The following is a 72,089-nucleotide window of genomic DNA, read 5'->3' as shown; positions in this document are numbered from 1 at the left end:
TAACCCAAATGAATTCATAACTTGGCATGATCGACTGGGTCATCCGAGAATAACCATGATGCAGAAAATTATTGAAAACTCCCATGGACATTTACTAAAGAACCAGAAGATTCTTAAATCTAGTAAATTTTGTTGTGCTGCATGTTCTCAAGGAAAGCTAATTTTAAGGCCATCACCAATAAATATTGGATTTGAGTTCTCTGAATTCTTAGAAAGGATTCAAGGCGATATATGTGGACCTATTCATCCACCATGTGGATCTTTTAGATATTTTATGCTCCTAATAGATGCATCTTCAAGATGGTCACATGTGTGCTTATTGTCTTCTCGCAACCTGACGTTTGCGAGATTACTTGCTCAAATTATTCGATTAAAAGCACATTTGCCAGAAAATCCAATCAAAGCAATTCGTCTCGATAATGCTGGTGAATTTACTTTCCAAGCTTTTGATGCTTATTGTATGGATAACGGAATAAGTGTTGAATATCCAGTAGCTCATGTCACACACAAAATGGGTTAGCAGAATCACTTATTAAATGCCTCCAATTAATTACTAGACCCTTACTTATGAGAACAAATATCCCAACCTCGACTTGGGGGCATGCTATTTTACATGCCGCAACACTTATTCGTTTGAGGCTAATAAGTTATCATCAGTTCTCTCCTATGTAATTAGCTTTTGGCCAGCAGCCAAATATTTTTCATTAAGAATATTTGGGTGTGCAATATATATTCCCATTACACGACCTTCTCGCACCAAAATGGGACCCTAAAGAAAATTGGGATATATATTGGATATGATTCTCCCTCTATAGTGAGGTATCTTGAAATACAAACTGAGATGTATTTAAAGCCTGATTTGCGGATTGTCATTTTGATAAATCAAAATTTCCAACATTAGAGGGAGAGAATAAGCTTCCTGAAAAGGAACTTAACTGGAATGCACCATCCTTGATACATTTAGATCCTCGATCAGGGCAATGTGATAGCAAATGAATTTCCTAATGTATTTTTCGATACAAAGAGGATAACTAAATCTTGTATACCAGCGAAAAATACCCTAATTCGAATTGATGTCCCAGTTGGACAAGTGGCCACTGAAACAAATTCACGCCAGAAGCGTGCTAGACTTGTTAGTTCCAAAGACAAAAATCCTCAGAAAAAAAGAGGTAAATACTATTCCTGTTGAAAAAGATAAAGTAAAGACACCTGCAGTTGTCTAAAATTCTGATATAATTTTGACGTCAGAAGACGTTCAGGTACCTGAAAATTGTAAAAATGACAAGATCTCGATAAATTATGTCTTTACAGGAGAAAAATGGGACCAAGATAAGACAATTGTCAATAAAATATTTGCCTATAATGTGGCATTAAATATCATGCATGAAAGTAAGGATCTTGAGCCAAGAACAGTCGACAAAGAAATGATTGGCCAAAATGGAAAGAAGCTATGAAGGCTGAACTAGACTCACTTGTAAAACATGAAGTCTTTGGACCTATAGTCCGTACACCAGAAGATGTAAAACCTGTTGGATACAGATGGGTATTTTTGAGAAAACAAAATGAGAAAAATAAAGTTGTGTGCTACAAAGCTCGACTTATGGCACAAGGTTTTTCACAAAGGCCCTGTATAGATTATGAAAAAACATTGATGACATGTCACCATGTCATATTTTTCTATGCTTATTCATACAAGAAATTGATGATTTGTGCTTGAATAATGAATACTTTTGTACTTAAATGGTATATTTCCTTGATCTTTTGATTTTATAAATTTTATAGGAAATAAGAAGAAAAAGAAGCAAAAGAGTACAAAATAAACTAAAAAGAAGAAAAGAAGAATTTTGGGACATGCTTTAAAGTTTGAGCACGCTTTGGAACCTTAGGCCACACTTTTAAAAGCGTGGCCCATTACCATAAAGTCATGGCATAATATATATGCCTTATGCATGCATTCAAACCAATGAATCATGGCATTACATGAATGAACGCTCAAGTTCATTAATTAGCATTGCTAATAAAAATTAATGCATGTATAAAGCATTTGACCATTAAAGAATGAATGCTACGTTAATGCATTGGAATTAATTGATAAAGCCAATAAAAGCATGCATTGGCTAAAGAACATATCAGGCCCTTTCAACGTTAATGCAATTGGCTTTATTAATTAAAACATTATACATGCATGCATGATTGATAAATAAAAGAGTGCTTTACGGTAAAGCATGCATGTATTAGGCAAGCTTTACTAGAGAGCACTAAGGGGAATTGGGATTGAGAGTTGAGTTCTCTCCGCCTTGTTCTTGCTTTTGTATTTTTTACTTTTTGTTTTGAATCTTGGATTAAGAATTGAAGAAATTCTGTTTCAATCTTGATCTAAGATCTCTCTTGTTACTTTCTGCATTATTTCAAGGAATTGTGATTTGGATCTAAATTGTCTTTACCACTTTCTTCTCTATTTTCTTCTGCAATTTGTTCTTCTGCTTCTTTTGCAATTGTTCTTTGTTGGATCAAGGAAGGACTTGAGATCTACACTTATTTTCTAGTCTCCTCCACCCCTGAGATCTTCAACTTTTCCTTTAGCTATTGCAATTAAACTGCATTTTACTTTCTGTTTCATTCCTCTTCAATTTCCTTTCTGTTTTGATCTTGAGAGCAAGTGAGCTCTTGGCTTCCTTTCTGTTTTTACTATTTCATTGAAATTGTTAGTTTCTCTTTGAGAATTAAAAATTGATCTAAGTCTTCTTGCTGATTTTTTCTTCTGCTACGTTTACTTTTCTGTAATTTCCTTTCCTGCATTCTGCACTTTCACATTTCTGTTCACATTGAGCTTGATTTAATTTCCTGCACATTTACATTTTCTGCAATTTAAATTTCCAGTTGCTTGATCTATTGCTTTCTTTAATTTTCAGCACCCAACCCCCTTTACTTTTGATGCAATTTACATTTCTTACAATTTAAGTTTCAACTATTTTACTTTCTTGTTCTTTAAGTTACTTGCAATTTTACTTTCTGCATCTTTTAAATTCCTTGCAATTTACTTTCTGTTGATCAACTTCACACAATTCACTCAATGTTAGCTTGACTAAACTAATCACCCACTAAAGTTGCTTGATCCATCAATCCCTGTGGGATCGACCTCACTCTAAGTGAGTTTTACTACTTGATGCGACCCGGTATACTTGCCGGTGAGTTTTAGGTGATTGGAATTCGTTTTCCAAAATATCCATCAAGTTTAGGTGTTGGAATTTTGGTTCCAACCCATCAAGTTTTTGGCGCCGTTGTCGGGGATTGATTTAGATCAACAATGATTAAGTGGGTGAGAAGTCTAGATTTAACATTTTTTTTGGTTTTGTTCTTGAAACCAAGGTGTTTGAGCTATTGCCTCACTAAGAAATTCTTTCTCTGTGACATGAATTTCAATTTTCATTGATATTTACAAAATAAAAATAGAGTATAACTCATCTTATGGTCAAACAAAATTTTATGGGATATTACCCACCATCATCAATCTCTAATGGTGGCTGGGAATATCACCAAGAAAATATAAATTCTGAGAACTCCAATCCATGGAGATTTGCTTCAAAGACACAAGATGAGCAAAAAAATCATATGGGATATTTTCCTCCACCACAAAATGATGCAAGTCATGATTCTAATGGTGGCTTGGAAGGGAATTCTAATGCTCCATATGATATTCATCCAAAGATATCATCACTTGACCATGCTTCAACAGAAAGCCCCTTTCAAAATTCACCACCCACACAAACTTCCATGAACCACTCAAGGTTCTCAAAACTTGAGTCCATGCTCAAAAGATATGAGGAAAAGACAACGAAAGTTTGGAAAGAAAACTCCCTCAAAAACATGGAAGTGCAGCTAGCTCAATTGGTGAGTGCAACGAAGAAGGAGGAAAAACAAGAGGAAGAGGCTACTAAGTCAAGTGAATTTTTAGTGAAGAAAAAAGAAGTGGTGGAAACATTTGAACCTGAACTTGTATATTCACAGAAGCCACTTGAGATGACAAGGGAACATGAAAACTCACAACTCTCTCAAACTTCCCTGAAACAAAACGGCTCAACAATTGAATCCATGATTGAAAGATATGAAGAGGAGATGAAGAAATGTTGGGAAGATCAACAAACCTCCTCAATGAAAAAGCTATTAAGTCAAATGTTGAGTGCAAGGGAGGAAGTGGAAGAGCAAGAAAGTGAGAAAGACAACCAAAGAATTCCAAACTCAAGTGAAGCAGAGAAGTACATAGAGGAAAAGCTCATGGAACCACCAATTTAAAAGGATCTGGATGAATACAAAACTCCAATAATCACACAGCAACCATGTCTTGAAATCAAAGAAGTGAAGGCAACTAGTAAGAGCACAAATCCTGTCCCTGATCCAGCAAGTAAGATCAATCAAGCCATTTGCAAAAGAAAGCTTGCTGAGGAAAGGCCAAGACAAGGGACAGTAGCTGAATATTCTCCCCCCTTAAGGTCATTCCTCTTAACAAACTGGAAGAAGAGGAAGAAAGTGAAGAACAACATACCAACAGTAGGTATAATTTCTCTTCTCTGCTTTGTTTTCTTTCTTTGCTTTATTTAAATTCAATAAATTGGCCTATGGTTACATTCTAAGTTTGGTGTTGCCATGCAACACTTTGTTTTCAATTCCTCTGGATGATTGCATCAATTTTAAAGTGTCACACTAAGATTATAAGTTTAGTGTGCCACTTAATTTTCTATGCAAGTCATCTAGCAGCACCACTTGTTTGCATAATCATAATGCCTCTGTAGTTTTATTTTTCTCTTTTGATTTAACACTTTTTCATTCTACTTGCTTTAGTCATTTTTCTGTTTTTAAAATATTTTCCTCTAGTTGCTTATTAACTGTCTTTGTTAGTACATCACCAAGAGATCCTTATTCATGACAGATTCTTGGCTTGGTGATTATACTTAACAAATAACAGTTTCATTTGCTTAGTTTTAATTCAAATAAATTGACATATGATTGCATTCTAAGTTTGGTGTTGCTATGCAACAAAATTTGGTTCCCATATATACTAGATACTTGCATCAATTCCAAGTGAAAGTGTCACACTAAGTTTGGAGTGCCACTTGTCTTTTATGCAATGTATTGTGCACACCTTCTTATCTATGCAATCAAAATGTCTATGTCTCTTGTGCCTTGATTGTTATTTTTAATTTTGCTTGCTTGAAATACATGTGCTACTAATGTTTTATTGTGTAAGACATTCATGATCCTTGATAGCCCTATAGCCATTGTTCTAATTGTTGCTTGAGGATGAGCAAGCATTCTGAGTTTGGCAAGGGAAATGGAAGAATAGAGGAAAAAGGACAACAATAATGAAGATGAACAACAAGGTTGTAGAGTTCCTTTTCTTCTCATTTGTTTCCAGCACTTAAATTACATGATTGTCTTCATCTTTTCTGTTTACATGTGTGTATGAATAAAGCATAGCTTGAATTTTGATTTGCAACATGTTGCTGTGACATTATGACTATCAACTTGAGTTTTGTAAGTTCAAAAGCAATAAAGCATCATGATCATAAACAAACAAGGAATTAAAGAAGAGTTTAGCATGTGCATACAAGTATTGGAAAGCTAGTATGATTAATTGTTGCTCAATTGCATTGAATTTTATTTAATTGAAGTTTTCGTCTAGGACATTTTGTGAAATCTTTCATAATTATGAAAACCTTGAAGGAGCAAATACAAATTAAGGCAAAAAAAAAAGAAAAAGGGAAAGAATGAGAAAGCTGAAGGCTCTGAGTACCAATGGCAATTTATTTGCTAAGTACTTGTGGTGTTTATGTATCAAGCAAAAAGCTTGAAAACAAAACACTTAGAAGTCAAGGTTAGGCTCAAAGTGCAAAAAGCACTCCCTCAAAGCTCAAGGCTCTGAGCATTAATGATTAGAGAGTCAAGAAAAGAAACAAATGAGCTTAATGAAGTCCTCTAATTAAATGCTTGTGGTGCTTATGTATCAAGTGGTAATACTTGAAAACAAAGCATTTAGAAGTCGTAGCTTTGTTATCAACTCATGGGGCAAAGCACCCAAAAGGAGAAGTTAATAAGAAAATCAAAAGCTTGTTTCAAGGAAGAAATATAAGAGAAAGATTTCATAAATTGAGCTAGATAGAAGCATCAATCATTTACATCTCTTTTGTGATTGTAGCATGCTTAGAAAACTAGCTTACCATGAACATTGAGTTGCTATTCTTCTTACCTTTGATTGTCAATCTTTATTGCATGATTCTTTTCTTGCTTGGGGACAAGCAAGGTTTAAGTTTGGTGTTGTGATGACATGTCACCATATCATGTTTTTCTATGCTTATTCATACAAGAAATTGATGATTTGTGCTTGAATAATGAATGCTTTTGTACTTAAATGGTATATTTCCTTGATCTTTTGATTTTATAAATTTTGTAGGAAATAAAAAGAAAAAGAAGCAAAAGAGTACAAAATAAGCTAAAAAGAAGAAAAGAGAAATTTTGGGGTATGCTTTAAAGTTTGAGCACGCTTTGGAACCTTAGGCCACGCTTTTAAAAGCGTGGCCCATTACCATAAAGTCATAGCATGATATATATGCCTTATGCATGCATTCAAACCAATGAATCATGGCATTACATGAATGAACGCTCAAGTTCATTAATTAGCATTGCTAATAAAAATTAATGCATGTATAAAGCATTTGACCATTAAAGAATGAATGCTACGTTAATACATTGGAATTAATTGATAAAGCCAATAAAAGCATGCATTCGCTAAAGAACATATCAGGCCCTTTTAACGTTAATGCAATTGGCTTTACTAATTTAAACATTATACATGCATGCATGATTGATAAATAAAAGAGTGCTTTACGGTAAAGCATGCATGCATTAGGCAAGCTTTACTAGAGAGCACTAAGGGGAATTGAGATTGAGAGCTGAGTTCTCTCCGCCTTGTTCTTGTTTTTGTATTTTTTATTTTTTGTTTTGAATTTTGGCTTAAGAATTGAAGAAATTCTGTTTCAATCTTGATCTAAGATCTCTCTTGTTACTTTCTGCATTATTTCAAGGAATTGTGATTTGGATCTAAATTGTCTTTACCACTTTCTTCTCTATTTTCTTCTGCAATTTGTTCTTCTGCTTCTTTTGCAATTGTTCTTTGTTGGATCAAGGAAGGACTTGAGATCTACACTTATTTTCTAGTCTCCTCCACCCCTGAGATCTTCAACTTTTCCTTTAGCTATTGCAATTAAACTGCATTTTACTTTCTGTTTCATTCCTCTTCAATTTCCTTTCTGTTTTGATCTTGAGAGCAAGTGAGCTCTTGGCTTCCTTTCTGTTTTTACTATTTCATTGAAATTGTTAGTTTCTCTTTGAGAATTAAAAATTGATCTAAGTCTTCTTGCTGATTTTTTCTTCTGCTACGTTTACTTTTCTGTAATTTCCTTTCCTGCATTCTGCACTTTCACATTTCTGTTCACATTGAGCTTGATTTAATTTCCTGCACATTTACATTTTCTGCAATTTAAATTTCCAGTTGCTTGATCTATTGCTTTCTTTAATTTTCAGCACCCAACCCCCTTTACTTTTGATGCAATTTACATTTCTTGTCATTTAAGATTCTTGCAATTTACATTTCTTGCTCTTTAAGTTTCTGTCCAATTTACTTTCTGCACTTTAAATTTTCTTGTCATTTACTTTCTGCTGCATCAATTATCACTCACAAATGTTAGCTTGACTAAACTAATCACCCACTAAAGTTGCTTGATCCATCAATTCCTGTGGGATTGACCTCACTCTAATTGAGTTTTACTACTTGATGCGACCCGGTATACTTGCCGGTGAGATTTGTGTGTTTGGAAATTCGTTTTTCCAAAAAAACACCATCAAACATATTCCCCTGTAGTGGATGCAATAACATTGCGTTATTTGGTCAGTTTATCCGCATATCATAAACTACATATGTATTTAATGGATGTGGTAACAACCTATTTGTACATATCATTAGATCGTGATATTTATATGAAAGTCCCTGAAGGACTAAAGATGTCTAAACCATCCAATGAATATTCGCAGGGGTTATGCTCACTTAAATTGCAAAGATCTTTATATGGTCTAAAGCAATCTAGACGAATGTGGTATAATCGCCTTACTGAGTATCTGGCCAGAAACGGATTTAAGAATGATGATATCTGCCCATGTATTTTCATAAAGAAATCTGCATTTGGATTCGTTATAATTGCTTTGTACGTTGATGATTTAAATCATTGGAACCCCATAAGAGATTTGAACAACTATAAAGCTCTAAAAGAAGAGTTTGAGATGAAAAATCTTGGAAAGACTAAATTTTGTCTCGGCCTGTAGATCGAGCATACAAAAAATGGAATCTTTATTCATCAAACAACAGACACAGGAAAGATCTTGAAGATATTTTATATGGATAAGTCACATCCATTAAGTTCCCCAATGATCGAAAATGTCTTTGGATGCAAAAAAGGATCAATTCATTCCTAAAGAAAAATGAAGATATATTTGGTTCTAAAGTACCATATCTTAGTGTCATTGGAGTGCTAATGTATCTTGCTAATAATACACGACCTGACATATCATTTGCGGTAAATTTACTAGCAAGGTATAGTTCCTCTCCAACCAGAAGATATTGGAATGGAATCAAACAAACTTTTCGATATCTGCATGGAACGATTTGATTTGGGATTGTTTTATCCCTATGGATCCAAGTCACAACTAGTTGGCTCTGCAAATGCAGGATACTTGTCTGATCCACATAAAGGGAGATCTCAAACAGAATACTTGTTCACATATGGTGGTACAGCTATATCATGGAGGTTCACGAAACAGACTATTGCAACATCCTCTAATCATGTTGAAATACTAGTGATACATGAAGCAAGTCACGAGTGTTTTTTACTCAAGAGTTTGATCCAATATATTCTGTCATCATGTGGACTAATTGATCATAAGATAGCTCTAACTGTCCTGTTTGAAGATAATTCAGCATGCATTGCTCAACTTAAGGGTGGATACATCAAAGGTGATAGAACAAAATATATTTTTCCCAAATTTTTTTCACTCATGATCTTCAAAATCAATGGACAATTGATGTCCGACAGATCTGCTCAAGTATTAATCTGGTAGATTTATTTACAAAGTTACCCCAAAAATCCTCATTTAAAAGATTGGTATATCAGATTGGGATACGCCGATTTCAAGATATTAAATAATGTCGACAAGAGGAGGAGACTGTACTCTTTTTCCCTTTATCAGGTTTTTTTCCATTGAATTTTTTTGACAAGGTTTTTAATGAGACAGTCCCATCACAAAAGATATTGTACTCTTTTTTCTTCACTAAAATTTTTTTCCATTAAAGTTTTAACGAGGCATAATCCTAAATGGACATTTAAGGAGGATAAGAGTGTTGTGACAAGGATGAATAAGAATGAATACGTATTTATGAGCAACTCAATTTTTCTATGTTGAGAGGAACAAATTTTTATGGTAAAATAAAATTAATAAAATTTGAAAAGTAAACTTTGTATGTTTATAAAAACATGAATTGAGACAAAGAATTACATAAGTAATAAAATAAAAATACTCTTCTCTCTCATATATATATATATATATATATATATATATATATATATATATATATATAAACTCCCATTCTTTTCTCTTTCTAAATATACATTACTACATATTAGTAAATATATAAATTATTTCTATTATAGTAAGATAATAATATTGGTAAATATTAATATTAGAATTTTATATTTATATTTATTTATTTTATATTTATTTTTTTTTTTTTTTATTTATTTTATAAAAGAAAATGTAATTTTTTTCTCATAATGATTGATTTTTTTTTTGTTTTATCAAATTAATGAACATTTCATGAGAAATTTGTAAGTGATTATTATTATTTCTTCTTTCGATGGACTTCTAAGTTGTAGTCAAAATTTGCTTCTCTGATTTAGTACTTACTTTACTACTTAAAGGGTAGTATTGCAGACAGAAGTACAGAACGGACTAGACGAATATGTTGAATGTTGAAAAATTGACACTCTAGAAAGACCGACGTGTAGTCCCCATTCGCAAGCCATACCATTATTAATTTATTGGTCCATTTTAGATAAACAATTTAATTAAATTTTTTTTTAATAAAATAATTTAAATAATAAATAATTATATTAGAAGTAATTTATAAATAAATTATTTTATATTTAGATTTTTAGTTCTAAAAATATTTATTTTATAAAAATATAAAAAAAAATAATAGTATTATAAGAGAAGTAATTTTTTAATTTCTCTATAAACTTTTAAATAGTTTTTTAGAAAGTTACAATTTAGTTTTAAAAATTGTACCAAACATTAATACTACTATTTTTTATAAATCAAAAACTCAAAAAAATTACTTTTAAAATTTCTCAAACGGATTCTTAATATGATTGGATGTTTGAATTATGATTTGTTTATAGAAATTGGAGTAAATTATTAAAATGATATTGAAAGTTTATTCCGTCAGATAAAAATAATTTTAAAAAATATTAATAATAAATAAGTTTTTAAAAAAATTAAAAATATAATAAAAAATACTAAATATAAAATATATATATTAAAAAAATTATTTTAGAAATAAACTTTTAATATAATTTTTATAAGTATTATTAAAAAATAAGATTTTTTTTTCATTTTTAAAATTTGTTAATTATATGTTAAGTAAGTTTTTAATTTTTTTAATGTAAATGACTCAATTTTTTTGAAAAACATAAAAAAATCTAAAAATTAAATTTGATTCTAAATTTTTTTGTATCTTTTAAATATTTATTCAAATATTATCACAAAAATTTGAATGAAATAAATAAATTATTTACTAAATATAAAATTTTAATTATTTATTAATTATTAATTATTTGATTATATTTTTAAATTATTTTAAGATTATTTTGTTGATAATATTTTTTAAAATTTATTATCAGTGCCTAAATTTTGGGAGTATCAAAATTGACAGTTAAATCTAAAAAGATATAAATGTTGGAATAAATTAATTTCAATAACTCAGATCATCCATATTGAATCACCAAATATAATATAATGTAAAAGCGTACTTTTACTCATAAGAGTCAGAAATTGATGAAAGGATTTGGATCTTGTGGTTCTTTCGATCTTTCTCAACCAAAGCCTTCTTTATTCTTAGGCGGCTAAATTGCAACTCTTTTGATGGGGAAAGAGCAACAAAGGTGGCTTTGGTATATTGGGGACCGAAACCCTGAAGGCTTATTTATATTTGAGCATGGCACCCATTAAATCCTAAAACCCAAATTAAATAAAATAGTATCTAAATCCCAAAAGATAATATATCTAAAATCTAAAAAAATAATTATCTAAGGAACAAAAATAATATCTGGTTTTATTCTCATTTAATTCCAAATCAAAAGTAATAATGACTTATTCAATTTAGCATTTATAACAATAAATGAGATCACCATTATATAAGTCATTTAATTTGAAATAGCATAATTTGTGATTATAATTAATATATGCATTGCCCACAAACAAATTAGGAAATTAAAATAATTTCCTAACAATCTCCCACTTGGACTATACATATATTCTTTCTTGACATAATCACATCTTATAAACTTTATGCGCGCATCTGAATGCTATTTCTCTCATTACTTTAACAATATGGTCAGTCTCATACATTAGATATGGAACTACCGCAGCTTTTATCACATTAATGTCGTGACTAAACCACGATAATCACCATCCTAATATACTTAACGACATAGATCAAATTTGGATGAGTAATATGAAAATTACATGCCAAGTGATCTCATGCATGTCTATTTCCAGCTGGTCTAACTTTAAAATTTTATTGAGATTAAATACAATACAAATATTGCAAAATGAACATTTCACATAACATGAAATAAACCATCAATTTAATTCTGCAGAAAAATAATTCAATATCTGTCATAGAACATATAGCATAAAATAAACTCCCACTAAACCAAGGTATCACAAATATTGACACCCATTCGAGCAGTGTGCTCATGAAAGACTTTAGGGATCAATCCCTTGATTAATGGGTCTGCTAGCATATATTCTGTTCCTATATGTCCTATGAAAATGTGTTTTTTTTTTCTTCTTAACAACTAAGAACTTGATATCTGTATGCTTCGATTTTGTCAAGCTCTTACTATTGCTGGAGTATAGTACTGCTGACTTATTGTCACAAAATATCTTTAATGACATTTCAATGTCATATACTATACGAAGCTCAGTGACAAAGTTTCGCAACCATATACCATGAAATCGGAATCAGAGTACTCAATGATCTCCAAATTTTCTGATCTCCGATAAGTAATCATGTAATCCTTTATTCTCTTTAGATAACGCATTATGCATTTAACAGCTATCTAATGATCTTTTTCTGGATTGCTCAAGTATCTACCTAACATTCTCACTATAAATGATATATCAGAATGTGTGCAGACTTGAGCATACATTAAATTCCCTAGTGCTGATGCATAAGGTTTATCATGCATTGCTGTCTTCTTAAGATCATTTTAGGGCATTGCTTGAGACTAAACTTGTCTCCTTTAGCTACGGGTGTGTCCATTGGTCTACAACTTTCTATGACATATCTACTTAAAATCTTTTTGATATAGTTCTTTTGTGACAATCCAAGAATACCTTGAGAGCAATCTCTTAGTATCTCGATTCCTAAAACAAAAGAGGCATCACCAAGATCTTTCATTTCGAATTTGTTCGATAGAAATTTTTTAGTTTCATGCAACAAACCTATATCGTTACTGGCAAGTAGAATGTCATCAACATATAAGACAAAAAAAAATGTATTTACTCCCACTGAACTTGCGGTATACACACTCATCTATGATATTTACCTCAAAACCATATGAGGTAATGACTTGATAAAACTTGTGATACCATTGACAGGAAACTTGTTTGAGACCATAGATGGATTTTTTTTTCTTTCTCTATTGGATCTCCTTAATGACACTTCTTGAGGTTGTTGAGCTTGCTGTATGGATTGGGATTGATGAGGATTCTCATTATTTTTCTGTGTTGTAACAGTATCTTGAGCAACAATGATATTCTCATTGTTCTCTTGTACTGTAACTGGATCTACAGTAGGATTCTCATTGTGCTCTTGTACTATAACTGTGTCTTGAACAATAATATGTACAAAGACCTGATCATTGTCAGTTACAGAATCCTCATTAAAAGCAACATTCCTAATATTTCCTTCCCCCAAACTCAACACCCTCAAGAAATATCGCATTTCTCGTTTCAAAAAATAGACCTTGATGCAGGATTGTAAAACTTGTACCCCCGTGAACGCTTAGCGTAACCAACAAAGTAGCAACTAATTGTCCTTGAATCCAATTTTCTTTCATGCGACCTATAAGGTCGCGCCTCAGCTGGACATCCCCAAATATGCAAATGCTTTATACTGGGCCTTTTTCCAGTCCAAATTTCATATGGGATTTTGTTAACTGCTTTGCTTGGCACCTTATTAAGGATGTATACTGCGGTCTTTAAGGCTTCTCCCCAGAGTGATTCAGGCAAAAGAAGAATGACTAATCATACTTCTCACCATGTCCTTAAGAGTTCGGTTCCTTCGCTCTGTAACACCATTCATGCTAGGTTTGCCTGGCATGGTGTATTGCGGAACAATACCACACTCCTCTAGAAAAAGAGCAAAAGGCCCGGGAAGTTACTCACCTGAACCGTCATATCTTCCGTAGTATTCACCACCACGATCATATTTGATAGCTTTAATTTTCTTTCCAAGTTGAAGTTCAACTTCAGCTTTGAAATACTTGAAAACATCCAAGACTTGGGACTTGTCATGAATTAAATATAGATACCCGTAACGAGAGTAATCATCTATGAACGTAATAAAGTACCGTTGTCCATTTCAAGAGACAGTAGAGAATGGGCCACATATATCGGTATGTATCAGTTCTAAGACATCTTTAACTCTTTCGGCACCTAATTTTCTTTCGTTTGTCCTTTTCCCCTTTATGCACTCAATGCAGATTTCAAAGTCCACCAAATTTAGGGGTCCAAGAATTTCATTCGACACGAGCCTCTGAATTCTCTGTTTAGAGATGTGACCTAGGCATTTGTGCCATAATGATGCCGAATTCTCATTTAGTGTTTTGTTTTGTGCCCATTTGCAGTATTTCATTATTATAGGAATTTAAGTCAAGCCTATATAGATTATCCACCAAATGACCAGAGCAAATATTATTCAAATTATTAAAGAGACTGACTTTATTATTTTCGAATGAACAAAAATAACCTAATTTGTCCAAACGAGAAATAGAAACCAAATTTCGTCTAAATGACGATACATAAAATGTCTCTAATAAATCCAAGTAAAATTCACTCATGGAACATAATCTAAAGGTTCCTATAACTTCGACTGCAACTATATTGCCGTCTGCCACATAGATGTATCTTTCGGCATCACTTAACAGTCGGCTCCACAGGCAACTCTGCATAGTAATACTTACAAGAGTAGTAGCAGCAGAATCTACCCACCAAGTATCAACATGTGCATAACTTAAACTAGCCTCAGAACAAACAAAAGTAAGAATTATACCCTTCTTTACATGCCAGGTGGCATATTTGGTACAATCCTTCATGTGTCCCACCTTCTTATAGAAGAAACAGGTTAAAACTTGATCCTGTTTCTTAGGTTTTTTCTGCTGAGAAGGCACATCCGCAGTAGTATCACGCTTCTTTTATACTGAGAAGATGAAGTCATGTGAGCACTTTCAGTTTTATCTTACTGTACCTCTCTTCTTCTTGCACACAATGAGATATAAGCTCATTTAAGGACCAAGTGTCCTTCAGAGTGTTATAACTCACTTTGAATTGTCCAAAGTGTGCAGGAAGGGAAATCAAAATGAAATGCATGAGTAAATCTTCAGACAACTCTAACTTTAGTGCTTTCAATTTTGAAGCAAGATGAGACATTTCCATAATGTACTCCCTTAGGTTCCCTTTACTTTATACCTCATGAAGACAAGTTTGCTCAAAAGACTACTTGCCTATGCCTTTTCATTCTTAGTAAAAAAATTTTCAACATCCTTTAGGAACTGTTTGACATTTTATCCTCAGTAATTGAGTCCCGAAACGCCTCAGGAATTGAGCGTTTCATGATCATAATGCTCATTCGATTGGATCTCTCCCACTTCTCTATTTTAACCTCATTGAGGTTTTCCGGAGTGGAAGTGGGTTTCTCCTCTCGAAGAGCTATATCTAGATCCATACAATCGAGGACAATCTCTACGGTATCCTTCCAAACTTTAAAGTTTGAACCATTCAGCATAGAAATACTGCTAATTTGTGCAGAAACATTAGTAGCTAAAGTCATAGTTTCTGAATTAGAACAAATAAACGTGCAGTAAACATTAGTTAAATAATGAGAAAAAAATCCATATTGAGATATCTAGAACAATATTAATTTTCAATCTTTGGATAGAAAAATTAACTGTAAGTGATACTCTCATTGCAGTAATCAAATATTGTCAAAATTCCTGTCACACATTAAGCCTTTTTTTGGACCGACTTAATGCGCACATGGAAACTTAAACTTCGCAACCTATTTATTACCGCATATATTTTCTATTAATTGGCTAAATAATAATCTTCCTTTGGGCCGATTATTGACCGCATAATTAATAGAAAATAAACAAAAGTGTGCAATGCTTATTATTTGGCCAAACAATAAATTTTTTTTGAGCGGATTATTGTTCGGATAAATAATAAGCATTACTTTATTCTTAATTAGTTACCCAAATATGTATTTACCATTAATATGTGTATGTAATTTAGCCAAATACAGACCTTTCTTTGGGCCGATCAATATTCGTATGAATTACATATCACCATATTCCTAATGTGTTAAATAAATCAATTTTCACAAAAGTGGCTACTTTGGCAGCATAATGTTCAATCAATTTATTCCAAAACCAAATCTTTATAAAATAGATAGGTATAATAATTCAAATTGTTATTAGTTTCTTTATGTAACAATTAATTATTTTTTTTATTATTAATATGTACATATAACTTGGCCAAATATAAATCTTCTTTTAGATAAACTAATATTTACATAAGTGACATATACATATTAATCCTTATATTCCAAAAAGATAACCAATTAATTTTATTTATCAAAATAATTTTATAAGCATCATCTCAAAAAGAAAAGAAATAACCAGACACAAGACGTATCCATCACCAACACACAGCAATGTGTATAGCCGAAAAACAACATAATTATGTCTCCAAATTTACATACATAATACTATAAAGAGAACTAACCCATAATGGCATATATATATATATATGATGTTTGTTACGGTACGATCATAAATTCATACGTATTTATATAATTAAAATATGGACAAATTAAAACACGACACATGAATTATATTTTTCACATCAATAATTAATTTTTTTTTAAATATATATCATATCAATTATTTTACTAAATTATCTTTATACTTTAATAAAAATAAAAAATATTTTTTTATTTAATATTACAAAAGACTAAAATATCCTTTTTTATATTAAACAAAAATTATTTTAATTTTTTTAATTTGATCAAAATTTAATTAACTTTAATTTTATAATTTTAAATTAAAATTAATTTAAAAATCAAAATCAAAATACATTTCATTATTCATATACATTGAAAAATTAATTTATTGATCATGAACCCTAATCTAATCTTTCTCACCCCAGTTCATACCAAAAAGAACACATCTAAACAATTTTTCTTCATCATTGAATATCAATTTATCAATTTTTCTTTATCATTTTAGGGATGAAGTTGTATTTTATCGGTAGATTGATATTCAATGATAAAAAAAATTTTAGGCTCCATCCTCCGCCGCAAACGCATAGCCACAGGAGTTGATGAAGGAAAAAACGGCGTTGTAGCTGTCAGCACCACTACTATAAGATCCAATACCAATATCCGATAGGCCATTTGCCGGTATTGGGCTCTGGCAACAACCGAAGCCAGTGCAGATCCCGCTAGTTGTTTCATTAACACTGAGGCACACTGAAAAGCACCCAGTGGCATAATTTCTTCTCTCTATAACATTATACTCTACTACTTCTCCAATTGTGTTGCAACCAACCACTGTGAGCTTGTTTTTACTCGATGAGAAGCTGAAGTGTGTCAAGTTGAAGATCTTATCGTAACTGGTTTCGTTGATTCGCGTGCCGTTGACGTTGTATTTTATTGGTAGATTATTATTCAATGATGAAGGAAAATTGTTTAGATGTATTTTTTTTGTATGAATTGGGATGAGAGAGATTAGATTAGGGTTTATGATCAATGAATTAATTTTTCAATGTATATAAATAATGAGATGTATTTTGATTTTAATTTTTAAATTAATTTTAATTTAAAATTATAAAATTAAAGTTAATTAAATTTTGATTAAATTAAAAAAATTAAAATAATTTTTGTTTAATGTAAAAAAGGATATTTTAGTCTTTTTGTAATATTAAATAAAAAAATATTTTTTTTATTAAAGTATAAGGATAGTTTAGTAAAATAATTGATATGATATATATTTAAAAAAAAAATTAATTATTAATGTGGAAAATATAATCCACGTGTCGTATTTTAGTTTGTCCACATTTTAATTATATCGATACGTATGAATTTATAATCGTACCGTAGCAAACACACATATATATATATATAATGCAGGCACATAATAAATTATATATATGCAGTAGCAATAAAGCGAACCACGTAAGGATGTTTAAAAAATATATATGTATATAATTTTACAGTATAAAAAATTTTAAATGTATACGACGTACGCATATACATATATTAATTCAAAAGGAATAACAAACTGAATATTTTGATGATTAAATTATGGATGACTTTGATATTATTTGTTAGAATAAATTAATTTCAATAATTCAGATCATCCATATTAAATCACCAAATATAACATAATGCGAAAGCATACCTTTATTCATAAGAGTCAGAAATTGATGGAAGGATTTAGATTTTGTGGTTCTTTCGATCTTCCTCGACCAAAACTTTTATTTCTAGATGGCTGAATTGTAACTTTTTTGACGAGGAAAGAGCAACAAAGGTGGCTTTGGTATATTGGAGACCGAAACTCTGAAGGTCTATTTATATTTGAGCATGACACCCATTAAACTCTAAAACCCAAATAAAATAATATTTAAATTCCAAAAGATAATATATCTAAAATTCAAAAAGATAATTATCTAAAGAACAAAAGATAATATATGATTTTATTCTCATTTAATTCCAAATTAAAAATAATAATGACTTATTCAATTTAGCATTTATAATAATAAATAAAATCACCATTATATAAATCATTTAATTTAAAATAGTATAATTTATTATTATAATTAATATATATATTACCTACAAACAAATTAAAAAATTAAAATAATTTCCTAACAATAAAAACATGATTTGTGCGCAAACCATGGTTTAAGAGTTACCAATAGATCCAAACATGCAAATTTGGCCTACTTTCTGTTGGTTCAAGTATATATTAGTGCTCAACCGATGATTTTTAATAACTTATATGTTTTTGGTGGAATTATGGTATATGCATAAATATAAAAATTTTGTACACTGTATTAACTCATACTTTATCTTTAATGTGAATGATAAAAAATTAAAAATTCAATTTAGTGAGATTTATATAACCTTTTATACTATAGCAATATACATAGATATGGGATCTCATACATATATACATTAATTATTCAATTGAATATAAAATTGGCTTCTAAACCAGTTCAACCATATCGAACTTTTTCCATTCAAATTAATAAGACGAACCAGCTTTAAATTGGACTAGTTCCCTTGGTTAGCTGACCCTTTTTTTTACCAAATTTTTTTTTTAATTTTTCCAAAATTTTTTTTAGATATTTAATATCATATTGTTTTAAAAAGTATCTTAAGAAGATAAGTATGAGACTTGTATGGTATATTGATATTTATAATAATTTTAAGAGTAAATAAATGGCCAAATTGGTAGAAATGTACAAGCTTTTTTGAGTGATATCACAAAATAGGCTTTTTTGTGGTTTTTCAAAAATATGGGGATTAAAAAAATGTATCGGACAAATTGTCATTTTTTTATATTTAAAGTGAAATTGCTGTGGCAAATTATATTTTTTATTTTAAATTTTTTAAAAAGTAATTTGTTGGAATCGTAATTTTTTTTAATTTTTTAAAATCAAATTTATTGAGAGCGAATTTTAGCTTTTATTATAAAAAGAATTTTTTGATAAAGGAATTTGTCGAGACAAATTATACTTTTTCTAAAAAAATTATAATAGAATACAGTGGGGCTAATTGTGAAAAGTGAAAAGTGAATACCTTGAAGGTGAATTTCAAACATGACCATATCTACATGTATAATTCACATATTTATAGTAAAAATCAGATAATTCAAAATCATATCAAAATTAAAAAGCAATATATTTAACCTCCAATTTATTTGTCTCCTTATAACGCTAGCTTGAGGAAACAAGTGTTGAACATAAGAATTATTAAAAAATCAGCAAAATTTATTATTTTTATCAGCCAATAATATTTAAAAATATATGCTAAAAATACATTATTAAATTATTAGACTAATACCTATATATTAATGAATCAAACAACAGGTAGCATTAGGCTTTGGCCTCGCCACTAACAGTACAATGCAGAATAAAACGAAGCCTTCCAAAACTAAGTGATTTGTTTAACCTTTTCCAATCAAAAATTCCCTTATGATGTGTCTTTGATGGAGATTCATTTGGGGATGCCTGGTTTTTGCACAGCACAAAGTTTCTTGCTCCATAATACCCTATGGGTTTCAACGGCTCTAGATCTGTTAAAAGTGGCAAAGACAATCATCGGCTTTTGCTCCTAGCATATACTGTAAAATGTAAATCGTATCGAGATAATGTACATTTTGATTTTTAAAGTTTGTACGATAAATGAGTTTAGTTCTTGAATTTCTTTAAAATAATTAAGCTCTCCATATTAATGTAGTTTGCTGCGAGCAATTAAATGGTATGCATAATGGTTAATTTACGTGAACATTATTTAATTCTAATCAATATGGTATGCTATATTAGTTTTTTTTTTGGTGACTTATGCGATATTAGTTTATGTGATTTAATTGATGTCTATTAATTTTAATTTAATTAAATTTTATAAACTATTTTCTGACATCGTATTGATCTAAGTATAAAGAGGTTAACGTCAATAGAAAAGCTCTGCATACAAGTCATTAGGGCTTGTATGCTTTACAAATTAATTAACGAATAAATCTCAAAAACGCAATGTAAGGTATATGTTCTTCTTCTTCTTCCTCTTCCTCTTCTTCTTCTTCTTTTCTTTCGTTTCTTGCCTTCTCTTTCTCCTCCTTCTTCTTCTTGCTGCACGTTCTTCTTCCTCTTCCTCTTCTTCTTCTTCTTCTTCTTCTTTTCTTTTGTTTCTTGCTTTCTCTTTCTCGTTCTTCTTCTTCTTGCACGTTCTTCTTCCTCTTCCTCTTCTTCTTCTTTTCTTTCGTTTCTTACCTTCTCTTTCTCCTTCTTCTTCTTCTTCTTCTTCTTCTTCTTCTTCTTGCTGCACGTTCTTCTTCCTCTTTCTGTTCTTCTTCTTCATTTATGTGCTTTTCTCTCTGTTTTTTTCTTCATTATTCTCAATTTCCATTGTTTTTTGATATCAAGCTCTGAAATCGTTTTTGAAGAAGAAGAAGCAGCAGAAGATGAGGAGGAGAAAGAGAAAGAGTTCTGAAATATACATAAGATGTACTTCAACGAATTTTGGGTGTATTTCTGAAATCCTTTGGGTGTATTTTTGTAATCCTTTGGATATATTTCTGTAATCCTTTGGGTGTATTTCTATAATCGTTTGGGTGAATTCCTGTAACCGTTTGGGTGTATTTTTGTAATCCTTTGGGTGTATTTCTGTAATCGTTGGGGTGTATTTCTGTAATCGTTTGGGTGTATTTCTAAAGTTCCATTATCTTCAAATTTGGCAAGAAAATTGTTTTCATGGAGGAAGAAGAAGAAGAGTCGTTCATAATGTATGGTGAGTAGCGTGCTTTGGAAACAGGAAGTTGTTGAATAACGTGCGTTTTATTTACTCTTAAATGTGGAAGTGTGTAATACGTTAATTAAGTGTAATGCATGTATTTTATTAGACTTGTAAGACTTGGTAAGCAAAAAAAACTTGTATGTGTAGCAGGCCTCTATCGTCAAACTGGCAAAGAATCGTTACAGACTTACACTATGTGTGTGATATTCATTTGTCTAAATCAACATTGTACTATCCAATCTTTCCAATGTGATGATAAGTTTGGAAAGAGTGAAAGGCTGAAAGACAAATAAAAATCATATTTTCAGAAATTAGAGATTTAATTGGTTGCTTTAAAATGTCAAAGACGAAATTGACATATCAAACTAATTTCAGGTACTAAAATAAACAGTATCTCTGCATGCATGATAATTCATGCGCCGAATCCAAAGAGTAGTATACAGTAAAAGATAACAAAATATTCAATAGGAAATTAAAGCATCTTTTTGCTAACAAGTGTAAATGATAAATTTTCAACTTTTTTTTATATAGAAAATACAAAGTATAGGTGTAAAATTTGACTAATTTATGTGTGTAATTTTGTAAAAATATAGGTATAAAATATATTAATTTATGTATGTAAAATTCTAATAAATATAAGTATAAATTATATGTTTATTGACTGTGTGTAAAATATTTATAATATGAGTACAAATTATTACTGAATAAAAATAATAATGATTAATTTATACGTATCAATACGATAAATAAAATAAATAAAAAAACAATTATCACTTAGATTATATTTTTTTAGTCATTATTTATTTTTTTATTTTTTAAAAAAATATTATATATATATATATATATCACAATATCCTTATAAATAATTATAAATAAACATATGTGTTTTTATGATTAATTTTGTTAAAAAATTAAATATTTTTTTATTATTGTGACCAAACTACTCTCTTATAATAAAAAAATTAAAATTAAATCTTAATCTAATAATCTCAACAGAAAAATAAAACAAAACCAATTTTTCAAAAACCAAATTAAAAATTTGTTCATCTTTTCTTTCGGTGACCGATGACGGGCAGGAGCCCAGGGCTTATATGTGAGTTTGGACGGTGTCAATGGAAAACATTGCCATGTGTTTCACGCAGCCGACAATCATGAACTGCTAAAAGTGGGGGCCATCGTTTGCTGCAGCGACGGCTATTATACGACAGCTGAGATTCTCAGGTGGGTGGAAGTCCTTCCAGAAATTGGGGTTCTTTTGAAATTTGGTGGCTGCGTCTATGACTATGAATTTGGGAAACTTATTTTCTTTGACAATTTAGGGTTTAAGTTAGAGAGAGAAAATAAAATTAAAAATACAAAAAAAAAAAGCTATTCAATTAGGTTTTAATTTGAATCCAAATTGGTATATGAAAAATTGAATTTTTTAAGGGGGTTTATTTGGGGTGTTGTTATTGGGCGTGAGGTTTGAATTTGATTATTGCTTTGTTGTTGTGTTTCTATGAACGATTAAGATAGGGTTAATTTTATTACTATGGATGGTGATAATGGTGATGCTGAACTTGCAGAGTTTGTGACGTGTGAGCTTGATGCAGGTCTTGAAGAAGTGAAGAACGGAAGGTGAAATTGAAAATTGATAGATTGAGTAAACTACCATTTGTACCCAGAAAATTTGAAAACGCTGACATATCTATCCATAAAAGAAGGAAATTACCATTTGTACCAATGAAATATGGATTCCGCACAACAAAATTATCCAAATACTAACAAATCACCTAAAATTCTTAAATTACCCTTATCTTCACCACCACTTTTCTAATCTCAAATCCCACTACTACTTAAACTCTTCTTCACCACCATTACCACCGTCACTACCACCGCCATCACCACCTCTACTACTCCCGGACCGGTTCCCAACCTTCATCTATAAGCTCAAAACTTCACCCCATCATGAAACACCCAGTTCAGCCAATTTAAGCACATGCCAGAGTTTGAATACACAAAACCCAGGGACCAGAGTTAGAATTCACAACCTCAATTGGTGTAACAATGGTGGAGATATCCAATTTTCTATTAAACCCAAAGCCCGCAGAAGAAGAAACTCTGCAATCTCAGATGCAGAAATTTATTCCCAACCCTAAAACCGTACGAACAACTAAACTCAACTTCAAGTGCCTCATTCTCAACCTCACAGTTCTCTTTTCATTCATTCTAGGTTTTTCTGTTCCTATGAAAATCTATCGAAATCTACCGCGCTCCACTCCCCTTCGACCGAATTGAATTCTTCTCCTTGCAACTGGGGTCCAATCCCTTACTTCCCCTACTGATTTTGAGCCATATTCGTCGGCGTCAAGACTTGGTCGGATCCTGTGGCGGCGAACATGGGAGCAAACAGCAAAGTGGCAGAGAGAACCCCACGCGGCAGAGAGGGTAGCTTGTGTGGGAACGAAGCCAAGCATCGATGCAATCAACATGGAAGATTTGTGAGCAAAGAGGCAAGGTTTGAACATAATCATCTTCTTCGAATTCGAAGCAGCAAATGGCACCGTCGCAGCGTAAAGATGAACGGCGAGAAATGTCGTTGAGTTCGCTGGTGTATAGGACAACATAAAAGGAGAAAGGGATGGTTTTGATGGTGATAACGTTAGTGGTGGTGGTGGTTGGGGATGAGAGTGGCGGTGAGGGAGGATTTGGGTGAGAATGGTACTGTGGAGTAAAAAGAAAAGTTAGAGTAGTTAGGTTATATTAGAGGGGATTTAGGGGATTTCAAATAATTTTTTAGGATTCGGGTAGTTTTGTTAGCAAAAGTCCATCTTTCATGGGTAGAAATGGTAGTTTTGCTTATTCGTGGGTAGATTTATCAGCGTTCTGAACTTTCAGGGGTAGAAATGATAGCTTACTCTTAATAGATTAATGCATGCTTAGACTTTTTCTTTTTTTGATATTATTAGATTAATATTTAATTTTAATTTTTTTATTATAAGAGGGTATTTTGCAAGGTTCTAAAAATCGGTTTGGACCGACCGGTTGAACTGATTGAACTGTGAACCGCTGAGGAAAACAACTCGGGCAAATGCTAAAACCGCAGATTTCAAAAACCGGAATTGAACCGGTGAACTGGCCAGAAATCGGTCGGTCAAACCAAACTGTGACCCGACCGGTTTTTTGAATGGGGAATGAAATGTCACCGTTTCAGTTACTGCACTTAGCCCTAACTCCATCCTCGATGCCCAGATCCACATTCCACTTCAGAACGCCTCTGCCTCACTCACACTCGATCTCTATCCTGCACTTAGCCCTAGCTCCTAGTCGTCCCTCACCTCCGTCCAGCCACCGTTTTGTGCCGCCGCCGTCGTCGTTCCTTCGAATAGCCACCGCCTCGTGCTCGCTCACTTCCCCTCCATTGCCCAACAGCCAGCGCAACCTTCGAAGCCTCCGTCGCGCAACCTTCGATGCCTCCATCGCGCAGCAGCCATCGCGACCTTCGAAGCCACCGTCTGCTCCACCACTCTTGCATGCTCTGTCTCCATCGGTGTCTCTCAGTGTCTTTGTCTCCCTTGGTCGCTCGGTGTCTCTGTCTCTCGGTGTCTCTGTCCCCTTCCACAACCACTGTCTCTTGCGTGTTCTCTAGGTAATTTTTTTTATTAACTATGAATTTATGATTGAATAATTGCTTGATTTTATGAAGTTCTGTGAACTCTGATATAGACATATAGTGATATCTGATATGTGGTTTACTGATATAGTGAAATTTTGTGAACTCTGATTCAAGTCATTTAACTTGGAACTGATATGGTAATATAGTGATTGAATAATTGTTTTTCTGTGAACTGTGAAGTGTGAACTGATATAATGATTGAATAATTGATTGAATAATTGTTTGCCTATTTCAACTAATGTTTCAACTGAATAATTGAAATTGAAATTGAAATTCTGCAACTAATTGATAGGTAGGTTTTGTTTGTTTATTTCTCTTGAATTGAAATTGAAATTTTGCAACTAATTTTCTGATTTGAGTAAGAGTCAGCTTTTTCTGCTGTTTAACTTCATGTTGTTTTATGGGAGTACAGCTTGATGGAGCTGTTAAGGAAGCTTTTGATGTGGCATACAACAATATATATGCATTCCATGTTGCTCAGAAGACACCTGAGAGAATTGTTGAGAACATGAAAGTATGTATGTCATTCTAATTCTTATTCTTACTTTGGATCATCCATGTTTTATTAAGTCAATTTTTTTAAACAGTTGAAAATAAATTATTTAAAGATATGTTAAGTGGTGTCCTTTTATGATAATTGTTACTTGCAATATTATTTAGAAAAGGCTAAATATTCCTAGAAAGATTAAATACAAAATACAAAATACGTGGAAGATTTATTTTGGTTCTAGTCAGATGTGCATTACTGTCCCTGATTTGTGGATTTTCACCATTATGTTTGTGCCAAGTTCTTTGATTTTGTAATTATGCTTATGTGTTTGTTCATTCTTGGGGTATTACACCAATATTTTTGTTTTGAGTCTTCTGAAAATACCAGGAAATTCAATGCAAGCGAGTTGCAAGAAGTATCAATTCTGTGGGTCTTTATATTCCAGGAGGAACTGCTGTATTACCATCAACAACTTTGATGCTTTTTGTTGTAAGTGAAAATTTTTATCAAACTTGAATCAGTTGGATGTTGGTATGTTTATGTTTGATTGGTTGTTTTTGCTATTTGACTTTTGAGTTTGTATTTGAATGAGATCATAATATTATTGTTTATGTAGTACTTTTAATTTGGATTATATTTTAAAATTTATATTAGACTATAACTATGTTTTAATGTGTTTATTTATATTTTATTTATTATTTTATTATAAAACGATTTTTTCGGTTCAACCATAGTTGAACCTATGAACCAATGAATCAGTAACTAGAGCGGTTCGATGATCGGTTCGGTTTTCAGAACCTTAGTATTTTGGTCACAATAATAAAAAAATTATTTAATTTTTTAACAAAATTAATCAAAGGACATATATGTCTATTTATAATTATTTATAAGGGTATTTTAGTATATATATTGATATAGAATCTTTTAAAAAATAAATAAAAAATAAGGTGGAAACTCAGATACAGTCGACTTTACGTGAAGTTGCTGATACTTGAGAGCCGTTAAATGATTTGACTGATTTGACTAAATTTTCATCTAACGCTCTTAGGTATCGTGAAGTCGACTTCACGTGAAGTCGACTTCACCTTCACCTGAGTTTTTACCAAAAAATAAATAATGACCAAAAAAATATAATCCACATAGTAATTATTTATTTGTTTATTTTATTTATCGTATATAAATTAGTCATCCTATTAATGCAAATATCTTAAAAAATGACAAATTTAAAACTTTTCATATAAAAAAAATAATTGATATATCTATTTATTTTATGATGAGAGATAAAAATATCCTAATAAAAAAATAGTGAGAAGAGAATTTATCATTTTTGAACCTTAAAAGTTAAAACTAATATTTTTTTAAATAATTTTTGTTGCTACAAATTTATGAATTTAAAAATGAACTATTGACATTTTTTTTAAATCCATTAAAAAATCATTATTTAATTGATTGGTATCTAATAAGAAACTATCACTACTGTTACTCATTTACTCTTGATGTTAAAAAATGAATGTGTCGCACAACCTTCAAGGTGCCATAGAAGCTCAAATAAATTTTTTTCAGGATTTGAAATAACACAAGGTGATCGAGAACGTTTTTTTTTTTTTTTTTTTGTGATCGAGAACGTTTGTTATAATACATTATTATTTAATTTATTTCACAATTTAAATAATAATTTAATTAATATAATATTTTAATTTTTTTTAATCACATATTGTATAAATTTAGTTCGTTTTTTTATTAGATTTATCTGTATTTCAAATTCAAATTTTTTTCTTATGTCACCTTAAAAGATTATAAGTTATATTGACGTTTTCAATTTTAATATAATATTTTCTTAGATGTTAATAAATAAAAAGATTAATTTTTTAATAAATTTTAAAGAATTGCCAATCTCTCTTTTTTTAATTCATAAATTTATAAAAATATATTTTTTCATAATTTAAATTAAAGCACAAGTATTTTATTTTAATTTTTTATTAATATTTTTTACTTTTAAATTAAATGCCAATTAATTTTGAAGAGTAAAATTTGTACAATATAATTAATTTGTTCATATTTTGCCGGTACTATAAAGATGCTTGTTACTTATGCTTTCTTTTTTCCTCTAAATTTTTCGGTAAAGAAAAATTTGAACTCCAGCAGAATTGATTGCTTTTAGTCAGCCGTTAAATATCAATATTTAAAAATATGAGTTAAAAATATATTGTTAAATTATTTAAATTAAAAAAAATTAAGTTAATGATTAAAAATAATGGTTAAAAACAATAAACTCTACTAATCCTTAAACATTTTTCTTCTTGGTATGTGCCCGCGAAATACTTCTATAAAATTAACATATAATAAAAACGTAAATATATTTTTATTTAAATAAAAATTGGCTGGACAGGCTTACCATGGAAGGCGGCATCTGGACAATAGAGAAAGAAGTTGGTAGCATCAAATCCCAACAGAGGAAGGCGCTCTTCGTTAGCATAGGATTTCAGTGTTGTCTCAATAACACGTGAAACAAGATCTGTTTCATTAACTACCAACCTTATTGGCCCCGAACTCCCTAAGATATTGATTGTTACCAAGATCTTGTTACTCTTGTGATCCTCCTCCTTGCCCCAGCTCTTGGTCTTCTGCATCAACACCTTCTTCTCAAACCCACCATTCTTCATCACCATGATGATTATCTCTTGTTTTTCGCTTCCAATAATGAAGGGAAAAACTGAAGATTTTTTAGGGGTTGGGGTTTGTAGCAGGAAGATAATGGTGCCAAATGCAGCACAACTTAGACAAGAGGCATTGGGCAGTGAGACATGAAAATTGAAGGGAAAAGATGATGTATATTTATAGGAATATGCAGCATGCACCTCATGAACGTTACAATTTTGGTTTTTTCTATATTCATGCAGGTATATAATATGTTTTAAAAATGTCATTTGCACGCTAAAATCTGTCACAATATATTTGTATATAAATATAAATGTAGTTTAACTAATTTTTAGTATATATTTTATTTATGTATATTTTATACTCATAATTGATTTTAATGATTGATTTTGGTATAAATCTAACATAGTTAAATCTGTTTTATATGGCTATTCTATTAATTAATTTTTCTTTTTGATAAATGGAAATTTATTTATGTGTAGATTTTGAAGGGGAGAAACAAATCTGTACTTTTGATATGTGTAATAATGTTTTGGAGGTTAATTAATTAGTTTTGGGAATATACTTAATTAAAAGCCTAAATAAGTTTTTGACTTTTGTTCCATTTAAATATTTGTTTTTTTAGTTCCGATGGAAGATATAATTTTCTTTGTTTAGGTCCTATAAAATTTAAAAATTATTTATTTTAGTTACTTTTATGATTTATTCATTTTAGTTTTTATTTGTGACTACAATTTTGACAATGCTTAAAAGATGAATGTTAGAAAACTATTAAAATTTATTATTTTTAACCATCAATTAGTCATCAATGTTTAAAAATATAAAATAAAATATATTGTTAGATTACTAGACTAATAAATAAATTAAATTATGACTAAATAATGGTTAAAAATAATAAATTAAATTGTAATGACTCTCTAGCATTTCTATACTTAAAAAGTATTATCAAAATTAGGTCATATATTTGTATATTTTTGCAACTGTTTTTTATTTTTAAATTAAAAAATATTTTTGAATATTTAAAAAATGTTAATATTTTTTAAATACTATTAAAGTTTTATAGTTATAGTAATCACCAAAATGATAACCTTGTGCTCCATAACATATTGGTGATTTAGCCATAGTTAAAAATGTGGCTAAATTTTGATGAAACCATGAGTAACATACATTAGCCACAAAAGAAGAACCATGGGCATTAAGGATGACGCATTCTTATTTTAACACAGTTTTAAGGCTATTAGCCACATTTTTCTAACATAGATCTTTAAATAGTCATGATTTAGACATCATGGTCCACACTTGTGACTGTGGCTAAATGATATTAAGCAAAGTGAAAAGAGTTATTTTACCATACTTCATCCGTTAATATATACTTCAACCATATTGTTCTAGATTTTGATAGATTGTGATCGCTCTTTTCTTACTGTGTATGTGGATTATTACTTCTTGTATCTTGATCACTGTCCCTAACTATGTCGACAGCCTCCTCATCCGTATTATCTTCTTGTATTGCATTTTCAACTCGATATGGTTCTCCGTAACCTGCACCATCAGACATTATGCTAGAAAAATCAGTCATCGCAACTGCTAGCTTGCAAAAGGAATGATTGTCTCTTACAATATAGACATCTTCATCCTCGTGGTTCAAATCAACCGAAGAAGGAGGAGGATGCAATCAATGGAAAGGCCGGTGTAACTATAAGCATCGAACTAGAAGTTCCCCTAATGCAGTCGAATGAGATTCGAAATTGATGCTCCAGAACTGTCGATAACATCTTCCAATTTTGCATACAACTTATGTGTTCTCAACTCTAAAAAACTTAAGTGATAATGAAACAGAACCAGCATATATTCATTGGATCCTATCACAAACATATCATACTTTACACCGGTTGACACAATAGTAATTGAGATCTTGTAAAATAACTTCTCCATCATTTATCCACACATTCCAACCTTTTGCAATATACTAATTTGTAGGTCCGAAAACTATTCGATAAACGAATAAAAACATTCAAAGGCTCTTTGTCAGTAAATTTTAGTCCTTCTCTTTTGCTTTTATAAATTTTCCGTGTGTATAGTGCATAAGCGTTATTGTCACTCTACTTTATAAGGTGAATTTTATGGTGTAGAAAGAAAAAAATTTCTACATCTATAAAATACTTGTGGCATAATATAGGAAGGATATGTGGACATTTGTAACTGATTGATGGTTCAGCAATAACAGGAATGATAGACAGATTATAATTTGTTGCAGTAATTTGTAGTGTATTACTAAAAAATTAACAATTTGATAAAATGTAATTACAGTTTTTAATTTATTTTTTATGGGCCAGGTGAGTTAGTTGAGAGAGTTTTGTTTGACCAATAATCATGAAGCACAAGACGAATAAAAAATATTTGGGTGGGATGCAGTGTTTTTTCATAAATCTAGTGAAAAAAAAAGGATCAAAATTTTAAACTGCTGCCCCCCAAAAAAAGAGCTGAACCACATTTTTAATATTTATCTATTTAGTAGATTTTGATAAATATGCTAATTTTAAAATTGGGAGACCATAATTTGGTGTTTGGATAAGTTATATAAATTAAAATATTTTTTTCATAAGATATTATATTATAAAGTAATTTTACTATAAAAGTTAACATCCAATATTTTAAAAAAAGTTGTCGAAAAATAATTTATTGACTTAATATCATAAATTTAAAATGAAATGAATGATAGTAAACAATAAAAAAGCAACGTAATTATGCTATAAGACAATAACATCACCTTTGAAAAATAAATATAAATGAATATGCAGAGTAGCAAAAAATTGGGTGAATAACTTTTTTTGTATTTTAATATTTAGCGTAAAATTATTAAAGACTGCAATTTACAAAAAGTTGTATATTTTTTGCTTTTTAAATATAATGTTGGTTTAGTAAAATTTTTAACTTTTAAAAGTAACTTATTAAAATTAGTTTTTAAAAGATAACTTTTTAAAATTTGTAGCATATAAGTTTGATAAATCAAATTAAAAATAAATTTTCAATAAATATAAACAACAATAATTATATTTAGTAAAATAATTTTAAAATTTAAAATATCATAATAGATATAAATATAAAAATAAATATTTATATTTTTTAATATACAAAGTTATTTTAGATTTTTTTAATTTTAATAAATAGAAGTTAACTTTTAAAAATTACAAGTATAAATATATTATCTTTTTGGTTTAGTTTACTAAATATAAAACTAGGTTTTTAAATTTTTGAAAAACATAAACACTGCTATTAAACCATACTATAATTCCTGAAAAACAAATTATACTAGTTATATTTTAGAAAACAAAATAGAAATAATTTGTGATAACCATAAGTTACAAAAATTCTTTGGTGAAATTAATTTGTGATAACCATAATATACATTCATCACAAATTCTTTTTTATTTTCGTGCCTGCTTTTTTATTCTTTTATATATATATATATACTCTAATATACTGCTAGGATAATGATATTGCATGGTTCAGGAGGTTTTGGCTAAACAAGATACTCTTTCAACAAATAAATTTGGCCCATCAAATGATAAAAAAAAAAATCTGTGATTACATTTTAAATCAAACTGTTAATTTTTATAGGAATATGCTACTAATCACTGCGACAAGCTATAATGTCAGCTTTTTCTGTTATTGCTGAACCATCAATCAGTTACAAATGTTCATATGTCCTTTTTATGCTATGCCACAAATATTCTATAGATGTAAAAAATTTTTTCTTTCTACACCATAGAATTCACCACTTTATAATATATTCAACTAGTATTTATAGAGGGAAAATCATGTCTTCATAGTCTACTATAATGCATAGAGGATTACCACAACACTTTTCTTCTTAATCCGCTACGCTTGAACGCGTTTTATGTTACCTAGTTCAACCATAATCCGATGTGGCCATGTGGGTCATAGCGTTTTTCTCAGCTGCAGTTGTGCATAATCATTCTTCCCTTATCGCGGTTTATACTTAACTCAAATGCATTCATAATCCGCGACTCAACAAAGGATTTTTATGTGAGAATTCGTAAAACTCTTTAACCTATAGCAATTTACATAAATTAAATTTAGGACCAAAATCTAAACTGTTTGAAAACATTGCACTTGTGCAAATTTAACCTCCAAATGTTTTATCCACGTGAACTGTCCTTTAATATATTTATGCATGTAAATCTTGGATAAGTTTCTACGGGTTTTTTTTTGTGGGAGGGGAGAGAGAGTAGGAATGGCAAAATTTTTCGAAACGCAGGATCCGATTGTGGGGAATTTTTTTTACGGGGATGGAGATGGGGATAAAATCCCCCTGAAGCAGGCGCGGGAACCCGAGCGGGGATTCCCGCCCCGTCCCCGCTATTTCCCGAAATTTATGAATTTTCTGAATTATTCTTAATAGTTTATTTCTCATATATGTTTTTTAGTCATTACTCACACACACATATATAGAAACCAAAAACTCTTAATATTTATTTGCATAACCCTTCTTCAATTCAGAGATCCATAATACTATACATACTCCATCCAACCTCTCTACAGCCACCCCCTCGCCACCCTTCTCACCGCTTCGTCACATCTCACCGTGCCATCACCCCTACCGCGTTGTAATTCCTATTTACGACGTTCCTTTTCGTAACTCTGCCGTCGTGTTCATTATTCTCTGTGTTGCCGCGTCTCCCACCTCGTCCACTGCTTTGTCCTTTGACTCGTCGTTGCGTCCCTCCATTGCGTCATTTCGAAAGAAGTCACCATCGTGTCATTTAGACTTTTTGTATAAAATCTTGCAGTTTTCATATAAGATATAGATACTTGCAACTCTATTCATATGGAAATTAATAATTAGTTAGAACTATTATGTAGATGGAAAATGGGGTCCCGCGAAAAATAGGACCCATAGAAAATGGGGATGGGGAGTAATATTCCCCCACGGCAGAGAATAGGGACGGAGATGGAGAACAAATCTAAAAGTAGAGATGGAAAATAGAGAGGCATCCCCTAGCCCGCCCTACCCCATTGACATCCCTAGGGAAGAGGGGAGAGGTTCTATGCCACATGAATTGTCATTGAATCAGTGTGGCTCGTACCTCTCTCTTTCTTTTGGTCCGGCCTCTCCCTTTCTAATTAATAGAGTAAACTTTATTTTTTATTTTTGGGCTGGGCGACCTTAATATAATGGGACTGTTTAGCCCATTTAACAGTCGAATAGGGTCGGGTCTTCTGGCATATTATCTTTCTTTCTGTTTAACAAAGAGACTGCACTCTACATTCTACAATAACCAACAAACAAACATATCCAAGTTTCATCTTTAAATTTTCAGGTAATTTCACCAGCTATTTGTTCTAATTAGATGTCCCTTTATCTTTGTTCAATATTTGTCATGAGTTTTAGTTTAGATCCAAATTTGGTTGCCAGTTATATCCCCAAAGAACTTTCCCAAAGATAACATTTAATAATGATATCACTGTCAATTATAGTTTCTGGCTTCAATTTAGAGTGTTCAACTTCCATATCATGCAAGGATTTCTTTAAGGAGTTTTTTTGAAATTACTTTTCATTTTCTATTATAACAACCATAATTTCTTTCTTAATCATCATCCTAAGTTTATTAATATCCAAAGTTCTTTAGACCAAGAAAAATGCTTTTTTATTTTTCCAAAGCAAAGAGAAAATAAAGATTCATTACATATATACCTTTCATGAGACTAATTCTTTTTGCTCCAAAAGCATATAAGAATCTCTCCATTAATGTATAGTTTATACTAATCACATTAACAAACTCATCCAGAGGATATGGAAGCAAAGAAAATCCCAGAAACGATTCTAAACTCAGGGCAAAAGATGCCATTGATTGGCATGGGAACTGCAGCGATTCCTCTTCCTCCCTTTGAAACTCTCATAACAATCTTCATTGATGCCATTGAGGCTGGCTATAGGCACTTTGACACCGCCGCATTGTATGGCTCCGAGGAGCCTCTAGGCCAAGCTGTGGCGAAAGCGCTACAACTTGGCCTTATAAAGAGCCGCGAAGAATTATTTATCACATCAAAACTATGGTGTACAAAAGCTCACCATGACCTTGTTCTTCCAGCTCTCAAGACTACACTGCAGTAAGTATAGTAATACTAGTGCTATTCCCCTGTTTATGTCTGAAAGTGAATGTGTGATTGTTTTAAATTTTTCAATACACTCAAATTCGTTGTATCTCATTATCTATGGTGAATAAATACCTTTTTTTTAGTAACTCGCCATCTATGCAGACAAACAATTTGATGTGAGAATTGATTTGTTTATGAAATAAAAACTTATAGAGACTAAGTGTTCGACAAAAAATTCTTAGGGATTGATTTGGACTACTACTCCTTATTTGTTTACTAACATAATGATGTATTACACATGTATCTGCATGAAAAACTGCTACTTTAAATTTCTTAAATCCGTGAATCTTTTCTAAACTTTTTATGAAATTGCCATATTTATGTATAGTGCAAGTAGGTAATAGAGAAAACAAAGTAACTAAACTCTCAATTTCTCATAATGCTTGTATATTTTTCTTTAATTTCCTTGTAACTAACTGTTTAGGAAGCTTGGGCTGGAGTATGTAGATCTGTATTTGGTTCATTGGCCAGTAAGGTTGAAACCAGAAGCTGAAGCTGCTGCTGAGTTTAGAAAGGATTATGTGATTCCCTTTGATATAAAAGGAACATGGGAAGCCATGGAAGAGTGTCAAAGGATGGGCTTAGCCAAGTCTATTGGTGTCAGCAACTTTGGCATCAAAAAGATCACCAACCTCTTGGAAAATTCCACTATACCTCCTGCCGTCAATCAGGTAAAACAAATTTAGAAAAATTTTCAAGTATTCTAAGAATGCTGGTATTCGAGTGATTTTAGTCCTTGATCTCAACCATGCATATATTTTATGATTGTGATCAATGGCTAAAACCACTGGAGTAATTTTCATGGAATACTTGAAACTCTTCCAAAAGTTTATTATTACTCGTTCTTTGTGTACTTATTTGCAACTCATCATTTCATCTTTGTAGGATTTTGTCATTATTGTCACACATTATCCTACAGTGATGATGTCATGCACAAAAGTCTTTCTATTAAATTGTGTTTAGGTGGAAATGAACCTGGCGTGGCAGCAGGGGAAACTGAGAGAGTTTTGCAAGCAAAAAGGGATCCATGTTAGTGCATGGTCGCCATTAGGAGCTTACAAAACTACGTGGGGTTCAAATGCAGTCATGGAGAGCCCAATCCTTAAGGAAATAGCCAGCGCAAGACACAACCGTGTCTCAGGTATTATTAATAATAGTTAATACCTTAGTCTTAAAGTAACCTTAATGTAACTATTGCGATCATGATTAAATCTAAAACATGAAAATAAAAGGGTAAACCAAAAGTAAATGTTTGTAGTGCACCATTTCATTATTTTGACCCTGCAATAAAACATAAAACATTACAACTATATGTCATGCCTAAGATAAAGGAAAAAGTTTTGAGAATTGAATTTTTTCAACGAACCTCAATTTGTCCTCTTTTCTTCTTTGTAACTTTTGTTAACTGAAAATAAATAAATACATTAAACTTTATTTTTTTATATTGATTGATTGTTATTTGTTAACTGAATGCAGGTAGCACTGAGATGGATATATGAGAAAGGGGCAAGTGCCATTGTAAAGAGCTTCAACAAGGAGAGGATGAAACAAAACCTTGACATATTTGACTGGGAGCTAAGCCAGGAGGAAACAATGAAATTCACCCAAATTCCACAGCGCAGAGTATGTACTGCGGAAGATTATGTGTCAGAAGATGGGCCTTACAAGTCCTTGGAAGAGCTCTGGGATGGTGACCCTTGAAATAGTTCTCGAGTTGTGTTGAATGTTGGGTGATGTGTGAGACTCAAATCAACTGAGTTTAAGTTTAATAGTAGAAATTAAAAAATAATGTTTGTACTTCTTGGGTTCTTGAGGTCCCCTTTTATGTGGAAAAAAAGTTGTCTATGGATAGCTAAAGTTGCTGAAGATGTGCTAGAGTTGCAAAGAGAGGTCTTATTTGGTAAAAAATACAAGCATTGAGAGAGAAAGAGAAGAGAGAACACTATCTACGTTTTTCACCAGAGCAGCAGACTTTGAGTATTTATTTCTCACTTGTTCACCGTTAGATCGACGTGAAATTTGGACTGCATATTCATCTCATATTGTTCTTCATTTTGAACGATAGAGATTTTGATTGGAAGTCTGTAGTCAGAAAAATCGAGCTCGGACAGAGGCTTTTTTTTGGTAGTGTTTCATCTTCTTATTCTTTGTCTTGTAAACTTTGATGCTTTGAGATGTTTGGCTGGTGGTATGCATGTTTTGTACAATAATTTATGATTCTCTTGTATTCTATTTTTTATTATAGTGAAGCTATTTTCTAGTCTTAGTGACTGCCTGACTGGTGTGTTAGCTTGTCTCTATTTTCTGATTTATGTGATTTTTTTTATTATTGATTATTATGTTGCTGGCATTTATTGTTGTTAATGAATATTGTTATTCCTCTAATTTTTGTTGGTAAAAAATGATGTGTTTTAATAATTACTTTTAGTATATATATCATTTTTCTAACTTCTTAATAATTACTTTTAATATCAAAATTTACAAAGGAATATTCATAAAGTGGTACATATTACATTAAACAAAACAAAAAGTGAATAAGTCTTATTATTCGGTTAAAATACTTGTGATGAAGATTGATCCAATAATTTATCAATGAAGTAATTTGGTATCCTAAATTTTAACGAATTCTATATTTTAATTACTAAATAAATTTTCATATATGTTTATTTTACATATATTATTTTATATATTTTTAATATATATTTATATTTCAACAATATTTTACAAAAAAACTAATTGATTATTTTTTATGTGTAGATAACATAATTGATGTGAATTAGTTAAAGAGCAAGATTTATTTGTTTATTGATTTATTTCTACAATTGGAATTGCGATTGTGCTGAGAAAGGTAAAATATGACCATGTTTTCAGAAAGAAGGAAAGATGAAATATATTTTCTTATTGGCTCCAATGTTTTTCAAGCGGAAAAAATTAGCTTCATATACCAAAGTTCATTTCACGTGCATGGGACAAAATGTTAAAAAAAAGGTTAGGTGATTAATTTTTTTATATTCATTTTGTATTTGAATTAATATTTTAATCTTTTGTTAAAAATATTGGATCCTAATATTTTTTTAAATATTATCTTTTTTGTATGTCTACTGGGCCTAGGCCCAATAGAAACAAAGAAACAATTCAAAATGTTATTATTTGTTATTATTTGCTTGTAAATGCATGACCCAACTGGGAGCGGACTTGCTGAGGGCTACAAAGTCAAGAAGGCAGAAAATGAATATGGGTGATCACTGATCAGACCTGACCGGATAAGAGACATAATGGGTTGAGACTTGAGACTAACTCGACTAACCAATAGAATATGAGTATGATAATGATAGTGATTGATCATATGATTCTGGATTATCGAGTATGAAGCTGAAAGCAGAGGAGACACTGTTGAGTGAAGTAATCCACAATTCCCATTTCACAATGACCGGCCCTCTTCTCCTCAGGCAATTCCTGCTTCATCACCGCCTTCTCTTCCGAAACTTCAACGGTCTCGCCGTCGGAGCGATTCCTCCTCCGCCTCCTCGCCGCCTCTGCTGCTGCTCCACCGTCCCCTCCGATCAGGCCGACGACAACGTTACCAGCACCAGCAGCAACCCTAGTTATGTTTGGAAAGCTAAGGAAGCATCATCATCGATTAGTAGCTTCCAGGATGACCCGGAGTTTCGGAAATGGAAGGACAAAGAAGAAGAGATTCTCAAGGACATTCAGCCAATTGTGTTGCTCACTAAGGACATTCTCCATTCTCGAAGGTAACCTTCTCTTTGCTTTGTCTTGAATGATTCTTGAAATAATCATAATCCCATTGTTTATGGCGTCAGGTACATGGATGGAGAGCAACTGAGTGCGGAGGACGAGAGAGCCGTTGTAGACAATCTCCTTGCTTACCATCCCCGCTCTGAAGATAAGATTGGTTGTGGCCTTGAATCCATCATGGTAATGGAACCCTCCTACTGCTTTGTTTGCTTCTGTTTCCAGATTTCAACTGCGTTGCTTGACGGTTCATAGTGTCCTGGTGTGGGTGAGATTTAACTGTGTGGTAATAAGATATGAGTGGATGATAGTAAAATGATTTCAAAGCCAAATTCTTATTATTACTATTCTTGTTTTACGGGGTTTTCAAGTTATTCTAGACCAAGGATGTTCCAACTATGTGATAGTTCGAGCTGTGGAGTATTCCAATGGTTATTCATTAGGATAGTGTATCTAGGATTAGTTACCTTAAGTTGTTTCTTTAATTTGAGTAGTGCTTATAGACTTATAGTACTTCAGTCATGTATATGCGGAGAAGAATACAGCTTATATAAGTAAAATTCTGCTTCTAAATATGGCTTAGTTTGCACATAATATTCCTAATTTTGTTAGGCAAACTATGTGATACGACTATGGGACAAACTAAGAACTGTCATGTGCTAATTCGTCAAATTATAAGAATAACTAAGAGAAAAAGAAGGTTTTGTAAACATGGTTAAATCATTTGTTCAGGAGATGCATTAAAAATTGGACATGACAATGGTTAATGATAATGGAAAGCCAAACATTTTACTATTTACAAGTTGTCGTTAGTCAACCCAATTATGATTTAGCCCATTTTATTTTAATAAACTTATGCATTAGGGTTTTGGAACTAAGAGGTATAAAAACCTCTAAATTTTGTATCCCCTTTTTTTCTTTTAATTTTCATGAATGAAAATTTTTTTGAGTTTCTTTGAGAAATTTGGGTGTAAACAGGAGAGGCAGAGTGATTCTCTCAACTGTTGCATCAGGAAATCAAATTGAGGTAGAAGAGTCCCTTTCTTTGATTTTCCATTTTATCCTGGGTTCTCCGTTCCGTATCACTATGGTTCTACTGTTGTCTTATTCATTGTTTGATTAAGATTATCAGCCATTAAATAAAAAGTTTCTTGTGTTTGTTGTACCTTCTCTGAAAATGTACCTTACCCCATTGATTTTCATATAAATTTCCTAATTTTATTGAAATATACTTAACCTGACCTGAAAATGTTGAACCCATATATTCTTGTCAATGGCCTGTTGGTTTATTTCCAGAGTAGGCAATGACTGTTGATATGGTTGTTTGATTCACATTATTTTTCTTGTAGGTTGATCGTCATCCTCAATTTCGACAATCAAGGTGTCTTTTTGTTGTAAGAACTGATGGTGGCTGGATTGATTTTTCCTATCAAAAGTGCCTTCGGGAGTATATTAGAGATAAGTACCCAATGCATGCAGAAAGGTTTATTCGAGAACATTTTAGGCGTGGGAGGGAGTGATTGAATCGGTATATAGTGGAGTCTGTGTTTTAATTTTGGTGTCACGGTATGTGATAATATGACTACTTTTTAGTGTCTTTATTATTATTATTCAGTTTTTTCTGCTTATTATTCAACTGCTTGTGCTGGGTGATAAATATGACTGAATGGTATATCAACCTTATTGTTAAAGGAACATCTAAAATGACTGAGTGAACTTTAGTTTGTCCGTGATGCAGAAGCTTGTGGAAGGACTTAGGTCACTGGTTGGCAATTAGGAATGAAATTTTGTTGGTTGACCTCCAATATTGTGTGAAATTTACTTCTGTCATAAGTACTCCCACCTGTGAACCTGTCATTTGTTGTTTTAAAATACATTAAGAATGATTAAAATTAAAATTAAGCCATTATAGATAAAATAATAGTGTGTTGGCAGACTTGTTTGGCTTACCATACTCAAAACAACTCAATTGCTCAAATGATTTGGGCAAGAAGAATGACATTAAAAAACCTTACTCATAAAGACAAGAATGCAAGACTGCAAACACAGCCAAATAAAAAACTCAAACATTCCTACCTTGTCCCACTTTTTTAGGTTTCATTTTTTCTTATTCTTCCTTGTTTATATGTTTAGTGTAAGAGAGTTTAGGGTCCTTCAACATGAATGTCCCCAGTCTGAAAGCACAAACCCTGCAAATTCTCATACGAAACCCAGTATTTCTATTCCTTGACAATGGAGTTATGAAGTAATACATCCATTGAGCTTATCATTTTTGTCATTTTGATTTTTGCTCTTTCATTCATTATTTAATTTCGTTCATCTTTGTTCAATCCTTTGATCCCATTCCACTCCACCAAACCCTTCACCTTCCCGGTATTGAACTGATCTGGCTTCTGGCTTCTCCAGAATGGGAGTCAGCCAAACTTGCTCCAACTTTTAAGAGAAGATGTTGCAGGTTCTTGTCCAGTGCATAAAGCTGCCCCAACCCTCATCTCGAATGTCCCTGGTTGACCATAATCCCCGAAGAAGATTTAACCAATCCAATCCCACTCTCTTGTGAGGATTAGTGGTGACCATCTCGGTTGAATTGGATCAGATCAGTCAATGAATGATTTCATGAGCGAGTGATCGTTCAGTTAAAATAACTCGTATGCAGACTATAAGTTTTTACACCTGAAACATTCCAAATTTAAATTAACTAAGTTTAGTAGTTTTAATGGTTAGTTAGGATTACTTTTTTTTAAATAAGATTAATTAGAAAAAAAAAGCTGCGTTTGAATAGGAAATATAAAAACTACTTTTTCTAATAGAAAATATAGAGTACATATTGCTTGCAATATGTTTTTAATAATGTCAGGGAACTGACTTCTTTTTAAGCTAACATTAGTCCATTTTTTAAAAATTATTTTGGGGAACTGACTTTTTTAAGCTAACAATAGTCAATTTTTTAAAATTGTTTTGCTTATTTTAAATTTTAGATCCTAAATCATAAATTCTCATTATTATAATATCAATAATGACAGGAACTTACATAATAGGCAGTTACAGTGCCAGCAGAGTTTTAACAAGCGTAAGCTACATGTCTTGGATTGGAAACCAGAATCTGAGATTTTGTCAAGTGACAAAGTGAGTAGCTCCCCATTGTTGAGCATCTTGGGGTGCCCATGGCCCCATGTGACGTCAAATTCTTGGTCTAACTTGGCAGCATATGCAACAACCATTATGGAGCCAACAAGAAGAGGAATTAGAAGCAAGTAACAGAGACTAGAAGAAACCATTTCTGCAACTAAAGAAAGCAATAATAGTAATAATTACAAGTGAGTAGCTGTGTTGATATTAGAAAAGGGTGATTAGTGCTTGTGTGTCAACCAGAGAAGGTAATGTTGGTATTTATACGAACCGAATTAGAGATTATGCTAAATGAGGAAAGACGTGCGAAATTGCATAAGCTAAGCCAGACTATAAGTTGGTGAATTTTATGGTGTTTTTGTTGTGTGTCTGAATTATCTAACTTATCTTTTAAAGTAAAAAATAAAATATTTAAAGTAAAAAAAATAAATTATTTAAAATTTATTAAATATTATTTATTTATCTTTTTTAGTAACTTAGGCACAATATTTTTTTTTTTTTTATCAAAGATAGAAGACTCGAACCCGCAACTTCTTAATTGAGTATGGGGAGATTATACCATTTGAGCTATTACTGGTTAGCAACTTAGGCACAATATTAAAGACATTATAGCATTCACTTAAATTGTTATACCTGAAAGCGTTCCATATTTAATAAACTAAGTATTAATTAGGAAAAAAAAAGGCTGCGTTTGAATAGGAAATCTAAAAACTACTTTTTCTAATAGAAAATATTGAGTACATATTGCTTGTATTTTTTTTTAATTACATTTTTTCTCTTAAAGTTGATGAGTTAAGATTTTTTTTTTTTAAATAGAAAAAATTCACCAATAAATATTTATCATCATTCTAAGTTTAGTAAAAAATTTCATTTCTATCTAATTTTACTTTTCACCAAAAAAAGTTGTTCCATTTGTTGTTGATCTTACTCCACTATGGTAACTATCATAATGGAAACAAAAATGCTATGCTATTTTAAGCAATTTTAATGTATCTTGCATTTTAGTATATATTTTATTACATATATATATATATATATATATGCTGTCTCGGCTGTACTACCAGAGGCTCTGGGAAAGTCGGAATAGAAGAGCACTCATCTTGGGTGGGCTTACTACTTAGATGCTTTCAGCAGTTATCCACTCCGCACTTGGCTACCCAGCGTTTACCGTGGGCACGATAACTGGCACACCAGAGGTGCGTCTTTCTCGGTCCTCTCGTACTAGGGAAAGGTCCTCTCAATGCTCTAACGCCCACACCGGATATGGACCGAACTGTCTCACGACGTTCTGAACCCAGCTCACATACCGCTTTAATGGGCGAACAGCCCAACCCTTGGAACATACTACAGCCCCAGGTGGCGAAGAGCCGACATCGAGGTGCCAAATCTTCCTGTCGATGTGAGCTCTTGGGGAAGATCAGCCTGTTATCCCTAGAGTAATTTTTATCCGTTGAGCGACGGCCCTTCCACTCGGCACCGTCGGATCACTAAGGCCGACTTTCGTCCCTGCTCGACGGGTGGGTCTTGCAGTCAAGCTCCCTTCTGCCTTTGCACTTTTGTACATCAATGCTACAAATCAAAATGATACACAGAAAGATATTTAGGTATACCCTCTCCATGAGAGTATTTAAAAAATAATGCTTCGAATTGTCTTCTAATAGAGGATTTTGTGACTTATAAGCTAATAGAGAATTTATTTTTTGTAATATCTGCCAAATATTTTTTTTAATGCTAATTCTTTAGCATAAAGAAAAATAAATCCCCCTCAACTATTCGTGTATGTCAAATAAAAAAATAAGACGCTAATTTTGTTAAGTCTTAAGTTGCAGGGAAATATCCAAATACATATCTTATTTTTTTTAATAATCCATATTTGTAGCAATGAAATACTTTTGTTCCTCCCAAAATAAAAAATGATTGATTAGAAATATCTAGGATCCATATTCTCTATAAAGGACCGGAGATGCCTTGCTTACATATCATTGGAAAGTGCATTAACATAAATACAGCAGTAAGAAGAGGTAATACAAAAGTATATAAACTATAAAAACGAGTCAAGGTAGATTGTCCTACACTAGCACTTCCCCTTAATAATTCCACGACAGAAGATCCTATTCTGGGAATAGCTTCGGGTACTCCTGTTACAATTTTGACTGTCCAATAACCAATTTGGTCCCAAGGTAAGGAATAACCAGTTACACCAAAAGATGCGGTCAATACAGCCAAAACAACGCCCGCATACTTAAATACTGTTACTTTATAGCTAGATTTCGTTGTGAAAGACCTATTTTACTGGATATTTCATTGGTAGAGCCAAAGAGTGTGAACTGTACAAGTTAATAATATGAATGAAATCTGGGAAGGGGCTCCGGGTTCGAATCCTACTGAGAGGTCTACTAGAGATCAGAAATTGCTGAAGAAAGAACAAGATGTTTCTTTTGTTCTTTCCGGATCGAAAAGTAAAGAAATGGTTAATATATTCAAGATAATTATGTATTTACAAAATACTGTCTCAATTCATCCTATTGATAAGGTGTCCCAATAACTAATACTAGGATAGGAAGATAAATCAGAAATTGAATTCATTTTAGGACTTACTCTTTTAGAGTAAAAGATGCCATGCCGCCACTCGGACTCGAACCGAGATGCTCTAGCACTGCTTCCTAAGAGCAGTGCTAGAGCATCTCGGTTCGAGTCCGAGTGGCGGCATGGCATCTTTTACTCTAAAAGAGTAAGTCCTAAAATGAATTTAATTTCTGATTTATCCGGGGGTTCCTTAATATTCTTATTTCCTCATCGAGGAAATAAGTTAATTAAGTGGTATATAATTTGCATATGTTTAATCGATCTGCTGATAACAGCCTATGCATTTTGTTATCATTTCCAATTGGATGATCCATTAATCCAACTGACAGAAAATTAATCGGAAAGTAAAGAAATGGTTAATATATTCAAGATAATTATGTATTTACAAAATACTGTCTCAATTTATCATATTTCATCAGATCCGGGATGGGATATGGTTCCGAAGGATGAACTGGACAGTTCCAATAAGATTTCATTCTTGAACAAAAATCCATTTTTTAGTTTATTTCATCTATTCCATGAACAGAACGGGGGGGGGGGGGGAACTAGTATTTTCTGAATTATATGAAGCCAGTAAACAAACGTCGAATCCGTGGATATTTGAACCCGAGTATCCAGGAAAAAGCAGAATATTTGATGGAAGAACAGGAAATCCTTTTGAACAGCCTGTTATAATAGGAAAGCGCGTAGGTGAGATGGAGGTTTGGGCTCTCGAGGGATTTGGTGTTGCTCATATTTTGCAAGAGATGCTTACTTATAAATCTGATCATATTAAAGCTCGTCAAATAGTACTCGCGACTACGATCATTGGACGAACAATACCAAAACCCGCAAACGCTCCAGAATCCTTTCGATTACTCGTTCAAGAACTACGATCTTTAGCTATGGAATTGAATCATTTCCTTGTATCTGAGAAGAACTTCAGGATTCATAGGAAGGTAACAAATATTCCTTTTTGGGTGGTTTACGAGCAGCTGCTCAATCGATTAGTTATGAAATACCATTAACTCTATGTGTGTTATCAATATCTCTACGTGCGATTCGTTGATACAAAAACTTCTCGATGCTATTGCTATGGTCCTTTCCTTGTAGGACAACTTTATAGGAAAATAGGAAAGGGGCAAAATATAAAAGATTCATTATTATTCTCACTTCAAGTCTGATTGAAGAACAAAATCTGATAGTTATATGAGTGAAATCAGACAGCTTCTATAGAAATAGAAATTAGGCACGTCCCGCTCGTTCAGCTCGAAACAATCCAATTAGCTCGCTGGGTGAAAAAACATTAGACATTCCATCTTCTGAAACCAATACTTTTGATGTTATTTGGCATACGATGATCTCAATATGTCTATTATGTATATGCACTCTTTGGGATCGATAAACCCTTTGGATTTTATTAACCAAAGAAATTCGACTTTGGACAATAGTTAGCTCAGTACAAAGAAAGAATCCCCAAAGAATGCCGAAAATTTTGGTTATATGTTCGTTCCAAGCGTCAACCCTCTTCCCTAGGTTAATGGATATTGAATCAATCGAACGAACTTCTAATACCTATATATATATATATATATATATATATATATATATATATATAGAGGACGTATAGCATGGTTGCAATTAAAATTTTAATTGATTATCATGTCTATTATTGTATGGACAGTGCTACGGTGCGGATACTTATTTTTTTTCGTATGTGCTAAAGAGACGTGGTTGTTGACAGACAACAACGCGTGTGAAATTTATTTTATGAATAAATTATCATTTGTATTCATAAAAGATACAAACGCTGATAAATATATCCATATAAGAATAAAATGACAGTTGTATCCACAGAAGATAGTTTTCATGTGCCAAGAATACCCTAACGGACTAATTGTGTAACCAACGTCTGGGTACTCTTGGCATACGGAAGCCATCTTCTGTAGTTATAATTGTCGTTTTATTCTTATATGGATACATTTATCAGCATCTGTATTTTTTATGGGTACAAAATTGTAATTTATTCTTTATTTTATTAAACAAGGCTGCATTAGGTTCAGATACTTCAGGTCTTGCCGGCTGTTTAATTCTTAATTATGTAAAATTAGTGGTTATGATTAAGCTCTTGGACTTTTTTGGTGTTGACTGGCAAGTTTGGGTAAAAGAATGGGTTTAAGTTGTTAATGAACCTTATGAGTCCATAGAATAATATAAAAAAAAGAAGTTGAGTTTAGGAAGTGTTATTTGGCTTAGGAAATAATAATAATAATTTAGCAGCAAATTACAAGTTAAAACCACTTGAAAAAAATTTAAATAAAACGAAACAAGTCAAAATCCAAACTTTCAATTTTTTTTCTAAAGTTAGGAGTAAAATTTGAACTCACGATCTTTAAATGAGTATGGAAAGATTATACTATTTAAGCTATAGTTCAATGGTAAAAACATAAAATTTAAACTTTCATTAAACATAGTCAAATATGTTTATCGGATAATTAATTAGATTAATGATTATGATAAATAATACTTTTTAATTTATATTTTTTTTTGGAACTTTTAATTTATATTAAATAGACATAACTGATTTATGTAAGGTTAAAATTTTATTTTTATTAGGTGATTGGAAATTAATCCATTCAATTATTTATGTGTATCAAACTTGTGGTTTTCACTTGTTTAGTTTTATTTTTATTTTTTTAAGTGGTTTTAACTTGTAATTTATTGCTAAGTTATTATTATTATTATTATTATTATTATTATTATTATTATTATTATTATTATTATTATTATTATTATTATTATTATTTACGATATTTTTCAATTTGACCTGCTAAAATTAATCTGTTACGGATCTGAGCTTTATTTAAAAGTTTACTGTTGGATAATGAATTGCTGTATGCACAAGGTGAAGTTCGAACTCTTGATTATTTCTTAAACGGACTAGTTATTATTGTTTTTTTGGTATATCCCATCATCATCATCATCATTATAGACTATGCTACATGTATATTAAAATTAGCCACCAAAATTTTAGTATAAAATAAATATTAGAATATAAATATATATTGAAAATAAATTAAACCATATATATATATATTTATACATAAATTCTTTAATAGCTTATTTTGGTGTATCAAACTACCAATATTTTTGTATTATTATTATTATTTCTGAGGCCAAATAACACTTTTACTAAATCCAACTCTTTTCTTTAGGATTTGGATCCTCTAAATTTTGAATTTTACTTTAGAAAGTAAAGTGTGATATCTCACTGTTTATTTTATAGGTAGGACCAAGAGAAAATATGAGAAAGAAACTATGAGAAAATGAAAGATCACACTTTATTCTTTAAAGTGAAAATTCAAAATTTAGAAGATTCAAATTCTTTCTTTATGTTATTCCATAGACTCATAAGGTCCATTAACAACCCAAACCCATTCCTTTACCAAAACTTGCAAATCAACACCAAAAAAACCCAAAAACTTAATCATGACCACTAATTTTATATAATTAAGAACCAAACAACCGACAAGATCTGCAGCATCTGAACCTAATGCAGCAGCTACTTCGTTCAATGGAATAATTTTTACACGCGTTGTTATCTGTCAAATACCACGTCTCTTCAACATCAAATACCACGTCTCTTCAACACATGCTGAAAAAAATAAGCATCCGCACCATAGTACTGTCTATTATTGTATATGTACCATATTGTGGTTTGATCAAAATGTTTGAGATATATAGTCTCTGAAAATAATACTTGCATCAATTTCATTCTAATAAAGATTAGATTCAAATTGGTTCGATAAGATATGATAGTAAGTATAGTACTAAAATCGCCAATAAATTAGAGTTCAAATGATATAATTTCTCTGTACTAATTTAGAAGTTGTGAATTTGAGTCTCTTTATCTTTAGAAAAAAGAAGGATATAACACTAAAATTTTATATTAGTGTGGTACCCTATTATAACTACTTATTTAGCCAAACAAAAATATTTTATATATACTAAAAATAATTATTAAATTAATCAATATATTAATTTATGTATTTTTTAATTAAACAATTAGTTACTAAAATAATTGAATATGTTATACAGAATAATCAAATCTATAATTATAAATACTCAAACTCTTTTAGTAGTATAACAAAAAAATTATAAAATATCAAATATGTAATTTTATATAACAAATTTTATATAACAAATTATAGATGTTTCAGATAAAAGAGAACATAACTAACGAAGTGATTAGGCCACGACCGATTTTATGGGATAACGACAAAATACCACAACAGTTAAGTCACCAAAAAAACTGATTTATTGGCTGTACGGTAACATGAATTTAAATTAAGTTGATGCTAAGGTAATTTTTCACAGGAATGCATGTTAACCTATTAACCTCTCTGCTTAAATGAAACTTGATAGTTTGTTGGGTTTCGTACACCTTATATGAAAACGTAAACCTCAATAGTTGATTGCTAATTTTCCAGTTTTTACTGAGATATACTTTGCCTGACATGTTTGTTGTGTTTCCAAATAATGTTGAACTCATCTATTATTACCTGTTTGTCAAAGACTTGATCTGCTTCCTTTCAGAAAACTCAAGTACTTAAATCATTGGGTCTAACAACATAATTCTCTCATCCTAATCCTCAATCATAGAAACAAAGAGCACAAAACTCTACAAACACAGCCAAATAAAATCAGAAACAATCCAACTTCATCGTTTTTCTTCCTTTTCTCTTTCCCATACCTTCACAAATTGAACCTGGATTCAAACAAAGATGGGCAAGGCCAAAAGAGCTTAGGACGCTTGAACTTACATGTTTCCAAGCTGAAAGCACGAACCCTGTGACGAGAGTACAAGTAGATGCAATTTGCTTCGCAGCCATGGTAGTCTTCAACACTGAGAGAAAAACTGCAGCTTGCACCCAACACAAAAACCACGTTACCCAAGTTCTCCGCATTGAGCCACCCATGATCCATATCAAGCTTGTAAACCTTGATAGCCTTATTATTCTCATCATAATATTCTTTCTTTTCAATGTCAGTATCAATATCAACCAAATAGAGGCTCCCATTACAATCCACCAACCGCTTCTTCTTCTTTGCCTGAAAATCGCAAAGGATTGGACTGAACTGAACCAGCTTCAGGGTCGAACAATCGACCCAGAAGATGGTTCCACACTTGTCCACAGCATAGAGCTGCCCATTGCGGAGGATGACATCATCAAAACTAGAATTCCCTGCGTCTAGGGAAGTCCAACCCTCATCTTCATCAATTCTTGAAACCGACAGCCTCCCACTGCTGTAGAGTGCAAAAACCATGCGTGATGACTCATCAAAAGTTTGGGAAGTTGAATTCGGAAACAATATTGCTTTAACAAGATCAAAAGGCGTGAAAGAAGTGGACCCGGAATCGCCTTCTTGACGAGTAACGAACTGTGTGAGCGCATAGGCTTCAAATAACTCAACCAAGCGGAAGTTGCAGAGGTTGAGGAGCTTTGGTGGAGTTTTACAGTCATATGGGTGTGTAACCGTTTCTGAGAGTGGTTGGTCGGTGAATGGATCCAAGAGCTGAACTGGATTGGATGTGGAATTTCCGACCATGATGATCCAACCCTTCTCAGAAGAAGATGAAATTGAAGATGGTTGGTAGTGGAGACGGTAGAAGATTGAGGTTTGTGTGACCGTGAAATTGGACCAACGGATGGAGATCCGTTGACCAAAGATGGTGTGAGAGAGAGGAGGAGGAAGGGGAGGAGGAATGGCGGAGCGCCATGAGGTGCAGGTGGCGCGGATGCGGAGGATGTGGATGGTGACGGAGTGGAGGTGGTGGTTGGCTATGAGTGACAACAATTCCTTTGGAAGATTGGACCACTGCCCTGCCACTGTCTTTTCTATTGTGGCCATGAAAGAGTGATAAAGAAGGAGAATCTCCAATTATGTTGAGATTATCTGCAATTATGTTAGATGAACCGCAATTTGGGGTCAACGTATATAAGTCAACAGAGACATGACTTTTTGAGTTCTGAGTTTTGCGCCAGAAACACGCAAAGGTAGATAGATGAGCGAGCTAACTGACAAAATCATAATTCGTATTCATCGTTACCATTTTCCAAAGCAAATTACTTAGTTTTGTTTTCTTTTTGAAAATTTATGAGTTTATTAATCATGACATTTTAATTTTTTGAAGATTTATCTGATACTTTCTTTTAAGATTTATAAATTTATTAAAAAATTTACCAATGATAAGATTTCAATAGCTATATTCTATTGTTGGTCAAAAAATGATTAAATTAAATTTCATTTGCCTCGACTGACGACTGAATGATAGTTTTATGCTATATATATATATATATATATATATATATATATATATATATATATAGCTAAACATGACTACGAGCTAGTGAGCTACAGTTTTATTGAGTTGTAAAGTATGGACTAGTCCAATGTTAGAGGGACTCATCTCTCACTTGAACTTAATTCTAAGTACGATTTAAATAACAAGGATGAAAAGTTTAAATGAATATTACAAGAGCCATTCTAGAATATCCGCCAGCAAAATTCAATTAATTAGAAAAACATCTGGTCAATAAATATAATCATAAAAGTATTTATTCACTAAATTTTTTTAGATGGATCCGACAATTTACAATTTTAAGTATCACAACACATTCATACTATACACTCACTCACACAACACTAAAGAATTCCTTTTCAATATTTAATATATTCACAAAGGTTCGAACCTAAATACAGTGTATTAAAAGACACATGGATTACTATTTGAACTATGCTTTAGCTGCATTTACTAAAGCATTAAAAAAGAGCACACCAAGAGACCCAATTCCAAGACGACTAGTAAATCCTGTAACCAGCCAACCACCCTGTCGACCTCACCAAAGAACACAAAACCCTCAATGGCAACAGAATAAAAACAGAAATAGGAAAAATTATCCAACCATCAACAAAATGAGACAATGAAAATCAACCTAAAAAGAAGTTTTTCATAGTTCACTCGCACGCAATGCAATATTAATCCCCTGCTTTATTTAGAACTTCAAGAATTGGAATCATAGGAATTGGGAAAATTTATCAAGAATGATCAATGATAAGTGTTCCTCAACCCAACCATGAATAAACTAAAAACAGAAAAGTTTAAGAAATCAAAGGAAAGGACTAACAACAACAATTGAAAGAAAATAACACTTGATCAATTTCGTGAAAGATGTTGATAGATTCTGCGTAAATTAAAATCCACAACCAATGCAAAATCCATAGAGAAGTCCTTCATTTCATTTCCACGCATGAGACAAAAAGAAAAAAGGGTTGCTAAGGTTATTATTTATCTTACGTAGCAAAATCTGGTCAAAGTTATGAACTAGAGTCATCACAATTTTCTCAAGATGCTACTAATTTTTGTTTGTTTTAGGATTAACATATTAGTCGTGAGACAAATCACGGATCAATCCAAGTTTTCCCATGTGCATTGTAGATAATCTTGCCGGAAATATCAATTGGACGACACCGTTCTCCGATCCCATCAAGATGTTCTTCTTTCAAATGGCTTCATCAACTTGGTGGTGCTGATCATGATCATCACTACTACTTCTTCTTCTTCCACCGCTTCGCACTTTATTTCTTCCATGAAATAAAGCACTTTCTTCGCATCACCTTTTTCATCAACATAACTATACAAAGATTATGAATAAATACATATGATATTGTTCGTGCTCTAAACGAGTTCATGATCTATAAAGGTAGAGACCGGAGATTCTAACTTCATCAAGTACAGAACTAAATTGGGAAATAATTTGTAAGACACTTCGATGCTAAAGTTAGTAAAGTATTAGGTAGTGAAAATCTTTTTTTTTTTTTTCTTTTAACTTTATCCTATAGGAGTGCCGTTTTCTCGACATTTAGTGTTTATTGTAGTATATTATTGTCGAGATTCGGCGGTTACAGACTTTAATGGCATAGCTGTTGTGATATTTTGTCGTTATCCCGTACAATCGGTCATAGCCTAAGATTGAACTACCAACTCGGTCCCTGTCCATTTTCAAGAATGACAACGTGACCCCTCAAAATAAAATCGATCCACTTCGGTTCCTGTCTCCACGGAAAATGCTGATGTGTCATGTTCAGAAATTGACAGAATTCTAATTGTCTCTAAATTTAAATTGATTAAGGGTTTATTTGTCCTTATAATTTTTTAAACAATATTTTTTTTAGATTATTTTTTTTATTTATTATATTAATATTCTTTTTCCAATAAATTATTAAATATATGGTATAATAAGTACAAACTAATTAATAAATTATTCAAATTTAAAAATATCATTTATTATGAAACTAAATAAATCATTCTCAAATATAATTTTTAAATACATAAATAATAAACATTAAAATTCAGTTAATACATTAATAATAATAACCCTATGATATACTATTCGTATTATGATCTAGATAATTTTTTACAATAATATAAAAACTAATGAACACATTACTTGATATATAGTAAAATATTTTTGAGTAATAACAAATTTAATTTTTTATCTCTTTAAACTAAATTAATAATTCTATTTAATATCTTTATATTAAAATACACTATGAGCAAGCTACTAATACTAAATGAAATAATTAAAATATATAACCTTTAATGAAATAATTAAATACTAATTGAAATAATTCTATTTTTTATCTCTTTAATTGAATTTTAATATACTTAAAATTTTAATTAATCTATATTATTCTTATATTGATAAATCTGTATCAATCTATAACCTTATGATCATATGTATTATTAATAGATTAATAATATTATTGATACTTTAAATTTGTTGAGTTTATAAATGGTCCATCATATATATATATATATATATATATATATATATATATATTTATTTATTTATTTATTTATTTTATTTAGTATTAGTAGTTTACTCATAGTGTATTTTAGTATAAAAATATCAAATAGAATTATTAATTTAGTTTAAAGAGATAAAAAATTAAATTTGTTATTACTCAAAAATATTTTACTATATATCAAGTAATGTGTTCATTAGTTTTCACTTTATTGTGAAAAATTATTTAGATCATAATACTAATAGTATATTATAGGGTTATTATTATTAATGTATTAACTGAATTTTAATGTTTATTATTTATGTATTTAAAAATTATATTTGAGAATGATTTATTTAGTTTCATAATAAATGATATTTTTAAATTTGAATAATTTATTAATTAGTTTGTACTTATTATATCATATATTTAATAATTTATTGGAAAAAGAATATTAATATAATAAATAAAAAAATAATCTAAAAAAATATTATTTAAAAAATTATAAGAACAAATAAATCCCAACCAATTTAAATTTAGAGACAATTAGACCCATGTCCATTTGTGAACGTGGCACATCAGCATTTTTCGTTCAGAGTTGACAGAAAAATACCCACAGGGACCGCGTTGTGTGACAGAATCAGGGGATAGGAACCGCCGAACCGATGTGGATCAATTTTATTTTGAGGGATCGCGTTGTCATTCTTAAAAATGGATAGGGTCGGATTGGTACTTCACTCATAGCCTAATCACTTTGTTAATTATGTTCTCTTTTATTTAAAACAGATATAATTAGAATAATAAAATAAAGACAATTTCTTCGTCAAAAAAATTCATATTTTAAAAAGAATTTAGATAGCTGCTTAATCAATGATATTTATAAATTTTTTGTTATAAATTATTAATAAGCAATTTCAAATATATATATATATATATATATATATATATATATATATATATATATATATATATATATATATGAGAGATATTGACGTGCAATAATTTTTAACATGACTTAATTGATCTGCACATTTATACTGACTTAGGGCCCGTTTGGGAACTCTAGAAGTAGCTTTTTTTAACTTTTGACTTATGAAAAGTAGTAGTATTAATGTCGGGTGCAATTTTCAAAACCAAATTGCAACTTTCTAAGAAGCTATTTTGGAGCTTATAGAGAAGTTAAAAAAGATGACTTCTCTCATAATACTTCTACTTTTCATTACATTTCTTTAAAATAAGCACTTTTAGAGTTAAAAATCCAAACACAAAATAACTTATTTATAAGTTACTTTTAACAGAGTCATTTATTGTTTAAGTTATTTTATCAAAATGAACTTAATTAAGTTAGTTACCCAAACTGGACCTTAGTTATTAGATTCTGTCCATTAAGCTAAAAATTTAACCATTTTTAAAAACAAAAAAGGAAAGAGAATCAGGGGTTTTGGCTGATTCAATTGAAAAAGTGCATTTTTTCTTCCTTTGAATATTCTGCATATATATAATTTTTATTTTTAATATTGTTTATATTGTTATTTAGATGTGTTAACGTTCTATATGCATATTGAGTTATCAATGGTTGGTGATTCAATTCGCTGAAACATACCATTCACGAAGAAGATAAAGGTGCTCAAGAAGATAATAGGCAACCTTTGGGACTTAAACACGTTCATGGCACTGGTGTTCGTGGGACTCGCCTTCACTGTGTTGGGCTAGCACAGTCTTGAGAACCACTTGTCCAGTGAGGCGAATACTGAAATAGTGAAGATGATGATATTTTACGAGGTATTATTATTTAGTAGCTTCGCATTCTTGTCCATGTTGGTGAAGGGCTCAAGATTTTCTTCATCCTTCTCAAATCTGAGGAGGTTGATTCTCAAGCTCAAGGTGCTCCGCAGTGGTATGCTTGTGTCCACCACGATCTTTGTTGCGGGTGAAATCTTTTTTATGCTTTCTATATTCAATTTCATCTAGATTTGTGTCGCAAAAACTTTCTCTCTGGCCTTTGCGGTCATGGTCGTATTTTTTTTTTATTTACTCAACCCAATTTCAATCCAATTTCAAGGTCCATCTAATTATTTTGTTATGTGGCCCATGTAAAGAAAAACAGTTCTTTCAGTAAGATTTGATTATTTTGTTAGGCACAATTTGGATAAACAATTTAATAAACTCTTTTTGAAAAAATTAGTTTAAACAATAAATAATTATATTAAAAATAACTTATAAATAAATTATTTTGTATTTGTATTTTTAGTTCTAAAAGTACTTATTTTATAAAAATGTGATAACAAGTAGTAGTATTATGAGAGAAGTCATTTTTTTTTAATTTTTCTATAAGTTTTTAAATAGTTTCTTAGAAAGCTGTAATTTAATTTTAAAAATTACACCAGACATTAATACTACTACTTTTCATAAGTCAAAAACTCAAAAAAATTACTTTTAAAACTTACCAAACAGACCCTTAATCTTTATGATTTTGTCAGCCATGTACAATTAAAGTTATGAAAATCGATCTAGTTATTAAATTTTTTTCCTAATCCAACTTATTAAATTCCAAAATTCACACTAAAATATGATAGGTTATCAAATTTTCTTCCCAAGGAAATTAAAATAAAACAAAAGTTCAATACTAGTAGAGAGAGCACTATTGATTTTTTTTTCTGCTATTTTGTATATATATAGCAATGTTAAAAATGCTATTTGTATATTAAAATAAGCCATCAATATATTTGTATATAAATACATGTTTGATTTAATGTATTTTCAATATGTATTTATATTTTAACGTATTATATTAATGGCTGAATTTGATAACTAATTTTAGTGTACACGCAACATAATTGATAGTAATGCACGTGTACTTCACGTATAGTAATTCAAGATTTCTTATTTGAATTTTTTTTTAACATGGTCTAATTGATATGCACATTTGCACTAACCTCGTTATTAGATTCAGTCCACTGAACTGAAAATTTACCCATTTTTAAGAATAGAAAGGGGAAGAAAATTAGAAAATTTGGCTGATTCAGCTGAAACAAATGCATTTGTTTTTCTCTTTGAATATTCTACATGTATATAATTTTTACTTTCAACATTGTTTTTATTGTTATTTAGATGTGCTAATGTTGTGTGTTTATTGAGTTATCAATTTCTTGGTGATTCCATTTGCAAAAACATATCATCTGTGAAGAAGATAAGGGTATTCAAAAAGATAGTAGACTACCCTTGCAATCTAAACATGTTATTCATGGCACCGGTGTTCATGGAACTCGCCTTTGCTGTGCTGGGCTAAAACATTCTTGAGAACCACTTGTCCAGTAATGTGGATATTAAATCAGTGAAGATAGTGATATTTTACAAGGTATTATTGTTAAGTTGCTTCGCATTCTCGTCCCAGTTGGTGAGGGGCTCAAGAATTTCTTCATTCTTCTCACGTAAGAGGAGGTTGATGATATCTTCCATCGATTAGTCAAGCTCAGGGTGATGCACGATGTTCTGCTCGTGTCTGCCATGATCTTTGTTACGGACAAAATCTTTTTTATACTTTTTATATTCAATATCATCCAGATCTGTCTTAGGAAAACTTCCTTTTTGGTCTTTGCGGTCATGGTTGCTATGTTCTCGACTTCCCTTTACATGTATATATGCAAGTTCATATTTACTCTTAATCCAGCACCAGTCTAATTTCAAGGTCCATCTTTTTTTTTGGTGACTTAAAAAAAAATAAACAAAAACTAAGAAAGAAAAAAAAAAAAAAAACAAGAAACTGCTTAAGAAAGGCAGTCCCGCTGAATACTACTCTCAAACTCCTTCCAAGGCAATGGAAGCTCCACTTGGGGAGAAATAGTCCTCATTGCAGTCTTTGCCATGATGTCTGCTACTGTATTTGCATCTCTCAAGATCAACCGAAGATCAGCACGCCATTTCCAAGACATGATATCTCGGATTTTTAACACCAAAGGATCAGTAAACCCAGAGCAATCTTGTAAATTATTGACAATAGTAAAAGCCTCCACACAGTCTGTCTCACATATAATGTCTCTTTGTCCCGAGTCCCATGCTAAAAGAAAGCCTCTCCAAATAGCAAACAACTCTCCTTGCAAAATGCTACGACTCTCAATTGTTCCCAGACAGCCTCGTTGCCACCTTCCCTTCCAGTCTCTGCTAACACAAGCAAAACCAACTCGAGCACCACTGCCAGGATAGCTAGCATCACAATTAATCTTAAAGGTACCCACTGAGGGGGGAATCCAAGAGCCACTAATGGTTGAGGGGATAGATAGTCGTTGCAACTCAAAAATATTTCGGAGCTCCTTTTCTAAGGACAAAGCCATACCAATCACCTTGTCTGTGGTCCAATGCTCGTGAGGATGAAAGATCTCGTTGTTTCTCGAACACCAAATCCACCAGAGACCAGAAAAGAATCTAAAGGGGCGCTGTTTGCTATTATGTAAGAACCAACTCATCAAATCCACTGGTTGATCGGAGATCCCTAAAGCTTGCCAAACAAGTTGGGCTTTTGGACAATCCCGAATACAATGTAAAACCGACTCCTGACTTGAGAAACATCGTGGACAGCTATCCGTGTGCGAAATGCCCCTTCTAAAACGAAATGCAGCAGTAGGAAGAGACTCCCGAAGACATAGCCAGGCCAAAAATTTGTGCTTTTCCGGAACATGTTGACGCCAAAGCCAAAGCCAATTACCCCTATCCTCCCAACTAAACATCTTCTTACTGAGCCATAAATAACCACTATGAGCATCATAAACCTTTGAGGCCGCACCAGTCCAACACCAACCGACCTCTGAACCAGCTTGAACATCTGGGTTGTAAGAATTAATGTTGCTCTGCAGAGACTGATTCAGAGGAGAATAGATATTCTCAAGGTTCCACTGTCCAGATGACCAAAGGTCCAAGATCCTGAGATCCGAATCAGAAATGTGAACATAATCCATCTCCTGACACAGTCGCCCCTCTCTTCTCCATTTAGAAAACCAAAAGTTCTGTTCCAAATCCCCAATGCACCAACTAAAACCTTCCTTTAGGATATCCCAAGCTCGACATATACTCTTCCAAACATAAGATCCACTTCCTCGAGACCGACTAAAACAATCATCCTTAGAAGAATGGTATTTCTCCGTCAACAGTTGAACCCATAGCTTGTTGGGATGGTGAAAAAGTTGCCAAACTAGTTTTCCAAGAAGAGCAATATTGGCACAAAAGGGATCTCTAATTCCTAGACCTCCAAACTTCTTAGGAGTGACCAACACTTTCCAGTTAACTAGATTCAGGCCTCTACCATCAGCTTGACCCTTCCATAGAAAGTTTCGCATCATGGATTCTATCTTATTAGTTACCCCTTTAGGGAAGAGAGATACTTGCATGCGATAAGTAGGAATCGCAGTCACTACCGAGTTGAGCAAACAGAGTCTGCCTGCCTTATTAAGCAATCTTCCTTTCCAGCTGGCTAGCCTTCCCCGAATCTTGTCCAAAACATCGTTGAAAGTTGCGCGTGTCACCCGAGAGTGATTAAGGTTCACCCCTAAATACTTGCCCAAATTCTGAACGAATCTGATGGAGGAGACTCCAGTGAAAATCTCTTTTCTTGTCGCTGAAACATTCTTGGAGCATAGCGCTTTAGATTTTTCCACATTAACCTTCATCCCAGAGGCTCTGCAGAAATTTTCCAAAGCTACCATTACAGTTTGAACTTGCTGTTTTTCAGCTTTACAGAAAAGAAGCAAATCATCGGCAAATATCAAATGAGAAATTCTTGGACCCCCTCTAGAAACCGCAACTGGCTTCCACACGCCCTTATCAACTTGCTGATTAATAGAACAGGACAATCTCTCCATACACAACACAAACAGATACGGTGATATAGGATCTCCTTGCCTAAGACCCCTGCTCGGAGTAAAGCTATTTAATCTATCCCCATTCCAGAGGATAGACAGTGAGGAAGCAGTGACACAACGCATAATCAGATTGACTGTCGGAGGAGGAAAGCCAAAACTCACCAGGGTTTGTTTCAGAAATCCCCAATCCACTCTATCGTACGCTTTCTCCAAATCAATCTTAAAGGCCAGGGTGCCTTTCTTTGACTTTGTCTTCTTCATGAAATGGAGAACCTCTTGTGCTACAATGATGTTGTCAGGGGTTCCTCTCCCCGGGATAAACCCTCCTTGAAGGGGCCCAATAATCTCTTTGAGATGGGGACGAAGTCTATTGACCAGGACCTTCGTTATAACTTTGTAAACCACATTACAGAGACTAATTGGTCGGAAATCCTTCATGGAAACCGGGTTTTCTACCTTCGGAATAAGAACCACAAGAGTTTCCATCATCCTTGGATCCATATCCAAACCAGAGAACGCATGACGAACCATAGTCCAAACATCAAAACCAACAATCTTCCAGTATTCTTTAAAGAAGAAAGCCTGAAACCCATCAGGGCCCGGCGCCTTAAAAGAATGCATACTGAAAACAGCCGACTTAACTTCTTCCAGAGTAACTGGCGCTGTGAGGCTACAACAGGCTTCATCATTCAGGGAAGGCAGTGGCACATCACCAAGACAACCTAAGTCTACATCCTCCGACTGGTAGAATAGGCGTTTATAGAAGGATTCAGCTTCCCTTCTAAGGACATCCGGGTCCGTTTCCCACACCCCATCTTGAAGAAAGAGACCATGAATTTTATTATGCTTTCTCCGCACAAGAGTCTGGACATGAAAGAACTTGGTATTTCTATCCCCAAATTTTACCCACTGCTCTCTGGATTTTTAAAACCATAGAAGTTCCTCCTGCACAAGCGTGTTATTAAATTCCTCAATCAGCTGTTTTTCTTTTTGTCGCATAGACAAATCTTCCATTACTTCAAGTCGCTTCTGAAGGAAATTAATCTGTCTCTCCAATTTGCATTTCCTAACAAAAATATTGCCGAACACTTTAGAATTAAACTCCAAAGAGTTCTTCTGCACTTCTGAAAGCTTGCCGTGCATCTCTCTGTAGCCAGCCTGCCATGACTGGTTCACAATATTTCTGTACCCCGGATGAGTTGCCCAAGCTGCAATAAACCGAAAAGGTCTATTCTTTTTCGGTTGGGGACGACCTGTACAGCGTACTAGGATAGGACAATGATCAGATTGAAGCCTATTTAAGATTTCTGCGTAAGCCTCTGGAAATAGAGATAGCCAGCCACTATTGATACAAACCCGGTCAAGTTTTTTCGCCACCTCAACACCATTTTTAACCCTTCTGTACCAAGAAAATTGTCTTCCAATAGTCTTCAAGTCAAACAGATTACTATCCCCTAGAGAGGCAGCAAGCCGATCTGCATGATGACTCGAGAAGAGGCAACCCTTAGATTCATGAGAGAATAGTACTTCATTAAAATCACCAAGAACAATCCATGGCCCGCAGAAAGACGAAGACTGAGTAACAAGATAATCCCATAGCAAAACTCTGGTATTAAATTGAGGACTACCATAGATACCACTGCACCTCCAAATCACATTATTTACCTGAACCTCAACTGTAACACACTGATCGAAAGCATCAACCCATTTGCAGTGAACACCCTGTATTGCAGAAAGGAACCAAATACCCCCCTTGTGTCCTGACGCCTCCACTATACCAATAGGGTGATAACCAAGTCTTTCCCAGAACATTTTCAAGTGTTGAAAAGGACAGTGAGTTTCAACCACAATAAAAATTACAGGTTTAAATTTCCTAACCAGCTCTTTACAATTCACCCGGGCTAACTTATTAGAAGCACGCCTAATATTCCAAGCTATTATATTTAAACTATCCATAATATAAAATATAAAAATATAAAACAAGGAAATCAAAGTGCTTCACCAACCTCAAACCGAGGCTTGCCCAGCGGAAGTGACTCCCGTGACCTTCAGGTTTACCGGATCTCCCTGGAATATCTCCTTAATCCCGCCTACCGACGCAGTAACAGCCGGCAATGCGCCTTCCTTCTCCAATGGAACCGCCACGGTAACACCCTCCTTCACGGTTGCAGGAAGACATGACGATGCTTCCACCACCGTGCCTCCATTCTTCTCAACTGGCGAGCTCTGTAGGGACCCCGGCCTTGGTCGTTTCCGGAGAGAGGACCCGCAAGGCACTGGGGTGTGTCGGGTTGAGGAGATCGACGTCTCACCAACACGGGAAGCGCTGTGTCCGACCTTGACTCGTGACCCGACCCTAGCACGATAGGAGCTTGATCCATTCGTGTGAGAGAAGTGAATGGTGGGCCTGATTACTCTACTCGAATCGATTCTGGATTGAATGCCTCTTTGGACCTTGTTAGCTTGCTTCTGACCCAGCTTGGTTTTACCTTTCCTCACAACTTGCTCCCAGCCTGGTTCATCATGCATGCAAGCTTCCTCAACATTATTTCCTTCCAAATTATTAGCCTCCAAATCTTCTTGCAAATTCGATGCAGGATTCTCGCCAGTAACGCCACCTACCACATTAGGTTCTACTTCATTTGAATTGTGACTTTTGGTCTCAGGATGTGGCACTGCCTTTGTACCGTCCCGTGGCTTGGTGGCATCGGAATCAACACTCTTTCCTTCCCTAGAGTCTCTACCCAAGCACTGTGCCATATCGTGACCATAACGTGCACAAGAGTTACAAATTAAATTTAAACTTTCATACTCCACTACATGAGTTACGCCTTCCACAATGATATGCTTGATCACTGGCAGTCCTAAATTTATTTGAACACATACTCGGGCATATCGTCCTCTCTCAGCCAATTTAGTGGCTAAGTCCACTTTGATGGGAACTCCTATTGCAGAAGCAATACGCATCCTGGCCTGTTCCTGATAGCACCAGATTGGGAGCCCCGAAATCCGAACCCATACAAGCGTAGACCCGAAGGATTGCTCACATGGCCGAAAATCTATATCCCACGGTTTTACAGCAACATAGTGCCCCTCAATCAACCACGGACCACCAAGCATGACCTTCTCACGATCTTCACATGCATCGAATTTTACCATGAAGTACCCAAACCCCACATCAAGCAGATCAAAGCCACCTTTGATGCGCCAAACCATCCGAAGCTTGTGTGAAAGAGCTGTGTAACTATAATTTTTATCAAGAACCTTAATCACTAAAGCTTCTCGATAAGGCTCTGCCAAACAAAGCTTGGCTTCTTCAGTGAAGTTTACACATGGAGGTTGGGAATCGCCCTGCTTGCCCACCACCGTGGCTATACTATCCCCAGATAGAGATCCTGCAAGTGCAAACACCTTCGATTTCTCTGGACCAATGACTTTATCTCTAAAGGAGATCTTTGTAGGATTTGAAAAACCCCCTCGTGAAAAACCCTCCTTGACACCGGATGCACCCCCACCCACACTCTCCCCCTTATCTCTTCCGACGGCATGGCCGCCATGCTCACTGTGTTTCGCCCTCAAACACTCGTTCCCGCTATCTCCTTCTCTCATTCTCTCTGAGTACGGAGTACGTACTCTTTCTCTGCTAGGGTAAATCGAATTAATATTTCAAGGTCCATCTAATTATTTTTGTATGTAGCCCAAGTAAAAAAAAATATCTCTTTAATTAAGATTTATTAATTTGTTTGTGACATTGTTAGCCAGGTATAATCAAGCTTCTGAAAATCGAACTTGTTATAAAATTTTCTTCTTAATCTAACATATTAAATTACAGAATTCACAGCAAAACAAAGTAGGTTATCAAATCTTCTTCCCAAAAAAGTTAAAATGAAACAAAAGGTTAATACAAGTAAAGAACTATTGATCTTTGTTTTTTGCTATTATATATAGCGATGCACGTGCGATTTACGTGCGATGCATATTCGATTCATATGCAATAATTTAAAATTGGTTATTGGGATTTGTTATTTTTATTATGCCACACTCTCTTTTGATGAAATAAAAGCTAAGTAAGTTGCCATATAATCCTCCCATCCAGGTATCTCCTCGGAAGAGTCCTCCTTCTCTAAAGAACTCGTCAGAAAACTGTTAGACATAGCTGGAGCAAGTGCCTCTCCGAGTGGTCCAAAGTGCTCCACCAAAGGTCCATTGGAAGGGGGTCTAGTCGAGGCTCCTGTGATATAATCGGTTGATGCTCTTGTGGCGCATCTGGCTGAGGGTCCGGATCCAACCATAAAGGAGAATCAAGATGAAATGTTGGCAAGGACTCAGGCACATGATCCACATGAAATAGAGACTGAGGCAGAAACGGATAATACGTACCTCCAAGATGTAACTCGAAAAGAAGGAAGTCGTAGGGATACCGGAATCAAACTCTAGGCTAAGTAACGGATGCAAAAATGGACGATCATGCAATATATACATACGAGTGCGAGACTCTCTCTATATGACGGTACTCCCCTAGAGAGGGTCCTCGTAGCTGAACATATCCGAAATCTCAAGAAGATGACTCTCGATCCCACCTATAAAAGTGGTGAATAGAAGGGGGGGTGAGAATCTTAAATTCTCAACAGGATATAAAGAGGGAAGATCGAGAAAGTCTAGTACTTTAACTTAGCAGTTATATCATTACGGTCTCAACTTTAAGCCGTTATGTACAATATACAGGTATAACATAATAACAAAAAGGAAAATAGCAATCACAAATACACACAATCACAAGTCACAGAGTAAATACAGCAGGCAATCATGATGCATGTCGATCTCTATTATAGGTCATGAGCTCATGCATCGGTTAACTACTCGCAACCCAACGTTACTTGGGACTAAGCCCGAATATGGCTTTTCAACTCTGTGCACCCAACATACGTGCCTCATGGGTGAAATGATGTACATTTAGGGAATTCAGCAATTATCACAGAGCTTGACGCCATGATATTTGATCAAATCTTCTTCCAAAGAAAATTAAAATAAAACAAAAGGTGAATACGAGTAGAGTACTACTGATTGTTTTTCACTACTAATTATATATATAACGATGCACGTTCGATTCACGTGCAATAATTTAAGATTATTTATTTGGTTTTTTAATTTTTATTTGTTAACATGATCTAACTGGTCGTTGCATTCGAGATCTTGCGTGCATTTATTCGTTTTGTCCGCAAGATTCTCCGCAGACCTCCTCCAGCTCCGACTTAGTCTTCGACTGTGCAGTCGTCAACTGCATCGTTTCCGAGTCAGCAACAGCCAACGGCGCATTCGATTGCATCGTCTTCTGGCTCTTCTCTATTAGTTTTAAATACCATATTTTTAATTTTTAGTTTTTAAATACTTATATTTTTTTTAGTCTTTTACAACACAACACACCCACCTATCAGTCACACACATTAAATTACAGTAGACTAAATGGGTTCTTTTATATTAACCAGTTTCAAATATTAAGTAATTTTCCTTAATAAACTTCTTTCTTGATAGTGATAGATCCGATCCAAGCTCTTATATGGAATCTGGGCCTACGAAAGCTTCAACTAAACCCACTAGAGTCAGGAAGAAGCCCACATCGATGACTGACTATGTGCTATAAAGGAGGAATGACAAGGAACAGATAGCTACCATGCTGAGGCTATGAACATCTCGTAGATGACGACAAGGAAGAAAAAGGAAAAGAGTTTGTAATTTCTTTCTTTAGTCTTCTTAAAAGATTGTACATTAAATAGTAGGTATGTTGCATAGTGTTTGTTTGTTTCATTAATAATATGACATGAAATATTGAGTTAGGCTTCTTACATATATTGCTTCTACTGAAACAAAAGGTTAATACAAGTAAAGTACTACTGATTTTTTTTTTGCTATTATATATAGCGATAAATGTGCGATGCACGTTCGATTATATTCAATAATTTAAGATTGGTTCTTAGGAATTGTTAACTTTATTATCACATATGGTTGTATCATAGATGCCATACTCTCCTTTGAGGAACTAGAAGCTAACTCAACAACCATATGATCTTCCTATCCAGGTATCTCCTCGGAAGGGTCTTCCTCCTCTGAAGAAGTCGTCAAGAAGTCGTTAGCCACAGCTGGAGCAAGCGCCTCTCTGAGTGGTCCAAACTACTCCACCAACGGGTCCATTGGCTGAGGGTCTAATTGAGGCTCCTGTGGTACATCCGGCTGAGGCTCCTGTGGCATAGCTGGCTGAAGGTCCAGATCCAACCACTGAGGGGAATCAAGATGAAATCGTTATGGAAACACAGGCACAGGATCCACCTGAAATAGAGGCTGAGGCAGAAATGGATAATGTGCACCTCCAAGATGTAACTCGAAAAAGAGGAAGTCGTAGGGCATATCAGGATCAAACTCTGGGTTAAGTAACAGGTAAGAAAATAAACGATCATGCAATATGTACATACAAGTGCGAGTCTCTCTCCATATGATGGTACTCCCCTATACAGGGTCCTCGTAGCTGAAGATATCCGAAATCTCAAAGAAGATGACTCTTAATCCTATCTGTAAGAGTGGCGAATTGAAGGGAGTAAGAACTTAAGATTTCAAACAGGGTAAACGAAGGAAGGTCGAGAAATTCTAGTACTTTAACTTAGCGGTTATATCATTATAGTCTCAACTTTAAGCACTTATGTATAATATGTAGGTATAACAGAATAACAGAAAAGAAAATAGCAATCACAAACACACACAATTACAAGTCATAGAGAAAATGCAGAAGACAATCATGATGCATGGCTATCCTTATTGCAGGCCATGAGCTCATGTGTCGATTTACTACCCTAAACCGATGTTACCCAGGACTAATCCCGAATATGGCTGTTCAACTGTGTAAACCCAGCATACGGGCCTCATGGGCGGAATCATGTACATTCAGGACACTCGGTAGTCGTCGTAGAGCTTGACTCCATGATTTTCTATCAAATCTTCTTCCCAATAAAGTTAAAATGAAACAAAAGGTTAATACGAGTATGGTATTATTGATTGTTATTGCACTACTGTGTGTGTGTGTGTGTGTGTGTGTGTGTGCGCGCGCGCGCGCGCGTGTGTGACTTCTATGGTGGCCAATTCATTTTGGTAGACATGGTGGCTAAGGAGTTTCCAGCCAATTAGAGCTTTTATACCTAGAATGAATGAGTCTAACTCCCATATGAGTTTGACTGATGGAAATCATTAGGTTCCTTAATGATCCACGGTAAAATCGAGTAAACATGGCTAATTAACATATCAAAAGGATTAGCAAATGTAATTTGTGAAGTTGATTTTTTTTAAATTTCAAACACTCCCATATTTGAAACAGGGGAAATTGAAACAAAAATCAAAAGGAAAAATAAAAAGTTTTCCAAATTCAAAAGTTGAATGAACAGACCTTCAAAGCATTTAGGAAAATTAGGGTTCATTCTGAAGGTGGGCTTTTAGTTGTGGGAGGACGGCGAAAGCCATCTTCGACAATGCTTGTTTCTAAAAGTGGATTCATGGAGGAAGGTTTGGGTGAAGAACAGAGTTGTTGATGGAGGCAACCTCACCTGACAGAAGCATCAGTATCTATCGAGTACCGGAGACAAGCGATTCCGAAGAGCAGAATCAGAATATTCACCGATGAGTCAGAGAGAAATAGCAGAAGAAGAGCAGAACCCTAGGCTTCACTCCATTGTCGCCTCTCCTCTCTCTCCTTCCCTCCCCCCTCTCTCTCAAGGTTGGAAACCCTGAATCCTGGCTTCCAGTGCTGGCTCTTTGCCTTACCTAGTATCCCCAGTCTCTCCTCTTATGTGTCGTTGTTGTTCTGAATCGGTGGACTCTGGCTCCTGTTTGTCCTTCTTGTATGCTCTAATTTTGGTGAGTTTTTTTGTTCTAAATCTGATGAATATGCAGTTTCTGAATTTGCTGAGATGGTTTTGTGTTAATCGACTCTGTTAGGCATATGATACACTGGAACATGCTTAATTTTAATTTTCCAAACCAAATAAATACAACTGAAAATTAAAAATAGTTATAATGCTTAAGATCAAGATGATCCCTATAATCAATCACCAAAAAAATTGTTTCTTACCGGCTCTTTTTGACTCTGCATTCTCCAAATAAGTGATTGGAACAAAACTAGATCATTCTGACTTTACCAATAACAATACACATAATAGATAGAAGATTTAACTATTGCCAAATTCTTGATATCTCCATTCAGAAAAATCAAATGACAAAACCTATGCATTTGAAAACAAAAATACTGTGCGTTAAGTACAAGCGATTTGTGTCAAAGTGAATTTTATACCATTTTTTAGCAATTCTTTTCCACTCACCATTTACCACAAAATCAAAATTTTCTCATTGTAATGTAAGAAACCAAGGAGTCAACCAATTTATATAGAACAAAAGTCATAGAGGACATCCTTGAATCATATATGAATCGTGAACCATTATAGTTAGCACTTAGTAGAAAGATTTTTTTTGTTCTGAAATTTTAGAAATGCCGACCCTTTCAGCTCTCTTGAAGATTATAGAACATGGAAACCAAAGGAAGAAAATATTACCTACACTTTGATAAACCCCAATTATGTGGTTTATCTTGTGCTTATTTCGAGGGATTTTATCAACTTTTCTCACATTTATTCAATGAAATAGCATGGTTTTGTAATCATCCCTAAATTTGTGCTTAAGTGTGAAAATATGCTTTTTAGGCCTTCAAATAGCTAAATTTAATTCACTTTAATTTCATTTGATGCCTTGATATGTTTGTTAAGTGATTTCAGGTTTAGAGGGCAAAGATTGGATTGAAGGAATGAAGGAAAATCATGCAAAGTGGGAGAACTCATTAAGAAATGAAGGAACTACAAAGTTGTCAACCCTGACCTCTTTGCACTCAATCGATCATAACTTGAGCTACAGAGGTCCAAATGAGGCGGTTCTAGTTGTGTTGGAAAGCTAACATCTGGGGCTTCAAAATGATATAAAATTTGCCATAGTTGCTTGGCGTTTAGAGATGTGTACATGTGCATCACGTGTATGCGTGGGTTGCTGCACGTGACTCATTAAAAGCAACTCGTGGCCAGTGATTTCTAGAGCATTTTGGGCCCAATCCAACTCATTTCTGATGCTATTTCATGCAGAATTCAAGTTTGGGCAAGGGGGGAGCACTTAGTTAGTCATGATGAGCCTTTAGTTAGTTTTCTAGAGAGAGAAGCTCCCCCTTCTCTCTAGAATTAGGTTAGAATTAGGTTAATTTCTCTTGAATCTAAATTTGATTACTTGATTTCATCTTATTTCCTTTATAATTTCTTGTTTCTACACTCTAATCCTCTTAGTTTGTGATGTTAATTTTACTTTTATGCCTCTTTTATGTTCATGCACTCATGTTGGATTTGGATTTCTTTTAATGAAATTTGATGTTTGATGTTCTTTTATTGTTAATTTGAGTTGTGATTTTACTTTCCTTGCAATTAGTAGTTGGTAGATTTATATTTCTTGCACTTTTACTATGCTTTCCTTTTATGCCTTCCAAGTGTTTGATAAAATGCTTGGTTGGATGTTAGAGTAGATTTTGAGCATTCTTGGTTTGGAAAGAAAAATTAGGTGAACTTGAGTCACTAAGACCCAACTCATGTTGATGATCTAGAGTTGTTAGTTAATATGATTTTCATTGACTCTTATCTCTTGCTAATTCCATTAGTGAGTTGATTGGGATTTTTAGATTGAGATTAACCAGTCTTGTTTGACTTTCTTTCATGGAAGATAACTTACACCTTCTTCCAACATTGGAGATGACGTAATGAGATAAATTCTTGTTAATTATTGTTATTAGTGACTAGGATGGAAAGTCTATGATCTCAATCCTTGCCATGAATGTCTCTCTTTATTAATTGTTTTCTTTAATTGCTCTCTTTACTTTTCTTGTCATTTATTTTTCTTGCCCTTTTTATCAATCAAACCCCCTTGCATCTTCATAGCCAATAATTGACCACTTCATTACAATTCTTTGTGAGACGACCCGAGGTTTAAATACTTCGGTTAATTCTTATTGGGGTTTGTACTTGTGACAACCAATATTTTTGCATGTGAGGATTCTTTGTTGTTTTAGAACTATACTTGCAACGAGATTTCATTTGTGAAATTCTAAACTATACAAGAAACCGAGCATCACACTTCCAATTTTTTTATTGACGATATACAGATCAAAGTTAAATATAAAGGAAAGAAAGGAATAAGAGAAAATACAAGGAAAGAAAATTGTGGACAACATTGATATTGGAAGAATCAAGTACAAGAAGATAACTACAGTATATTTTTCCTTTTATTATTTGTTTGCAAATGAAGATTATACATTTTAAATTCTTATTAATATGTTATGAGAAAAAGAAAATTATATCAATGAATATCATAATCTAAGAACCAACCAAAGTTCAGCTCAACTGAGTACAGAAAAGAGAAAAAAAAAACTATCCCAAAAAACATAGGTTCCATTGATAATGATGTTAATGCAAGCTAAATGAGGCACCCTAACTGCCACCAATGAAAAATCACAAGATAGAGCCATTTCTATAATATGAGTTAGTATCACACCCTTCCCCTGTGATGCACGAAATCACAATCACACTTTTGTAATTCCGCACAACTAACCAGCAAGTGCACTGGGTCGTCCAAGTAATACCTTACGTGAGTAAGGGTCGATCCCACAGAGATTGTCGGCTTGAAGCAAGCTATGGTTATCTTGTAACTCTTATTCAGGATATCAATAATTCTCAGATTTAATTGTAAAAAGTAGAAGAACATGAAATAATTACTTGTTATGCAGTAATGGAGAATAGGTTGAGGTTTTGGAGATGCTCTGTCCCCCGAATCTCTGCTTTCCTACTATCTTCTTCTTCACACACACAAGGCTCCTTCCATGGCAAGCTTTATGTTGGGCATCACCGTTGTCAATGGCTACTTCCCATCCTCTCAGTGAAAATGTTCCAAATGTGCTGTCACCACACGGCTAATCATCTGTCAGTTCTCGATCATGTTGGAATAGGATCCATTGATCCTTTTACGTCTGTCACATGCCCAACACTCGTGAGTTTGAAGTTTGTCAGAGTCATCCCTTCCCAGATCCTACTCAGAATACCACAAACAAGGTTTAGACTTTCCAGACCTCAGGAATGGTCGCCAATAATTCTAGCCAATACCACGAAGGTTCTAATCTTAGATTAGAAACCCAAGAGATACACATTCAAGCTTGATTGCATGTAGAACGAAATTGTTTGTCAGGCACGCGTTCATAGGTGAGAATGATGATGAGTTTCACGGATCATCACATTCATCAGGTTGAAGTGCGAATGAATATCTTAGAATAGAAGCAAGCGTGATAGAATGGAAAACAGTAGTAATTGCATTAATTCATCGAAACACAGCAGAGCTCCTCACCCCCAACAATGGGGTTCAGAGACTCATGCCGTAGAAGATACAATATGAAACGTGTAGAGTGCCATGAGGTACAAGATGAATCACTAAAAGTAGTTTTTATAGTAAACTAGTGACCTAGGATTACAGAAAATGAGTAAGCTAGAATAGTTAGTGTAGAAATCCACTTTCGGGGCCCACTTGGTGTGTGCTTGGGCTGAGCATTGAAGCTTTCATGTGTAGAGACCTTTCTTGGAGTTAAACGCCAGCTTTTGTACCAGTTTGGGCGTTTAACTCCAGCTTTCATGCCAGTTCTGGCGTTTTGACGCCAGAATTTCGATGCTGACTTGGAACGCCGGTTTGGGCCATCAAATCTCGGGCAAAGTATGGACTATTATATATTGCTGGAAAGCCCAGGATGTATAATTTCCAACGCAATTAAGAGAGCACCAATTGAGTTTTTGTAGCTCTAGAAAATCCACTTCGAGTGCAGGGAGGTCAGAATCCAACAGCATCTGCAGTCCTTTTTCAGCCTCTGAATCAGATTTTTGCTCAGGTCCCTCAATTTCAGCCAGAAAATATCTAAAATCACAGAAAAATACACAAACTCATAGTAAAGTCCAGAAATGTGATTTTTGAATAAAAACATAATAAAAACTAACTAAAACATACTAAAAACATACTAAAAACAATGCCAAAAAGCGTATAAATTATCCGCTCATCACAACACCAAACTTAAATTGTTGCTTGTCCCCAAGCAACTAAAAATCAAATAGGATAAAAAGAAGAGAATATACAATGAATTCCAAAAACATCTATGAAGATCAGTCTTAATTAGATGAGCGGGGCTATTAGCTTTTTGCTTCTGAACAGTTTTGGCATCTCACTTTTTTCCTTTGAAGTTCAGAATGATTGGCATCTATAGGAACTCAGAATTCAGATAGTGTTATTGATTCTCCTAGTATAGTATGTTGATTCTTGAACACAGTTACTTTATGAGTCTTGGCCGTGACCCTAAGCATTTTGTTTTCCAGTATTACCACCGGATACATAGATGCCACAGATACATAACTGGGTGAACCTTTTCAGATTGTGACTCAGCTTTGCTAGAGTCCCCAATTAGAGGTGTCCAGAGCTCTTAAGCACACTCTTTTTGCTTTGGACCATGACTTTAACCGCTCAGTCTCAAGTTTTCACTTGACACCTTCACGCCACAAGCACATGGTTAGGGACATCTTGGTTTAGCTGCTTAGGCCATGATTTTATTCCTTTAGGCCCTCCTATCCATTGATGCTCAAAGCCTTGGATCCTTTTTATTTTACCCTTGCCTTTTGGTTTAAAGGTCTATTGGCTTTTTCTGCTTGCTTTTTCTCTTTTTTTTTTCGCATATATATATATATATATATATATTTTTCTTTTTTCTGCAAGTTTTTCACTGCTTTTTCTTGCTTCAAGAATCAATTATATGATTTTTCAGATTATCAATAACATTTATCCTTTTCCATTATTCTTTCAAGAGCCAACAATTTTAACATTCATGGACAACAAATTCAAAAATATGCACTGTTCAAGCATTCATTCAGAAAAACAAAAAAGTATTGCCACCACATCAAAATAATTAATCTGTTTTAAAATTTGAAATTCAAGTACTTCTTTTTCTTTTGCAATTAAAAACACTTTTTATTTAAGAAAGGTGATGGATTCATAGGACATTCATAACTTTAAGACATAAACTTTAAATTTTATTAATCATAGAATGAAAATAAGACTCAAAAATAAATATAAGAGCAAACCAATAATAATAGAAGACAGAAAATTAAAAACAGAAAAATAAATGACTCTTAAAATAGATTCCTAATAATAGAGGTTATCACAGAGTTAGGACTCAACAACCTTGATTTTGAGCAGTGGATGCTCCTTCAGTCTGTGGGGTGTTTGGTCCTTCAAGGGAGAGCTTCTGGCGCTTCAGCTCCTGTAGCTCACGCCCCTGCTTCTCCTGTTCCTTGAGCAACTTGCAGAGCATGCAGTTTTGATTCTGCTGTTCTTCCTTAAGTTGTTCCATAGCTTCTTGCAGCTTGGTGACAGATGCTTCTAGGCGGGTCTAGTAGTCAATTTCAGGAATTTCTGGGAGAAACTCCTGCGCCCTCCTTTTGATGGAGTTGTCTTGCACTTGTTGTCCTTCCATTGACTTCTTGGTGATTGGGTGTTCGATTGGGATGAATTCATCTACTCCCATCCTCACCCCAGCATCTTTACATAGCAGAGAAATTAAGCTTGGGTATGCCAGTTTAGCTTCAGTGGAGTTCTTGTTTGCAATTGTGTAAATCTCACAAG

At 33.2% G+C, this 72,089-nt stretch overlaps 3 protein-coding genes across 5 annotated transcripts; 2 read left to right on the top strand and 1 right to left on the bottom strand.

The window, feature by feature from the left end:
• Positions 1-33,211: 33,211 nt before the first annotated feature.
• On the top strand, positions 33,212-36,436 carry LOC107608031 (methylecgonone reductase-like). The gene is made up of 5 exons (XM_016309921.3): positions 33,212-33,332; positions 33,801-34,122; positions 34,595-34,841; positions 35,134-35,311; positions 35,647-36,436. The coding sequence occupies exons 2-5, from the start codon at positions 33,806-33,808 to the stop codon at positions 35,667-35,669; spliced, it is 765 nt and encodes a 254-aa protein (XP_016165407.1). The 5' UTR covers positions 33,212-33,332; positions 33,801-33,805; the 3' UTR covers positions 35,670-36,436.
• Positions 36,437-37,377: 941 nt separating this feature from the next.
• Positions 37,378-41,495, top strand: LOC107609866 (protein DCL homolog, chloroplastic). 3 transcript variants are annotated; one of them, XM_088494147.1, is made up of 4 exons: positions 37,378-37,925; positions 37,995-38,109; positions 38,905-38,953; positions 39,276-39,413. In XM_088494147.1, exons 1-3 carry the CDS (start codon positions 37,537-37,539, stop codon positions 38,950-38,952), a joined length of 552 nt encoding a protein of 183 aa, XP_088350273.1. In that variant the 5' UTR covers positions 37,378-37,536; the 3' UTR covers position 38,953; positions 39,276-39,413. The 3 variants fall into 3 exon arrangements, with proteins under 3 accessions (XP_088350273.1, XP_020963002.1, XP_016167403.1); XM_021107343.2 differs by lacking the exon at positions 38,905-38,953 and adding an exon at positions 40,950-41,495 and having other exon boundaries at positions 37,380-37,925; positions 39,276-39,492; XM_016311917.3 differs by lacking the exon at positions 38,905-38,953 and having other exon boundaries at positions 37,381-37,925; positions 39,276-39,743.
• A 6,645-nt stretch (positions 41,496-48,140) lies between these two features.
• On the bottom strand, positions 48,141-49,635 carry LOC107609962 (F-box protein At2g26160). Its single transcript, XM_016312026.3, has one exon. It carries the CDS (start codon positions 49,531-49,533, stop codon positions 48,376-48,378), a length of 1,158 nt encoding a protein of 385 aa, XP_016167512.1. The 5' UTR covers positions 49,534-49,635; the 3' UTR covers positions 48,141-48,375.
• Between the last annotated feature and the right edge of the window lie 22,454 nt (positions 49,636-72,089).

The sequence above is a fragment of the Arachis ipaensis genome, chromosome B7 (assembly GCF_059453495.1).
Source record: "Arachis ipaensis isolate K30076 ecotype BB chromosome B7, ASM5945349v1, whole genome shotgun sequence".
NCBI lineage: Eukaryota > Viridiplantae > Streptophyta > Magnoliopsida > Fabales > Fabaceae > Arachis > Arachis ipaensis.
The sequence above is the reverse complement of the archived record's forward strand: the minus strand, read 5'-3'. Positions and strand labels throughout refer to the sequence as shown.

What these genes read in the sequence shown, in the direction of transcription:
- LOC107609866 (XM_021107343.2), top strand. Translation starts at nt 37,537, where the DNA reads ATGAAGCTGAAAGCAGAGGAGACACTGTTGAGTGAAGTAATCCACAAT. An exon ending in GACATTCTCCATTCTCGAAG is followed by an intron (nt 37,926 to 37,994) that starts GTAACCTTCTCT and finishes TTATGGCGTCAG; the next exon opens with GTACATGGATGGAGAGCAAC. An exon ending in GTGGCCTTGAATCCATCATG is followed by an intron (nt 38,110 to 39,275) that starts GTAATGGAACCC and finishes TTTTTCTTGTAG; the next exon opens with GTTGATCGTCATCCTCAATT.
- LOC107608031 (XM_016309921.3), top strand. Translation starts at nt 33,806, where the DNA reads ATGGAAGCAAAGAAAATCCCAGAAACGATTCTAAACTCAGGGCAAAAG. An exon ending in GCTCTCAAGACTACACTGCA is followed by an intron (nt 34,123 to 34,594) that starts GTAAGTATAGTA and finishes CTAACTGTTTAG; the next exon opens with GAAGCTTGGGCTGGAGTATG. An exon ending in AAGACACAACCGTGTCTCAG is followed by an intron (nt 35,312 to 35,646) that starts GTATTATTAATA and finishes AACTGAATGCAG; the next exon opens with GTAGCACTGAGATGGATATA.
- LOC107609962 (XM_016312026.3), bottom strand. Translation starts at nt 49,533, where the DNA reads ATGGCCACAATAGAAAAGACAGTGGCAGGGCAGTGGTCCAATCTTCCA.